We start from the raw sequence: 66,711 nt of genomic DNA on the forward strand, positions 1-66,711 counted from the left end.
TTTGAATCCCTAACACCACATAAATCTTCTGAATAATGCTTAGAGCACAGAACCTGGAATAGATGCTGAGTATGGCTGGGATATGCGTCTCTTTCTTCCTGTCTTCACTTCCCCTCCCAAAGAATGATAGTAAATATAGAGCTTTATCTTTATTTTGAGGGGAAAGCACACCTGGTGGTGCTTAGGGGCAAAGCCTGACTTGATGCATATGGGCCAAGCCTGGCGGTACTCTGCAGACCATATACAGTGCCAGGATTTAAGCCACAACTATGGCAGCAACCTCATGCTAGGAAAGCTCCTTAACCTTTGTGCTGTGTCCTGGGACCTTAAAATTGAATTTTTAATAAATTAGGTTTGGATGGGAGAAATAATTCAAATGGGGCTAAGCACATACTTTGTGCAACTCAAGTTTGACCCGCACATATGGTCTCCCAAGCACCATTTGAATGACCCCTGGGGCACTGGTAGGTATAGTCTCCAAATAAAAAACCAAAGCAAACCATAAAACCAATCTTGCTGTAAAAGTAAGATAAAGATGGACTTAGGTCAGGCTAAAAAAATGTAGGTTGCTTGTCGCACACAGAAGACCCAGGTTTGATCCTCAGCATTCTATATAATCCTCCACATCTGTCAGAGTGTTCCCTGAGAACAGAGACAAGAGGCAGTCCTAAACACTGCTGAGTATGGCTACTTTGTAATGATAATCCCCTAGAGTACCAATTCTTTCAAGAACTAATGTTAGTTGAGCAGTAAGACAGGTAAATACTTCTGATTCTGAGAATATGCAGGTTAAGTTCTAATAACCCTCCTGCTATGATAAGTAAATAGTCTTGGAGAAATGAAAGAAAAATGCTTAAAATACAAAATCCCCTATATACAAAAATAAAATGCAAACTTTTTTTTTGAGCCATAACCAGTAGTGCTCAGGGGCCTTGCTACTACTGGCTCTGTACTTGGGGATCATTCGTGGACAATGCTGGGGATCAAATCTGGCACATGCCCTGTCCATAGCTCTGTTATTACTTGCTCCATTCCCCAGAATGCAAACTTTTGTTCTGTTTTTGTTTTGTTTTGTTTTGTTTTTGGGGGCCACACATGGCAGTGCTCAGGGATGCCTCCTGGCTCTGTGTTCAGAATCACTCCTTGCAGGCTCAGGTAGGGGGGCATATGGGATGCTTGTAATTGAACCCTGTAAGAAAATGCCCTCCCTGCTGTGTTATCACTCAGGCCCCAGCAATACAACTTTTTGTTTGTTTGTTTGGTTTTTGTTTTTGGGGCCACACTCAGTGACGCTCAGGGGGTTACTTCCTGCTCTGGGGGTCAGAAAATTGCTCATGGCTCGGAGACCATATGGGATACCAGGGGGATTGAACTGCGGTCTGTCCTAGGTCAGCACACGCAAGGCAAACACCCTACTGCTGTACCACCGCTCCAGCCCCCAGAATACAAACTTTAAACCAGTAAGAGCAAACTCAAAAGAAACTCATGTCCAACGGAAATAAGAAAAGAAAAGACAGAGAGTGATATAGCACATGGATCCTCAAACATTCCAGTATGTCTCCCAATCTGGTCAGAAATCATGCAAGAGTGCAGAACCAGGAGTTAGCCCTGTGCAACACTAGTGTGGCTCCAAATGAATATAGTGCAAATATGAATTATTCAACCCTCTCCTGATTCTGAGATTCAAAATAAAGAAAAATATTTAACAATAGAACATTATAAGAGAAAGTTCAAAAGTGGGGGAAAATATCAAAATAAAACATGTAAGAAGGGAAAATACTGGAGTGAAAATTATAAATGTGTGGTACATAGGGCCAGGGAGATAGCACATTGCCTTGCATGAGGCAGACCATGGCTTGATCCCTAACAGTTCATATATATAGTCTATTGACCACCACTAGAGTGACCCCCTGAGCACAGCCAGGGAATAAGCCTGAGTACTGCTGAGGTGTGGCCCCAATATGTAAAATATAAAAATATGTTGTTCCTTATTAGGCTAACATGCTCTGTGAGGCAGGAGACACAAGCCCCAAAGACTAGGACATGATCCCACTTGTTTATAGCTCATATGATGCAGTGAGCTAAGTGTTGTTAACATTCATTGAAATTGATAACCATTTTTGCATTCTTTCACATTAATTTCAGAATACAGACTTTAGGCAGGAAGTACATTAACAACAGTAATAAGAACATTTCAGGCCATCGATAGGGCACTTTGTCTTTCACTCGAGGCTTGGCCTAGATTCAATACCCAGCACCTCATATGGTCCTCTGAGCATTTCCAGGAGTGATCCCTGATTGAAAAGTCAGGAGGAAGGCCTGAAAAAGTGAAAAGTCAGGAGGAACGAGTATTGCTGGTGTGATCCCAAAACAAACAAACACAAAAACAAAACAAGTATATATACATATATACTAATATTTCCCCATTCCAGTTTACACATTTCCTAAACTTTCTAGAACTTACAAATATAATTTTAGAATTATAAAAATTAAAATTAACATTTTTCACCAAAGGAAACCTTACCCTGTTTGAGTTGGAGCTCTTTAAACTCATGTCTAAGCTGTTCATTTTCCCTTTCAGAACCAAGAGAAAATGTTGTTCTTTTCTCTTTTAAGTTCCAGACATGGTTTTCATGATTTTCAATCTGAAAAATATAACATAGTTCCTTGCTCTTAAAACCTGGTTCATATTCTATTCATAACCTATTCAAAGTTCATTAAATAGTAAGAGATTGCCATTCTATCATATCTATAGCATTAACAGTAAATAGAAAATCTGTTTTCTTTCAATGTGAGTCTATCTCCCTTAGACTTCCTTCCAGCCATCTTTTCTTACCAGTCACCATTTTCACAGATATGATAATATATCAACATAAATTTTTGGAATAATCATAATTTATAATATTTGTTTCCATTAACATGATAGGTTTCAAATGAAGTCTCCTTCCTAGGAAATATGATCCATGATACTCCCAAAAAGTCAACACAATAATTAAATGTGTACTTCTGTGCTAAAACTGATGATTAAAATGGCTTAAGTGTTAGTCATAGACTATTCAATTATCAGTTACTATTTAAAAATAATTTTTGGATAACAGTTTCTGGTCTCACAATATATTTTTATGGGGCTAATAATAAAAGACTGAAAATGAGCTATATGTTCTAGGCACTAAGTTAAGGACATCAAATATTTCCTTTATACTACAACTCTGGACATACAACACTCTCACTACATAGACGAGGTGACCTACTGAGAATAGTTCTAGGACTTGCTTCATCACAGAGGAATTAAGAGGAGGAGCCAACTTTACAGAGAGTGGGCCTTTCCTTAACCTGACTAAGAAGTAGGCTGCCAAGATAGTTTAAATTTCATTTTATGAGATTGTTTTAGATGACGATTGAATACTGCCTCAGATTATGAAAAGAAAGTTGAGTGATATGTAGAAGAAACTCAAGATTGCAGCCTAACTTTATAACTTTCTGGCAAGCATTAGTTTCCTTTCTTTAAAATGGCAACAAACAGAGGAACAGAGAGATAGCATGGCAGGTAAAGTGTTTGCTTTGCTTTGTAGTCAGTCCCAGGTTTGTTTCCAGTAACTCATACGGTCTCTGGAGTACCTCAAACAGAAGTAATTCCTGACTGCAGAGCTAGGAGCTAGTCCCTGAGTATTGCCCATGTGGCCCAAAGACCAAAAATGAATAAATAAAATAATAAAAGACAAGAACCATACTAGTTGTAGTAGTGATAATTCTAATTAACTGAATACTTGTTAGGTGCCAAATACATGTATTAACTTTTTTATACACAAACTCAGCTCTACTGGATGCAAAACAAGTGCCATACCTACTGTACTATCTCTTCAGCAACCAGTTTTGACCCTATAAAGTAAGAATGTCGGGGCCGGGAAGGTGGCGCTAAAGATAAGGTGTCTGCCTTGCAAGCGCTACCAAGGAACGGACCACGGGTTCAATCCCCCAGCGTCCCATATGGTCCCCCCAAGGCCCAGACGTCCCATATGGTCCCCCCAAGCCAGGGGGCGATTTCTGAATCACATAGCCCAGGAGTAACCCCTGAAGCGTCAAACGGGTGTGGCCCAAAAACCAAAAAAAAAAAAAAAAAGTAAGAATGTCATACAGTAGTTGAGCAGTATTAGGAAACATCAACAAGATTGATGAGAGATTGTACAGTGGGTAAGGCACTTGCGTTTGCATGTGGCATAACTCAAGTTTGATTTCTGACAGCTGAGCACTGCCAGGAAGTGGTCCACAGAGATAAGAGTAAGCTCTGAGGCACAGTCAGGTAGATCTCAACCCCCTTCTCTTTTCCCAAAAGTGATTAGAGGTCAAAAGATGCACCAAACTTACTTATCAAATAGCAAGATACATTGTTTGAATATATAACAAGGCAAGAAATAAAAGCATGCAAGTAAAGCCTTCTTATGGAAATATGCCTCTAAATACAATGCTATTAACTTTCTGAATAATTTGTTCCCCCAGCAAAACAACTGATTAAATATTTAAACTCTGAGCTTCCAAAAAGAGAGCCTAAACGGAGAGAAAGCATTAGCCATAGGACATATGTGTATGGTTCTTTTAATTTCAATAAACTTTAATCTATATTTCTACAAATGATCTGTGAGTTTGAGTAATACAAGGCCTCCTTTGAGAAGCTGATCCCCTAATAGTACTATGGCAAATCAAGTCTCCAAACCTACGATTTAGAGAAACAACAGGAGAACCTGTTAGACAAATAAGGATGGATTTACTAGGGCACACCTACTTGTATATTCAATTGGAACTCTCTGGACTATACACTATACTCTATTAAAACCAACACAGACTATTTACACAGTTTATGAAAAAAAAAAAAAAGAATGCTTTGCAAACTATACAATAAAATAGAGTTGTTCTTCTGGAGTAAAATGAGTTCAATACCTTCTTCTTCAAGATGGTGAATTCTTCTAATTCAACATTTTCCTTGACAGAAGAGATAAACATATGTATATGTCTACATACATAGATACACATTTTCATGACTAAGTATGCAGAAAACCTGATATACACATATGCCATAGACAATCTACAAAGTCTAATAGTTATCTATTAATTAATAGTTGTTATTCAGTTTTAAATATAATAGCTGATGAGCAAGCTATGAACATTTCATATCTTCTTATAAAGATATGAAGCAAGCTATGAAATTTCATATCTACTAAAATATAAAATAAAACTGATATTAGATTGAAGAGATAATACCATAGATAGTTTGCTTTGCACAAGGACAACAGATTCCTTTTTGTGTGTGCATTATTCTCTCTTGCTCTTTTTTTTTTTTTTCCTTTTTCTTTTTTGGTTTTTGGGCCACACCCATTTGACGCTCAGGGGTTACTCCTGGCTATGCGCTCAGAAGTCGCTCCTGGCTTGGGGGACCATATGGGACGCCGGGGGATCGAACCGCGGTCCGTCGTAGGCTAGCGCAGGCAAGGCAGGCACCTTACCTTTAGCGCCACCGCCTGGCCCCTGCTCTTTTTTTTTTTAAATAAACATGTCTCTGATCTTGGGACAAAAGATGTGACTCAGTTAAGAGTAAATCACATATCTTAAGTATTTGATATCTTCATTTTGATCCCTGGCACTTAAAAATATGTTTTCTAATCTTAAAAATAAAGATACAGGAGCTGGTGAAATAATACAGTGGTTAGGGAGTTAGCCTTGCACATGCCCGGCATAGGTTCAATTTCCAACATTCCATAAGGTCCCCCAATCACTGCCAAGAGTAATTCCTGAAGCAGAGCCAGGAGTAACTTCTGAGCTTTTCTGGGTGTGTCCAGAAAACAAAACAAAACAAACAAACAAATAAAAGATATAAAGCATCTCTTCTTCTCTCCTTTGACCTTACCACATCTCCTTTAAAGAATTGTCTTAGTTTGTTCTCCACAAAACTGTTTGGCTTTTCAGATCACTAACAGGCACATAAAAAAGTGATCAGCATCACTTATCATTAGGCAGCTCCAACTAAAGACAACGATGAGATGTGAGAATGGTACTTATTAAAAAAAATAGTAGAAACAATCTGTGCTGGTGGGGATGTGGTAAAAAAGGAACTCTCATCCACTGTTGTGGGAATGTCATCTGGTTCAACCCTAGTGAAAAACAGATTGCAAAGTCTTCAGTAAATTTAGAATTGAGCTGCCATCTGACCCAGCTATTCTGCTTTTGGGTATCTATACACAAGACTGAAAGACAGTTATTCAAAAGGACATATGCTCATCATTATTCATTGTTGCACTTAGTATAATAGCTGAGATATGGAATAAGTATCCAAGCAAGGTGAATGGGCTATGAAGATGTGGTGTGTATATAAACAGTGGAGTAGTACTATGTAGCTGCAAGGAATGATGAAACAATGCAATTTGCTGCAATCTAGTTGGAACTGGAAGATATGATGTTGACAAACACAAGATGATCTCACTTATTTGTAGTATATAGAATAATGGGATGAGAAACATAATGTAGTAACAGAGGAAGTCTGGATTACCCTTGATCCCAAGAATTTAGGAGAAGGGAAGAAATCAAGTCAGAAAGATCTGAAAAGGAAATAATGGGGGAACAGGGTTTTGGGCTTCAGTTATACTGGTGATATGAGAGAGTGGTATAACTATAAATAAAAGACAGATTCAACAACACTGAAATCTAAGTTGCAACCCTAAATTTTGTAATGTGCCTGTCAAGGTGGCAGGCGGTGGATGAGCAGTGCAGGATGACGAAATATGAGAACACTGGTGATGAGAGCTGACACTGGTGGTAGAACTGGTATAAAACTCAATTATCACAGACTTTGTAAATCATGGTTCTTTAAACTAAATTTAAAAAAATTTTAAGAGTTTGGCATTTGTACTTCATACTCTACTCAAACTATCACTCCAACAGCGACTTCAAATAGTCAATACCCATCTGAACATATTTTGTTTTTTTCTCCATATCTCTTTATGATCCATTCCTTTCTTTTTTATATATAAAACTCTTTATTTTTGGGGGGCAGGGAGTCACACCGGCAGTGCTCAGGGAGTTTACTCCTAGCTCTACGCTCAGAAATTGCTCCTGGCAGCTCGGGGGGACCATATGGGACACCGGGATTTCGAACTACTGACCTTTTTGCATGCGAGGTAAACTCTTTAACCTCCATGCTATCTCTCCGGCCCCTAAACTCTTTATTTAAGCACCATGATTACAAACATGATTGTAGTTTGTTTTTAGTCATAAACAGAACACACCCCCTTCACCAGTACAATATTCCCACCACTAATGCCCCCCATTCTTTCTTGAAAGCATCTCCTCTCTACATTCTATGACATCACTTTTGTTTTCAATCTTACATCTTGCCTTTCCATCTTCATATTTGCCCATATTTATTCTTGCACATATGTTTCAAAGACACCCCCCACCCACTCTTAAAGCAGTACCAGTAGTTTGGGCATAGGAGCCTGACATATCTTGTTTCAAGCCTTAGTTTCAGCACTTTCTAACTATGACTTCCCAAAAAAGCACCCTAACTTCCTTAAACTTTAATTTCTCCAAAATATGGGCATAGTAGTAATACATATATATACCCCAGTGAATAATTAAAAGACTTAAATAATAATCCATCTCTAAAAAACTCCATATTTCCCTAGAAAAGATGACAATAGAAACACTAATGTCAGGAAAAAATACAAGTATGGGGCCAGAACAAGAGTACAGCAGATAAGATACTTACCTTGTATACAGTTGACCCAAGTTCAATCCCTGGCACCCCATATGGTTCTGAGCCCACAAGGAATAATTTCCGAGCATAGAAACAGGAATAACTGTCAAGGTACTAGGTGTAGCCCCAAAAGTAACAGCCAACAAATACAATTATATGCAATAAAACTGCCAGTTGCCCTCCAATAATTATCTTTCCCTTTTCTTCAGAAGTTAGTTTTCTATTTCTTTAATCATACAGCTATTTTATTGCCAGATATAGTCATGTGACTTAAGTTATGACCAAGAAGATGCAAATGGTATTATGTGCCATCTTTTTTTTTGGGGGGGGGGTCACACCTGGTGACACTCGGGCTACTCCTGGCTCGGCGCTCAGAGATTGCTCCTGGCTTGGGGGACCATATGGGATGCTGGGGGATCTAACTGTGGTCTGTCCTAGGTTAGTCACATGCAAGGCAAACGCCCTACTACTGTGCCACCACTCCAGCCCTTGTGCCACCTCTTTCTAAAACCCTATTCTATGTCTGGAATGCAGACATGAAGTAGAAGCTTAAGCAGCCATCCTGGACACTGAGTTAGAATCCACAGATAAAATCACATGGTATCATTTCAGAAGAAATCTAAGTTTTTGATTATTTTAGAATGCTTTCTTATCAGTTCTGGACTTTTATTTGAAAGAAATGAATTTCCAGAATTTTTCAAACCCTTATTATTTTTGAAAATCTGCCTCTCACGGCCAATCAATTCTAACCTCTTTTTTTTTTTTTTTGGGGCCACACCCGGTAACGCTCAGGGGTTACTCCTGGCTATGTGCTCAGAAGTTGCTCCTGGCTTGGGGGACCATATGGGACACCGGGGATCAAACCTCGGTCCGTCCAAGGCTAGCGCAGGCAAGGCAGGCACCTTACCTTTAGCGCCACCGCCCGGCCCCCTCAATTCTAACCTCTGTAGAGAAGATACTTGAAGAGTAAGATAAGTGTATATATATATGAAATATATAATTATATGGAACTCAACAGCCATTACTAGATATCTTGACATGTGAGGTCTTTCATCTCCAAATCTGTCCTCATTTCTTCCTTATCTATATGGATGCTTATCAGTAAAGCTAAAAAATAGGCATTTGAATCCAAGCCTATGTAATTTTTTAAATTAGGTTGTGTCTATTTTTTATCTTAGTTCAAATTTATAAAAAATAGACAATTAATTGCCTCTTATCCAATGAATTATGCCCTCCCCCTGCAAGTTTGCTGTATATTCCTCAGTCAGCTGAGGATGGAATGGGTTGGGGTAAGGGTACAAATGTCTACTTGACATACAAGGATGCAAGTTGCAAGGAGAGAATGTAAGGTAGAAAAGCAATATAAAATGAGTCTACCATTTGAGACCAATGTACACTCTCAGTGGTATTGTGTATACAATGTATACTCAGTTGGACCAATTTGTTCTTACATCTATCTGTTCTTATATTTCAGTTAATAAAATCACCATCGATATATGGCTTCCCAAGCTGAAAACTGGCAAGTTACCCTTTACTTCTTTTCATTTACCCTACTCTCTCTCTCTCTCTCTCTCTCTCTCTCTCTCTCTCTTTTTTTTTTTTTTTTTTTGGTTTTTGGGCCACACCCGGCTATGCTCAGGGGTTACTTCTGGCTATCTGCTCAGAAATAGCTCATGGCAGGCACGGGGGACCATATGGGACGCCAGGATTCGAACCAACCACCTTTGGTCCTGGATCGGCTGCTTGCAAGGCAAACGCCGCTGTGCTATCTCTCCGGGCCCTAGGCTTTAAAATTTTAAGCAAAGTTAAAATGGGAACACTTTTCTTTAAAAAAATTAGCACTCTGGTTAAAATATAATTATTTTTAAAAGTAAATCGAAGCACAAGATAAACAAAATTAAGCATATAATTATAAAAATATTACAATCTTTACCATGAAAGTGGTAAGAAGTTCAAACATGTTATTTTAATATCAAGGTCTATTAATGAATTAGTAATAGATGTCAATACAAAATAGATGTCAGTAGTCAATGATATCTTACTGGTATCTTTTGCAATATTTTGGCATTAGTCCTTTCTGCCAGCATATTTATTGATTTCATCAAGCTACCATTATTTCCTTGACTTTGAACATTTGTATCACTCTGTCTGGATTGTTCTAACTTTTCTGCTATGATAGAACAAACACCTTGGGAGCAGATAGAACAGTGGGGAAGATGCCTGCCTTGCACATGATCCACCTGGGTTCAATTCCAAGTACCACATAGGTTGATAAGTATTATCCAGAAGTGATCCTTAAGCACAGAGCCAGGAGTTAGGTTTGAACACAATCAGTGTGACCTAATCAAAATAACAAACAAGGGGCCGGAGAGATAGCACAGCAGTAAGGCGTTTTGCCTTGCATGCGGCCAACCCAGGACAGACCTAGGTTCGATTCCCGGCATCCCATATGGTTCTCCAAGCCTGCCAGGAGCAATTTCTGAGTGCTGAGCCAGGAGTAACCCCTAAGCACTGCCAAGTGTGGCCTCTCCCCCCAAAAAAGAATAACAAACAAAAAAATCAGAATATTTTTGGTGAATATGAGACCCAGTTATTGAATAATATAAATTCATTCTTTGAATTAGAAATGCTTATACACCTAAACGTACAAAACTGTCCACTAACAGAGCATACAAGCATACTATTCTCCCAAGGAAATATCAGATAAATACCAATGTTTATTGTTTTATAAATCCACTCACTGGAGAGTGTTTTGTGGCTTCCAAAAACTTCTAGAGTGGTATCAAACCAAAAAAATTAAATGGGAAAGGACAAGAAGGGAGGCTAGTCATTTCCCCCTGTTTTATTTCCCCTTGCAGGCCCTTTAACTTGTATACATCTGGTTCTGAGCTATGGATGAGTTTGGATACCAAAGTCTGCTTAACATGAGGGACAAAGTATAGAGCATAGCCATAAAAACAACTATATAGCCAGTTTGTTCATCCTAACCCTACTTTCTTCCTTCTATACAAATATAAATTAAAATTTACAGACATCTTAAATATAGCCCACAAGTCTTTTCAATTCTCAAAATAAGAAAATCCTATTTAAAAAGCTGAAAACAATGTAGCAATGCTTAAATGCTCAAAATATAAAATTAAATGGAAGAAAGATAAAACAAGAAACAATCTTTTTTTCTTTTAAAAGTCTTAAATGGGGCCCCCGATTGCATTTTCCTTTCATTTTCAAAACACACTAGACTTGGGGAAAGTCCTAAATCAAGTTTACTGACGTGATGCTTCTCCAGACTAGCCTCTAGTTTTTCCAAGACAGAAATCATGTTCTAGGGCAGATGCAGAGAAAAACAAAATCTTCCAAATGAGAAGTTCTCGAATGGGAGAATGTGAAATACTTAGCTATCCAAAAGCACTGTACAAGAAAGATGTAGATGACAGAGGTGATGGAGATGAACGGAGATCCAGAAATGTGCAGAATCAACGAGAGGGTGAAGATGGCTATGAATTTGTGCAGGCTGGGAAAAAAAAAAAAAAAAAAAACTGGTGCTCAGGGTGATGAGAAGTGGAGGAGTTTGGAAGGCAAATCTGTGACTTGATGACGTCTGAGGTTCCTCCAGAGCTTCATTTGGGGTTTAAGGTTCTGCATGACGAACACAGGACAAGAAAAACCAAAGCAACGACAAAAGCAACCAAACAGAAAAAGGCAGTTCGAGGGCCTGCAGGCAAACGGGGAATCCCTGACCTGGGTATTGGCTTGGATCCTCGGCTGCAGTCATGTGTGGAGGGATGGCTCTTGGCCTGCAAAGTAGAGAACACCGACCCAACACGCTGCAGATGTGCTAAAAACCCTTTAAATGACAGCGGCTGCCTGAGCCCAAATGCCAGGCGAGGATGCTCCGAGCACTGCGAGTCCTTCTTCAGGCCCAGTCACTCGAGTCCGAGGCTGGGAAGGCCGAGCCAGGAGAAGCTCTCCCTCTGGAGTTTCGGTCACTCGGCCCCATGCTGAAGAGAAAGAAACGGCGGGGATGGGCCCTGAGAAAGAGTCGCCAGAAGAATCACTTTTCTCCAGGCGGTTAAGGCGGGAAAGAAAGGTAAGATTTGAAGAGACCCTGGTCGTTCCACCGCCGCCAAGCCGCCCGCAGCAGGTGCCTAAAGAGCCCGGGCTGTCATGGCAACCGCGCGGGTCGCAGAGACGCTGAGAAGTTTGTCCGGCGGGAACCATAGAAACAACGCTCGCCAGGAGCTGCGGGCCAGAGCGGCTGTTCTTCCGGTGAGCCGCGCGTTGCAACGAAGCACACTATTGGTCGCTGCGTCGCGGGGCGGGGCTTCTCAGCTGGTACGGTCCATGCCATTGGGTGTGTGGTAACCATGGTAACGACTTGACGCGTATTGCGTAATTTACGAAGGTTCACACTTATGGCTTTTATGGATCTTAACTAGTTTTCCACCAGGCCTCACCTAGAATCCTGGCGTTCGGATTTATTTTTCTAGAGGTAATTAATTCCACGTTTAAAAAGAAGAAGCCGCTAGGTCAGCTTTTTTTGTTTATCTTGGTTTGGGGTCACACTTGGCCGTCTCGGATTACTCCTGGTTCTGCACTCAGGAATTAATTATTCCTGGAGTGGTCTGGAGACTTTAAGGAGTGCCAGAAATAGAACCCAGTTTGATCACATGCAAAAACAAACGCCCTATTCATTGTGATCTCCCTTTGGTTCCTAGGTGAGAAGTTTTGAGTTTTAGACCTAGATCTGACCCTATCTATCCTATCGGGGGTACATTTGACTGCAGGGGAGAAGGTGAGGAACCATATACCGCGGGTATCAAATATAGAGTATAATCCATCAGCCATCAGCCTGGTTCTTCACCACACTTTTGGACCTGACTTATCACTGTAAAAATGAGGAAACTGAACTTCATTAGAATGAAGGGCTGTAGGGCCGGGAAGGTGGCGCTAGAGGTAAGGTGTCTGCCTTGCAAGCGCTAGCGTAGGACGGACCGCAGTTCGATTCCCCTGCGTCCCCCACAAGCCAGGGGCGATTTCTGAGTGCATAGCCAGGAGTAAGTCCTGAGCGTCAAACAGGTGTGGCCCAAAAACCAAAAAAAAAAAAAAAAAAAAGAATGAAGGGCTTGTAGCCCTTTAGAACTCCTCGGTATTGGAGATTCTGTTTAGATGAACTTGATGTATCATTCATCAATTAACAGCAAAATAAACATTTCTAAATGACACAAATGTTAATATTGGCCCAATTTCTATTATCTACATTTAATGCTTATATTGCAAGATTCTAGTCAGTACATCTAGTTAATCTTACTCGTTTTATAAGGACCCATACTCTTCCTGGTATTACAAACACCATACTTAGATTTATTAGTTTTGTTCTAGCATTCCATACGATCCTTTCCAAATCTTTTCTAGTGCTACATGCATTATCTAGATGTCGCTTAATTTCTAAAGTGCTTAGGCCTCTCTTGTACCAGAGTCCTTCCAACTGTGTTTTGCCGTTGTTGGTTGGCTGGTTGGCTGATTGATTTTCTGATTTAAAATGCTTACTACCATCACTTTATTCCTACATGTCAGTTCAAGGGTCACTTCCTCAGGGAAGCATTCTATAATTCCACCAAAATAGATCAAGTTAATTTGTTCTTACTAGCTCACGTTTCTCTTGGTTACTTTTACACATTCCCATTTGTTGTTAAACAGAAAATCTTTTGTAAATGTGGGAGCTAGAGTGATAGTTTGCTTAGCATGTGGCCAACCTGGATTCAATCTCCCACACTCCATATGGTCCTTTAACACCACTAGGAGTAATCTCTGAGCACATCATGTGTGCCCCTCCACCAAGAAAAACCTTAATTCTTTGTAAATTTTACATACAGATTTTTGGGCCACAACCGTGGCGCTCTGAAATCACTCCTGGCTCTTTACTCAGAAATCATTCCTGGCAGGCTCTGGGGACCATATGAGATGCAAGGGATCGAACCCGGTTGGCTGTGTGCTAGGCAATGCCCAACCTACTGTGCTATCCTGGCCCCATATTCAAGTACTATTTGAGAAAACTAAACTGAAGTGGAAATATTTAAATTTGATAGGGTAGCGGTGGTTGTTTGTAAATATTAATAAAACAGGCTTAGAAATGGTTCCCAAAGGGATAATATGGCAAAAAAAAAACAAAAACAAAAACCACCAAAGAAAAACAAAAACTAAAACAAAAAAACCTCACTTCTAGTTTTAAAAATATATGCCTTCATTGTATAAAGATGAAAGCACTATGATCCACTATATGAAGCTAGAGATGTGAGGAAGAATATCAGTCTTTTACTCCCTATTTCAGTACAGCAGCCACTGCCAATATTAGCCTGCTGACTGTGAGGTCTTGCCAACTAGAACTTAAGTTAATTTAAAAATATCATCTAGTGGTATTACCCTTTCCATAATAATCCTGATTGCTACAGCTTTTCTGTGCTCAAGGTCATCTTCTGACTCAATAAAATATTTCAGTATATCATTAGCATTCTGTTCAAATCTTTCAACTATAATGTATTGTGGCCCAAAGGGCAAGAGTTCATGCTTTGTACTTAGGAGTCCTTGGTCTGGTTGCTGATGCCAAAGTCCCCTTGTGCAAATTTGAAAGCAACTTCCAAGCACCTATATGAAAGTAGTGTGAGTCTGAGCACACATTAACCCATGCAACCACTTAATGAATGTGATTTATGTGTCAGGCTCAACATTAAAGCATTACAATCAAATTTACTTGATCCCCACAGTAACTAGGGTGATTGTGCAGATTATCCCATATAAGGAAATTGAGTTTGTTACCTGCCTAAATTCACAAAACAGGTGGTACAGCTGAAAATGAAATGGCAGAAATGACTCCACAAAGTCCAGATTCTTTTCAAAAAAAATTTTGGGGAGGGGGGGTTGAGTCACACCTGGCGGTGCTCAGGGGTTACTCCTGGCTGTCTGCTCAGAAATAGCTCGTGGCAGGCACAGGAGACCATATGGGACACCAGGATTCGAACTAACCCAACCACCTTTGGTCCTGGATTGGCGGCTTGCAAGGCAAACGCCGCTGTGCTATCTCTCCGGGCCCCAATTTATTTTTTTTTAACTGAATCACCATGAGATACATAGATTCTTTATTACTCTTAAATGCTGCTTTCAGGTAAACAGGTCACCATTTGGCCCTGCCTGGACCTGGGTTAAGTTTCAAGAGTAGTCTGAATGATAAATTAACATAAATATGTAGTAAATCTAGGGCAAGATGTAAAAAGTAGCTATTAGTAGGAAATTCATCACTTGAACTGTATTTCCCAAAATGGGGTGGAGATGGAGGGAAGTGGAATGTTGGAACTAGTTAGTGGTGTAGTAGCCTCTGGTACAATTAGAGGGTACTTGTTTTTTTTGTGGAAAGAGTAAAGATGTCTAGGGGTTTAATGAGTCGTAGGCCAAGTTTGTGAAACTCTATTGGGTAGGCAACTATTTTCAGGCAAGTGTTCTTACTCTCTCCTTCTAGAAATTAAAAACAAAAGCAAAGCATTCTTTCTACTGCATCAATTTTTGGCCACATTTTTTATTGCACTTAGTTTTTTTTTAATAGGTCTATGTTCCAAACTACACATGTATCCATCTTTTGAATCCTCATAATTCTTACAGCCTAGTATATAGTAGGCATCAACAAACGATCTTCAAAAGCAAAATCATTCATGCATCCTTAATTCCTCTATAATACAAATATTGATTTTCAGACCCACATGTATACTCTGAAAGATATAATTTCCAATAAACTCTTATGAAAAAAGTGAGAACCTCCATGTGTTCATTTTCAAAATCAAGATCACATTCAGGCATTTTTTAGCTGGTTCAGTCATCACAGTTTTGCTCATTTTCATTTATAGTAAGTATAAAATAGCCTTGAGAAGACAAATAACAAAGTAAAACAACTGCCTGTACATCAATCACTTTTTTCCCTTCATCCTGTATATCTTATTCTGGTTCTCACCATTTGTCAGGGCCCTGGTCCACTGAACAATGTTTGATTCTCTAATGGCTTTTTCAGTTTTTGTCGCACATAAAAGCTGTGTGTCGAGACTTAAGATCATTCACTATCTTCTCTTCTATCTCTATACCTTTTTCTTCTTCCTCCTCCGAGAGCAATAACTTTGTTTCTGAGTCTTTGGTTACAATAATGACAAAGGATCTTCGTGACTCAAGGATATTAGCCACCACCACTTGATGCCGATAAGTGTCCAAAGCATTCCGTGCACGATCAATTACGATGGATGGATCAGTCTCCAACTTAAAGGAAATTATAAATGCTTTGGGAGCCCAGTCTTTAACCAAAGGAGATAGCATTTTTGGTACCATCTTCATCGTTATCTACATTGGAAAAAGAAAAAACTTAAGCAAAATAAAGGTGACCAACACCAGGTCAATCTCATGGGAAATTAAGGAAGCAGGAACTTAAATGCTTTAGGCTATTGATTTAAATGACATTTCTCGTGACTGGACTTTTCAGAGTATACTAAACACTTAGCTTAAAAACCTGGGTGATGTCCCAGAGTAACAGTATGCAGGTAGGGCATTTCCTAAGTGCAGAGCCAGAGTAAGCCCAGAGCAGCAATGGATGTGGCTCCAAAAGACAGGTATATTAGAGGGTAGGGTGCTTGCCTCTGCATTCGACTGATCTGGTTCAATTCCAAAGTGCAGAGGCAGGAGTAAGCCCTGAGCACAGATGGTTATGCTAAACTAACTAATGTTTAGCATATTTAAAACTATGTTTTAACTAAACTAATAGTTAAAACAAAACCTGGGTTCTGTAGGGTTCATAAGACCAAATTAAAAGGTTGAATATAAATTCAAAAGCAAAGCATAAAAGAGCTTTTGAATGATGCCAGTTTCTAGTCACTACTTTGAATCTTCAGAATTTCATTTTTCTTTATTTTTGGTTTTGGGGTCACACTTGACGATGTCCAGAGCTTACACTAGATTCTGTGCACAGGGATCATCCTGGTGGTTTAGAAGAATCATGTGGTGCCAAGGATGATATAAAGGTGGGCTGTAGGCAAGGCAAGAGCTTAAACCCCTATACTCTCTCCAGCTCTAGCCATTTATTTTTTTAATCACATTCCCAAACAAATGCAAATAATCTATTCATGCAAACATGAGTTTTGCCAGAAGCTCAAATAAAGCTGGCTTTTCTTCTGGTTTTGGTGGTGTGGGGATCCAACCAAGGACTTCACAAATCCAAGGTAAGAGCTCTACTGCTGAACAGTATTCTGGCCCTAAGTAGTTTAAAATCCACTCAGCACTGCTAGAATGGTTATTTGATTACATTTTAAAAAATCATTACACTTCCCCACTGGTATGGTGCATTTTACTTTCTTTTTTTTTCGTGTGTGTGTGTGTGTGTGTGTGTGTGTGTGTGTGTGTGTGTGTGTGTGTGTATGTGTTTTGGGTCACATCCGGCAGTGCTCAGGGGTTACTACTGGCTTCATGCTCAGAAATTTGCTCCTGGCAGGCACGGAGGACCATATGGGACGCCGGGATTTGAACCGATGACCTTCTGCATGAAAGGCAAATGCCTTACCTCCTTGCTATCTCTCCGGCCCCGCATTTTACTTTCAAACTAAGAAATACAGAATAAACTAAAGCTCCTAGAGTTTAAAACCATGAAATTACCTAGTTAATGATTAGTCTTTCCCTGACAAAATGTTGTGAGCAAGTGTGGCAGTGATTGCACTAACAATTCACATCTTCATTTTTTTCTCAGCATCTACTATTATCTAGCAAGGTATGTATTTGTGCTAAGGATCATTCCTGGAGGTGCTCAGAGGACCACAGTAAAGTCTCCGTTGCAGACTATACACAGAACAAGGACGTATCTCTAGGTCCTAGAATAAAGCCTAACATAATAAAAAGTACTCAATATATATCTGTTGTAGCAATGAACTAATGAACTATCCTACAAAGTTAGCAAGTGTCCCAACAGTTTCTTTTATTTAAAATCTACTTTGTCACTCTATCACTAGCAAGAAGCCCCACAGATTATACAGAAGGCATCAACATCTCAACCATGCCTTTGCAATCTTTCCCTAAAAAGCCTTCTTATACTACAGAAAATAACTTCCAACTAATCTACCCCCTTCACTCTAATTCACCTTTGATATTCATACTAGAATGTTCCCCCCCCCAAATAAAAACTTATTTCTGGTGGGAATGATAGTACACCGAGTAGAACATTTGCCTTGCATATGGCTAACCCAGGTTTGATCCTTGGTACCCTATATGGTCCCCTGTGCCTGCCATGAGTGAGCCATGTTCAGTCTTAGGAGTAAACCCAGGCCCCACCCCCCCAAAGTAAACAACACCCCCTCCCCCAAAAAATACGAAGAAAAAAAATCCCAACCCACACTCCCTTATCCCACTTATATGATTGATCTTTGGAACTTCAGAGATAACATTCCTTAAGGAATAAAAAAAAATCCCCCAAGAAGTCAGCAGTCTCCAGACTGCTCCCTACCCACATGACTCTGCTTCAGGGTCTCTTCAGCCTCACCCCAAACTTCCCAGCACACACCTAGTATTCTAAATCCCAACTGCGTTGTCAAGCTGAACCGACACCTGCACTACTAGTTAGTGCAAGTATCCCCTCTCTTTTAAAATTCATTCCAAGACAACGTTCTTTCAGAAAACCTTCCTCAAATCTCAAGAGTCACTCACCCCAGGCTCTGACTGCGTTGTGTACGTACCTCTCCTAAAGCATGGATCACTCTGTACACTGTAATTATGTCTGTGTCCAGCTCCCTCACTAGAGAGTGAGGTCCTTGAGGGAGGGCGATGTCTGATTCATCTCTGTATCCCTAGTGCCTAGCACAGAAGGAATGCAGAAAAGGCCATATCTCCAGATCAAGAGGGACTGAACCCAAGATTGCTTAGAGGGGACCAGATCTCTGGGAGAGAACCGCCCATCACCTGCAGTGGGCCCCCAGATGACTGGATCTTGTGTTCGGGCATTTCGGAGGCAGGAACATAGAAATCGGACACGGCCGCGGCCAGGTAAAACATCGCAGAAGGGCCTGCAAAGAGAAAAGAGAAGCACGCGGGTGTCATAAGTCGGATCGTGCTGTGGGATGAGCAACTTTGCAACACTCGAGATCCCTGGCTGTGGACTCCGAGGGTGAGTGTGATGATAGGGTGGAAGGGATCTGGGAAGAAAGGCACAGCCTGCAGGCAGGCAATCCATAGACTCGCACCTAGCGGACTGAGAGCCTGCGCCGCAGCTTGGAGCAGGTGCAGGTAATCGGCCAAGGTGGTGAACTCGATGGCCAGGAAGGTGCCTGCAGCCGCGGCCTCTTGGTAGCGCCTCAAAGCCGAAGCGAAGCCCGGGAGCGCCTTCTCATCGGCCTCCAAGCTCAGCGCGCCCGAAGGAGAGGCGCCCGAGGGCCGCAGGGTGGACAGCCAGGCCTGGGGCGGAAAGCGGTGGGCGAAGGGGAAGGCGGAGCGCGCGCGGTGCAGGAACAGGACCCCGTAGCCGGCGGCCAGGAAGGCCTCGGCCGAGGTGGCCCCGCGCCGCCCGCTGCTGAAGTTGTCCAGGAAGCGCACTGGCCGCGCTTCCAGGGGGACCTTGGTGCCGCCCGACGTGATCAACACCACCCGGCGGCCCTGCGCGTTCAGCCCCGCGGCGAAGCGAGCCATCACCTCCGCCCAGCGAGTGGCACCCGCAGGCCGGGGAAATTCGGCCACCAGGTCAACTTCCGCCATTAGTCCGGAGGCGCCCCCGCGCCTGCGCAGACTCCAGGCACCCCCGGCGCCACGCCCACCCACCCCTCGCCGTGCTCCAGTCGCCTGCGCAGCCGCAGTAGGGAGGGGGCGTGGCTCTTCTGCGCTGCGTGGATGCTGAGATTTCCAGCGAGTCTGGCGCGTTTTGCCTACGCAGCCGCAGTAGGGAGGGGGCGTGGCTCTTCTCAGCGGCTAGGATGTTGAGATTGACAGCGAGCCTGGAGGGGTTTTGCCTGCGCAGCCGCAGTAGGGAGGGGGCGTGGCTCTTCTGAGCAGCTTGGATGCTGAGATTTCAGTCTGGCGGGTTGCCTGCTGCGCAGCCGCAGTAGGAAGGGGGCGTGGCTCTTCCGAGCTGCCTGGATGCTGAGATTTCCTGCGACTCTGGCGGCTTCCGTCCCCGGCGACCTAGCGGAGATGTTCGGCCGGAAGGGTCACCAACCCTTACGTTAGTTTCCTAGCTGCTGAGACGACGGACTAAGTCTGTCCCTTCCTGGCCACCATCCAGGCCTCCCTGGACTAGAACTCCACCGGGAGTTAGCAGGGGCCGGCCTTTTCTTTTGGAGACAGTTGGTCTTCGGTGTGGATTTTTTTTTAAGTGAACCCCATCAAACACAATCCCCAAGTGTCACTCGAGCCACGCCTCTCCCTTGGCCTCTCACGTCTTGTCTGGCGACGCCAGCGTGCGTCCAGCTTCGCCTGGCAACCGTGCCAGAGCCCAGCGCCACCGGCTGCGACATGAACACCATCTACCCGCTGGCAGTGCCCAAGGGGCGCCGGCTCTGCTGCGAGGTGTGCGAAGCCCCGGCCGAGCTGGTGTGCAAGGCCTGCATGGTCACTTACTACTGGTAGGCCCTGAAACGGAGGCATTGGGACTCTCTGAATACATTATAGGTGTGCCCGTCTGTGCCAAGGAGCCCTTCAGGTGGAGTCAGGACAGGTCCTTGAGACATCTGAGGCTGCATGTACTCCCTCTCTTGTCTTGCCTAGTTCTCTGCACAATGATGCACTGTTTTCCCTACTGACTTTACAGCCTCTGGTAGAGGTAGAGCCCCAGAGCCACGAATAGGTAAGTTTCTGGTGTGATAAAGAAGCGAGCCAGGAAACAAGATGATTTCAGAGCGTTCTTCTGCCATGAAGACAAAGGAAATGTGATACGGGCTTGGGCAGAGTCTTTTTGTGTGATCAATAGTGTATGTACCTATTGATCTGGAGACAGAAGTTAGAACAGGGCCCCAAGAGATAGTGAGCAGTGGATGGGGTGCTTGCCTTATACGTAGCCCACCTGATTTGATTCCCTGCGCCACATCATGGTCCCCTGAGGAAAGAGCACAGACAAGCGGTGAGCCCTGAAGCACAGGCCTGGGTGCCCCCCACTCCAAAAAAACAAAACAAACACTTCATTGCAGTACACTCCACAGGGCAAAACTTTCACTTAGAAATGGGGGAGCCCCTGAGACTGCTGGGACTGCTGGTATCTAGACTGCTGGACTAAGGCAGTATCTGGAATGTTTTCTCCAAAAAGTACTATTTGAACTGGGTCTTGAAAGATCAGTAGGAACTTGCTAGGTGAACACATAATGAAGAAGGAAGGGTAGGCTATACCTGGATGAAAGAACAGCTTTTGCTTAGAGCTGAGAAATTAGTGGAGGGAATGGTTGCTGATTTTTCAGCTGCAGTCCAGGACCCACTAGCAGGTCAGGAATCAGTCACAAGTGCCATTTGATGAAAAATAGTATACATAATAGAAACATAAATGGAGGGACTTTATTTCACTGTTTGATATGGACAACTGTACTGAAACATAATTTTTTTGTTTATTTTTGGGTCACACCCAGCAGCACTCAGGGGTTACTCCTGGCTCTACACTCAGAAATCGCTCCTGGCAGGCTCAGGGGACCATGCAAGGCAAACGTACTTCTTTCATGCTATCACTATGAATTGAGTCTAAAAACTGAAATTCACTCTAATAGGTAATAGTAGAGATTTAAACAATGAAGATAAGGGTTAGGGCCAAGCAGTGACCTGAGACAAAGGAGTTTGGTATTTATCCTCTGGAAGCCATCAGTAATGCTCAGGGTTAACTCCTGGTTCTGCATTTAGGAATTACTCCTGGTGGTGCTTAGGGAAACATATATGATGCTTGGGATCAAACCTTGGTTTGATTTGTATAAAGCAAGCACCCTACCCACTCTACTATCTCTCCAGTCCCTTGTTTCTTATTTTTTTAATCCCTCTCCTCTCTCAGTTTCTTTCCCTAAGCCTTCTTGGGTCTGCTGGAGTCCAGACTTCTCTTGCAACCAGGAATCTTAGTTGGTTCCTTTTCTTCTGATGTTCTCAGCTTAAATGTTATTTCTTTAAAAAAAAAAAAAAAAGTCTGTAAAACCCTTCCCAAGAGGTTCACTCAAATTGCAAAGTGAGTTTAGAGGAGAAAGCATTATTTTTGGCTGGAAGAGTAAAAGGCGGGGAAGTGTGCTTGTGCCAAAAATTCTTTTAAAATAATCAACTAATGTAGTAATAGAAAAGATAGTCAACTTGAATTTGTGGAAGTTTTTCTTATTTGTTTGTTTGGGTTATACCCAGTGAGGTTCAGGGCTGCTCATTGCTCAGTGCTTAGGGTGGGGAGTCATTCCTGGCAATACCCAGGAGGTTGTGTTGTGCTGGAGATCAAACTTGGGCCTTATGTATGTGCTGCAGTTATTAATTTATCTCTCCAGCTCCTAAATCTTTTTGAAAAAGAATTTTTCCTGATTTTAAGCATAATCCATTCTCACTGTGGAAGATTTGAAAACACAAAAAGTACAAAAGAGAAAAAAATCTATAATCCCCTAAGACAGAGATGACTAAGTTGCCATCAGTATGCATATCATTCTGTATTGGATTTTGAAACTTATTAGGAAACAGATTTTAAAGTAAAGACTATTGTTAAAACATGTGGGCTCCCTTGCCCCTGCAGGGAAACCACAAACATGGGTTAATTTCTCGGAGAGAATATGGGCTTAGAACATACAAAGAACACAACAGACAAAGAAGATGGGAAAACTAGTGAGAATCCACTAGCTTCCGTTTATTGAAAAGAGGACAGATCATTATATATTATTCATGGTGGGGGGGGGCAAAGAGCAGTAGAAAAAGTGTAGAGCGAAATACTTTGTTTGAACTACTTCTCAAGACTTGTGGTTACACAGATAACAGCATAAGTTTTTTCCCTAAGATTCCTCAAGTTGTCTAGCTACATAATAAGCAATGATCCTCTAACATAACTCCCCCTACATAACTACATAACTCCCCTGGCTACATAGATAACAAATATTGCTTCTCCCAACCTACTGGATGTGTCTAGAATATGTTCTGTCTAAAATATGTTTTCCACCCAAGGCTACTAGGTCAGTGTTCCCTCTGACGTGGATGTGTCTAGAATATGCCCTGTCTAAAATATGTTTTTCACTCAAGGTTACTGGCCTCAGCATTCCCCTTGGCTTGTCACAATGCCTCACATAGCCTTCTAGATTGACCTTAGTCAAGGCAGGCTGCATCCTTGTTCAGGCCTCGTGAGAGACTGCTAGAGACAGTTAGGCTTCAGGCATCTGCTAGAGACTTACTAGGCCTCAGCTCCCCAAAAAAACACACAGAGAAATATTGCAGATAGGTGAAGGAGGTTTAGAACAATAGGTTATTGTAACATGTAAGTAAAGTATAACATGTAATTAAGAGTCATTTATGATTATTTTTCCTTTTATATAACATATTGAGCCCAAATTAAAATGTCTGTATTGGCTAGAAAGAGTAAATGGCGTTGTGGTGTTGTGGTATTCAATAACAGGAAGCATTAGTGAACTGGAGAATAAATGCCTTACCTAAACATATTCACATTTAGTTTTAAAAACATGAGAGTGGCCAAATAAAACATGTCTGGCTTGCAGGCTGCTTGATTGTGAGCTCAGACTGCAGATATTTTCCAACTCCTTTTTTTTTTTTTTTTTTTGTATGACCCTGTGTGGAGTATTAGGGGTGAGACAGAGGAATAAGGAGGGATTTCACAAATATAAAAACAAAACTCTTTTTATACATAAAGGCAAGATATGCAAATGCTTTCAGTAGAATAAAAGTTCCAGCAGTTAAGCAAGTTAATATTTCCAATGCTTCACAAATTACTCAACAAGCTACTATTTAATAAATATGCAGGGGATGACTCTGTTTCTCTATTCTGACTGTTAAGTGCTTTTACTTGTGTTGTTTGCTATAATTGTCTATTTGAAAACCCTTTTTATGATTAATGCCATTTCCACAGTGGTCTTCATTTGTAAAGAAAATATGATACAGCATTTCTTTGATCCCAGCAGGAAAAGAGGAGAAGTGGGTGCTTAAAGACAGCCTGTACTGTCCAGGGTTGCTCCTGTGCTACCTAGGAGAGTGAAGTAGTTGGAACTTTCAAGAGAGGAAATTTGTTCCACCTTCCACCCCTTTCTTCTCAGGCTAGGAGAGCAATTAAATGAGCCTCAGAAAGATTAGTAGGCAAAAAGTACAATTAGTAATTACAATTAGTAAGTAATTAGTAAGTACAATTAGTTAAGTACAATAAGTAATCTTATACATTAGAAGACTGCCTAGAAGTGGACTCAACTCAAGTTCAGGAATGGGAAAGGAGCCCTTGGATTTTTTTTGTTTGTTTGTTTGTTTTTTGTTTTTTGTTTTTGGGCCACACCCGGCGGTGCTCAGGGATTACTCCTGGCTGTCTGCTCAGAAATAGCTCCTGGCAGGCACAGGGGACCTTATGGGACACCGGGATTCGAACCAACCACCTTTGGTCCTGGATCAGCTGCTTGCAAGGCAAACGCTGCTGTGCTATCTCTCCGGGCCCAGGGGCCCTTGGATTTTAAGGTAAAAAAGATTTAGGCAGAGGTTGACTTATAATGCAGACAGGATTCTCAGTAATGAGATGGTTGCCCTAACAGGAAAATAGGTTTCTCTAATAAGAGGGTATTTCTTAAAAAGCAGTACTCATTCTGTATAGGTATGAACCCAATTTTCATTCTTTTGGGTAGTTAAGGGAGTAGTAAAAGTTGTTTGTGAGCCCTCTAGGCCTCATTTAACCCCAACTTTAAATAATTCAAAGGGACCCATCACTGGAAGGCCTGTCCTGAACATCTTGAGATGTGGGGTTGTTCTGTCCTTCACACAAGAGACCTACCTTACAGCTCTCAAAGTCTAATGTTGTTAACACTCAGTGCCAAGTGACACTACAGTAGACAGGGCACATATCTTGCATTCAGCTGACCCGGTTTGATCTCTGGGAACCCATCTGGTCCCCCGAGCACAGTCAGGGGTAGCCCCGAAACAAAACAAGACAAAAAAATTGTTACTCTCTAGTTCTTTAAAGAAAACATAGTTAACTCCTTTTCTAGATAATTGTTACCTGTTTTTAAAATAAGTATAAATGAGGGCCGGAGAGATAGCATGGAGGTAAGGCGTTTACCTTTCATGCAGAAGGTCATCGGTTCGAATCCCAGCATCCCATATGGTCCCCTGTGCCTGCCAGGAGCAATTTCTGAGCACAGAGCCAGGAAAAACCCCTGAGCACTGCCGAGTGTGACCCAAAAACCACACACACACACACACACACACACACACACACACACACACACACACACAAAAGTGTAAATGAAATAAAACCGGTTAACTTTTTCACACTTAAGCATAAATAAGTGCTTGGCAATAGACAATTCATGAATGTACATATCAGAGTCTCAAAACACATGAAATAGTAACTAGCAGAACTGAGGGCAGAAATAAATGATTCCATAATCAATTCAAGAGGTCAAGAGATACAACAGTGGGTAAGATGCTTGGGCCTTGCATGCAGCTGACTCAAGTTTGATCCCTGGCACCACATGTCCTCTAAGTCTACCAGGAGTGAACCCTAAACACAGAGCCAGGAGCATAGCCTGGTGTGGCCCCTCAAAATAACAAAAGAGGTCAGTTTAATATGCTATGTTCAATAATGGTTAAAACAACTAAACAGAAGATCATCAAAATTAAACAAGACAGGGGCCGGAGAGATAGCATGGAGGTAGGGCATTTGCCTTGCATGCAGAAGGATGGTGGTTCGAATCCCGGAATCCCATATGGTCCCCTGAGCCTACCAGCAGTGATTTCTGAGCAGATAACCAGGAGTAACCCCTGAGCGCTGCCGGGTTTGACCCAAAAACAAAACAAAACAAAACAACATTTCACAAGATATCCAGAAAATTCAACCAAATAGATTTCATGAACAATACCTGTTAATAGTAGAGTCATTTAAACATTCCAGGATAGGTCACATATTTTTTTAACTTTTTGTTTTTTTTTTTTGTTTGTTTTTGGATCACACCCAGCAGTGCTCAGGGTTTACTCCTGGCTCCACGCTCAGAAATTGCTCCTGGCAGGCTCAGGGGACCATATGGGATGCCGGCGTTCGAACCAATGACCTTCTGCATGAAAGGCAAATGCCTTACCTCCATGCTATCTCTCCAGCCCCTAGGTTACATATTAAAGCAAACATAAAACTAGTCTCAGTAATCTTATAAGGATAAAAGTTGGGCCCAGAGAGATAGCACAGCAGCGTTTGCCTTGCAAGCAGCCGATCCAGGACCAAAGGTGGTTGGTTCGAATCTCGGTGTCCCACATGGTCCCCCATGCCTGCCAGGAGCTATTTCTGAGCAGACAGCCAGGAGTAACCCCTGAGCACCACCCGGTGTGGCCCCCCCCCCAAAAAAAACAAAAACAAACAAACAAACAAAAAAAAAGGATAAAAGTTGTACAAGATATAGCTCCAAAAAGATATCTAATAACAACAAGCAATTTTGGGGAATTCGTGAATGTATACAGTATTATATTATTTCTTTTTTTTTTTTTTTTTTTTTTACCATCATATAACATCACTAAATTAACACAATAAATGATGGAGAAGAAAACAAGGCCAACAACCCTAAAGAGTGAGATTTCTGATCTCAATTATAAGCCTGGACTTAAAGAAGTTTTCAAAAGGAAGAACAGTCATGAAATGCCATTGACATTTACATTTTAAGAACAATATTTTTGTTAAAGTATTTAAATTAAACATTTTTTTCTTTTTTTTCTTTTTTAACACCACCCATCACCAGTGCAACATTCCCATCACCAATGTCCCAAGTCTCCCTCCTCCCCACCCGACCCCTGCCTGTACTCTAAACAGGTTCTCAATTTCCCTCATACATTCTCATTATTAGGACAGTTCAAAATGTAGTTATTTATCCAACTAAACTCATCACTCTTTGTGATGAGCTTCCTGAGGTGAGCTGGAACTTCCAGCTCTTTTCTCTTTTGTGTCTGAAAGTTATTATTGCAAGAATGTCTTTCATTTTTCTTAAAACCCATAAATGTGTGAGACCATTCTGCGTTTTTCTCTCTCTCTCTGACTTATTTCACTCAGCATAATAGATTCCATGTACATCCATGTATAGGAAAATTTCATGACTTCATCTCTCCTGACAGCTGCATAATATTTCTTTTTTTTAAAGAAATGTTTCATATATATATATATATATGTATATATATATTTTTTTTTTGTTTGTTTGTTTGTTTTTGTTTTTGGGCCACATCCAGCGATGCTCAGGGGTTACTCCTGGCTATCTGGTCAGAAATAGCTCCTGCCAGGCACTGAAGACCATATGAGACGCTGGGATTCGAACCAACCACCTTAGGTCCTGGATCGGCTGCTTGCAAGGCAAACACCGCTGTGCTATCTCTCCAGCCCCAGTATTATATTATTTCAATAGCTCTACTTTACTCTGTATATGCAATTCACTGATTCACCATCATAATTTCAGTTCTATCCCACCAACAAAAAGACCTCTCTATCTGTTCCCCTGATCTTTATCCTCACCCTCTGATTACGACCATAGTATTCACTGTGTCTAGAGGTTGATTTGTGTGTATGAGTGTGTTTCCAGTTCATTTGATTGCTTTATATTCAACATGTGAGTGAGACCATCTAGAAATTGTCTTTCACTTCTTAAATAAGTTGGCACATCACTTCAATTTATGTCCATTTTGTCCCAAAATGCAACTTCTTGATATTTTTAGTGGAAGAGTTTCATAAGTATAATACCACAACTTCTTTATCCAGTCACCTGTCAATTTTATGTTTTGACTATTTTGAAATCATTTTCTGAACAGAGGGATGCAAATATATATTCAAATCAATATACTCATATCCTTTGAATAAATGCAAGGAGTGGCACTTCTGAGCCATATGGTATTTACATTAAAACTTTTATTAGTTTATTTTTTGGATCTTGGGCTCAGACCTCACAGTACTTACTACTTACTTCTGACTCTTTGTTCAGGTTCATTTGCTATATCTTCCTACCCCCTTATTTTTATTATATAGACCCATCTCACCAATGATATTATGGATTAGATTTGCATTTCCCTAATAAAAAGTGACACTGAGGGTTTTTGTTTTGTTGTTGTTGGGCCATACCCAGCAATATTTGGGTTACTCCTGACTCTGCACATAAGAATTACAACTGATTATTATAGTGCTTGGGAGACCATATGGGATTCCTCGGATCAAAACTGGGTTGGCCTTATGATATGCAAGACCAGTGCCTTACCTGTGTACTATCGCCCTGGCCACAACACTAATGATTTTTTTTTTCATGTACCGGTGGACCTTTCACATTTCACCTTTGTCTCTGATTTCTTTTTTTTTTTGTTTTTTTTTTTTTGTTTGTTTGTTTTGTTTTTGGGTCTCACCCGGCAGTGCTCAGGAGTTACTCCTGGCTCCATGCTCAGAAGTCACTCCTGGCAAGCACGGGGGACCATATGGGACGCTGGGATTCAAACCGATGACCTTTTGCATGAGAGGCAAACGCCTTACCTCCATGCTATCTCTCTGGCCCCCACATTTCACCTTTGAAGAAGTGTGTCTTCAAGTCTTGGGCTGATTTTTGGTATGGGTTGCTTTTTTTTTTTTTTTTTTTTATGTTGACTAGTTTGAGTTTTTTTATGTTAGATTCTAACTTGTCAGTGTATGGTGTGAAAATAATTTCATCCTCTTGCTAGGTTGTTTTTTTTGGGGGGGGGGTTGGTTTTTGGGCCACACCCGGCAGTGCTCAGGGGTTACTCCTGGCTGTCTGCTCAGAAATAGCTCCTGGCAGGCATGGGGGACCATATGGGATACCGGGATTCGAACCAACCACCTTTGGTCCTAGATAGGCTGCTTGCAAGGCAAACGCCACTGTGCTATCTCTCCGGGCCCTAGGTTGTTTTTTCAATATATTTTTAGCAATTTCTTTTGCTGTGTATTATTAATACAGCAACACTCCTACTGAATAACAGACACAGTGTAATTCAAATAAAAGTCCCAACTGTCATTTCTTGTGAAAACGGACACAATGAACCTAAAATTCACATGGGAAATGTAATAGACATATAATAGACAAATAAAATTTTTTGGGGAAAAAAGAAACAAGAGAGATCATACAGTGGGGGGGAGAAAAAGAGAGAGAGAAAGAGGAGAGAGAGAGAGAGAGAGAGAGAGAGAGAGAGAGAGAGAGAGAGAGAGAGAGAGAGAGAGAGAGAGAGAGAGAGAGAGAGAGAGAGAGAGAGAGAGAGAGAGAGAGAGAGAGAGAGAGAGAGAGAGAGAGAATTTCCAGGTTCCTTGAGTTTTACAGTTCCCTGAGCTTTGCCAGGAATGATTCCTGGGCAAGTAACCTTGAGTACTACCTACTGTAGCCCCAAACAAAATAAAACAAACCAAAAATTTGAAAAAGCTGAAGAATTCACACTTCTTAAATTCAAAATTTACTACGAACTTATAATAATGAAGACAGTAGGGTATTGCAGAGGAATAGACACAGATCCGTGGGCTAGAATTCAGAGTCCAGAAAAGCACATATTGTTGTTATAAATGATTTTTTATCTAGGGAGCTATGGCCTTTCAATTGGGAGAAATGGTTTCTTCTAAATGGTGCTGGAATATCCAATGTAAAAAGAGTAAATTTGAACCTTGTATCATTTACTGAAAGACCCAAACATAAGCACTAAAATTATAAAGTTTTAGACTACCTAGTTGTAAATCTGTAGCCTTTGAGTAGGCACTGTTTCTTTAACATCCAAAGCACAAAGAACCAAAGAAAGCATAGATCACTATCAAAACACAAAGCTTATGTGCATAAGGAAAACATTGTCAAGAAAAGACCTGGTGTTAGCTAGGTGGGGCTGGATGAGTTGGGGGATGGATACTCTGGTGGAAGGTGTGGTGTGGGAACATCTACATATGCCTGAAACCTATTGTAAATCACAATGTCTACGGGGTTTTTTTTTTGTTGTTATTTTTTGAAGAAAGTGAAAAGATAGTCCATGTGATGAAAGAAAATATTTGCAAGTCACATAAGATTCTGGTATTCAGAGTATGAAAAAGCTTTAGCCCCAACAATAAAAAAAGGAAAAAAAGACCCCTTTAAAATGAGGGAATGGAAACTTACAAAGCCCACATCCCATGTGGTTTGTGTCATGCCTTTTTATTCATGGGGCACTCTCCCCTTCTTGTGTTCTATGGATTTGTGGGGGAGGGGGAAATAGGGATCACACTCAGTGGTACTCAGGAGTTACTCCTAGCTCTATACTCAGTAATACTCCTAAAGGATTTGGGGTATCATAAGGGAGGCTAGAGATTGAATCCAGGTCAAATTATGCAAAGCAAGCTCTCTACTTGCTATAATATTGCTCTGATTCCCTATATTTTCTCTTGAATGTGCTTTCTTTATTATCCCTTTTATTTATTTTCTTTTTATTATTTTTTGGGTTAATTTAATAGTGTTTTGAGTTTTTCCCATTTCTATTTGTGATGAGTTTTTCTTTTCAAATTTCTCATACTTAAACAATTTTTTTTTCTTTATTAAAGAATAGGGAAAGGCTGGGACTGGAGAGATAGCATGGAGGTAAGGTGTTTGCCTTGCATGCAGAAGGTCGGTGGTTTGAATCCCAGCATCCCATATTGTCCCTTGAACCTACCAGGAGTGATCTCTGAGCATAGAGCCAGGAATAACCCCTGAGCACTGCTGGGTGTGACTCAAAAAAAAAAAAAAAATAGGGAAAGGCAGCTGGAATGATCTCATAGGTGGTAGGGTGTTAGCCTTGCATGCCACTTACCTGGGTTTAATTTCCAGCATCCCATAAGGTCCCCAGAGCCTGCCAGGAGTGATTTCTCATCACTGAGCACCACTGGATGTGGCCCCAAAACAAAAACAAAATATAAAAAAATTAGGGAGGGGCCCAGAGCAGTGGGCCAGCTGTAGTGCATTTGCCTTACACAAGGCTGACCTAGGACAAACTGTGATCCCCAGGTGTCCCATATGGTGCCTCAAGCCAGGAGCGATTTCTGAGCTTATAGCCAGGAGCAACCCAAGAGTGGCCCAAAAGCCAAAAACCGAAAAAAAAAAAATAAAATAAAATAAATAAAAAAATAGAAAAAGAGTTGAAAAAGTATTTATCTAAAGAAAATATATAAATAGCCAGTACACATATGAAATATATTCAACATTATTAGTCACTGGAAATGCAAAATAAAACCACAGTTAAATGTAAATTCACATTCACTAGAATGGCTAGACTAAAAGGACAGATAATAGCAAGTTAGCAAGGATATAGAAAAAATGGTATTCTAATTTGCCAATGGGAGTGCAAAATGGCACAATTTTTTTGCTGAGATATAGCAAGTAAATTTTATTTTATTTTTTATTATATCCTTATTTAAATACCTTGATTACAAATATGATTGTAATTGGGTTTCAGTCATATAAAGAACACCCCCCTTCACCAGTGCAACATTCCCCTCACCAATGTCCCAAATCTCCCTCCTCCCCAACCCACCCCCGCCTGTACTCTAGATAGGCTTTCTACTTCCTTCATTCATTCACATTGTTATGATAGTTGTCAGTGTAGTTATTTCTCTAACTGCACTCACCACTCTTTGTAGTGAGCTTCATGTAGTGAGCTGGACTTTCCAGTCCTCCTCTCTTTGTCTCTGAGAATTATTGCAAAAGTGTCTTTTATTTTTCTTAAAACCCATAGATGAGGGAAATTATTCTGCATCTATCTCTCTCCCTCTGACCTATTTTACTCAGCATAATAGATTCCATGTACATCCATGTATAGGAAAATTTCATGACTTCATCTCTCCTGACAGCTGCATAATATTCCTTTGTTTATATGTACCACAGTTTCTTTAGCCATTCGTCTGTTGAAGGGCATCTTGGTTATTTCCAGAGTCTGGCTATTGTAAATAGTGCTGTAATGAATATAGATGTGAGAAAGGGATTTTTGTATTGTATTTTTGTGTTCCTAGGATATATCCCTAGGAGTGGTATAGCTGGATCATATGGGAGCTCAATTGCCAGCTTTTGGAGGAATCTCCATATCACTTTCCATAAATTTGGGCAATGGCACAATTTTTATGGGAAACAATTTGGCCAACCTCACAAAAGTAAATATAGAGTTATGTGTATGTATATACTATATATAAATAGATATACATACATAAAATACATATGTAAAACACAAATATAGTATGCATGTATATAATATAGTATGTATACATATACTTATATATAATATAAATATCTAACCCCAAAATTCTGTTGTTTTGTTTTGTTTTGAGGCCACATCATTGTTTTCTGAGTCATTCCTGGTTTTTTATTAGGGATCAAACCAGTGTCAGCCATATATATATACTAGGCAAGTGCCTTTACCCATGTAGTTTCTTTCCAGCCTTAGCAATTTTATTCTTAGGTATATACCCAAGGGAATTTAAAACATATGTCTGCACAAAAATCTTATACACAAATATTCATAAGTGTTATATATAATTAGCAGAAAAGTGAAAAGACAACAAAGCCCAATGCCACCAACTGAGAAATAGATAAAAGTACTGTGTACATAATTTTCATGTGAAATAGTATTTATAAAAAGGAATATGATCATGATACAGGCTAAAATATAGATAAAATCTGGTAACAGTATACTAAGTGAAAGAAGCTTGACCCAAAAGGCTGCATGCTGTCTGTTTCCATTTAAATGTAATGCTAGATATTGGTTTCTGGCCATCAGTGGTAGAAAAAAAGAGTTAGAGTGACCATTAGAATGAATCAAATATCTTCTTTGATGGCAAAATTGCCTGAATTACAGAGCATTTTAAAAATACAATTGTGAAATGTAACCTTGTGAATATGCTGAAAAACCACTGAATTTAAAGTGGTATACTTTAAAGTGGCAAATTTTGGACTAGAGAGATAGTATAATGGGTAAGGCCAACTTTGCCTGGGGAAAGCCTGGGTTATGATCCCCAAGCATTGCCAAGAATGACCCCTCTTGAAATGAAGCAATAGTATAGTGGGTAGGGCATTTGCCTTGCACACTGCTGACCCTGGCTTGATTCTGTGGCATCCTGTATGGTGTCCCAGGAAATGCCAGGGATAATTCTTAAATGTAGATCCAGGAGGAAAACCTGAACTTCTCTGAGTGTGGCCCAAAAGTCAAGAGGAAAAAAAAAAAAAGGTGATCCCTGAGCACAGAGCCAAAAGTAAGCCCTGAGCACAGATGTTTGTGGCCCCATTCCCATGTCCTAAGTAAATAAAATGATGAACTTTATGGTATACTAATTGAATCCCATTCAGAAAATCTAGAATACAAACTATGATTTGGAAGAAAAGTCAGAATTGCATAGATTTGGGAAATATTCTTTAAGGCAGTTACCATATTTTTTGTACCATAGATGCACCTTTTTCCACCCAAAAGTGCATCTTATGTAGCAAATGCTATCTGGAGCTGAAGCCTGAGTGCTGGGTAAGAGAGCATTTAAAAACTTGTGTGTGTCTTATGGTCAGTGCATCTTATAAAGTGAAAAATACGGTATTTTTTAAAATACAACTGGATGCTGTAGGCATGCTCTCCAGTAGACTTTTTCTGCCACTTTTTAAGTGTCTGTAGTATCCAATCAAGTAACAAGAACAACAACAAAACACAGGGGGCAGCATGATAGCCTTGTATGTAGCCTAGCTTCCTAGATTTCAATTCCTAGCTTCCCATATGTTCCCCGTGCCCTCCAGGAGTGATTTAGGAGTATGGCCTGAGCATAACTGAGTATGGCCCCCAAACAAAAAGTACTAATTACAATTAAAATAGAAAAGCTGTGGGGCTGAAGTGATAGCACAGCGGTAAGGCGTTTGCCTTAGATGCAGAAGGACAATGGTTCGAATACCGGCATTCCATATGGTCCCCCGAGCATGCCAGGAGCAATTTCTGAGCATAGAGTCAGGAGTAACCCCTGAGTGCTGCTGGGTATTACCCCCAAACCAGAAAAGCTGTGTGCCCAGTCACCATTCTTTCTTGTGGAGCTGTTAAAAGCAAACCTATTTGGGGCTGTTTGTGCAATAGCACAGAGGCCTACCTATGCCCTACATTTGCCTTGCACGTGGCTGACCTGGGACGGACCCAGGTTGGATTCCTGATATCCCATATAATCCCTCCGAGCTTGCCAGAAACTGTTTCTGAGTACAGAGCCAGGAGTAACCTCTAAGCACTGCTGAGTGTGGCCCAACCACTCCCCACTCCAAAAAAAAAATCTGTCTGGAGTCCAGATTTCTAGTAACAGCTATAATCTTTTCCCACCTAGTCTTTAAAACACTAATAACAGATTTTGCTGGCTTTCCGGATATGAGTTATATGCTAGTCTAAATTTGGCAGCCCTGGGTTTGGGGGAATATTCAAGGTGTTTTCTATATAAACCAGCGAATTAGAGCACAGAAAACAGAGAAAGTGTCTTCTAGAGATGACAGCCTTGCTGGAGCTAACAATAATACATTGTCACCTATCACTTCATCAAATGTAAGTGCCAGGTTTCTTCCCCAAAGAACTTCAGGTTCATCAGCTTCAATGGTCAGGTATTTTGGAAATGGCTTAGGATGATACAGAGGTTAGGATGTCTGTTCTTATTAAACAGAAAAGCTGAGGTAGTCCTAGGATTACCCTGCGGCTCTGCCATATGGTCCTGTGCCTGCAGGGACAGCCTCCTTGAGACCACCCTCTCAACCACCACCTGTTAAGGTTAGGGTTAGGATTTTTATATCAGCGAACAACACTACAAAATAAAATAGATTTATGTTAGAAAACCCTGCTCTGTGTTGGGTTTACATCTCTAGTTTCTAGGGATTAAGGCTAGACCAGTAGTAGGGCCAATGGACTCTGAGATGGGGTCAAGCTAACAAGTCTCTCTTCTTTGTCAGTGGCCCGGTTCATCAGCAAGCTGACTGGAACAGTATCCACGAGAAGATATGTCAGCTCTTGATCCCACTGCGCACTTCCATGCCCTTCTACAATTCAGAGGAAGAGCGGCAGCACGGGCTGCAGCAGCAGAGGCAGCGGCAGGTAGACCCTAGAGTTGCATTAGGTTAACTCACAGGTGCAGCCAAACTGTCCACAGAAAGGGATCACGGGCCTCTCACAGATTTTGCTTTGTGTCTTTATGTTCTCAGCATTATTCCATCAATTGATCTTCATGTGTGTCCTGGACATCAGCTGTATCAGTTTCCCAGGGCTTCCCTAACAAAATGCAGAACAAATGTAGACAGGCAGATTTACCTTCTATCCTGTCAGTTCACTGCATGTTGATCTTATCACCAGGTGTTACTTTGTCCACCATTATCTCTAGATCTTAGATGGACTAATTTTTCCTTTCACAGATGCATTTGATTGAATTTTGCTACACCATCGCCCAGAAATACATCTTTGAAGGAAAATATGCAAATGCTGTGCCAGCAGCCTTGCATTCTCTTCGCTTCCGAAGAAATTTGTATGGTCTGAGTTCCGTAGAGCTTGTGCCTGCTTATTTGCTGTTGTCTGAGGCTAGTCTTGGTAAGTGGAACAGCCTTTTCCAAAACCCTTCAGCAGTGCTCATATTTATGGTAAAAGATTTCATCCCATGGCATCAGTGGCAAAAACTTTTTCAATATTTAGAAGAAATCCTGGAAGTTAAACTTGGTGATCTTGGATTTGACTGTGGCTTCTTAGATGTGACATTTAAAAACAGAAAGAATAGGAATGGGAGAGACAGGTATAAAGAACAGGTCTGGGGAGATAGTACAGTGTGGGAAGGAAGCTTGTCTTGTACATGCTTAACCTGAGTTTGATCTCTGGCACCCCATACGGTCCCTGGAGACCTACCAGGAGTGATCCTTAAGTACAAAGTCAAGAGTAAGCAAGCCCTGTACATTGTTGGGTGTAGTCCCCAAACCAAAATAAAATAAACAAATAAACCACTGAAAAACCAAACCCACAAGGAAAAAAAGAAAAAGATAAATATTTCTTCAAAATTTAAAACTTTTATACATCAATGAACATGCTTAATAGGGTAAAATGGCTGATCACAGAGCAGAAAACCATATTTACAAATTATATGCCTAAGAAGGATCTAGTATTTAGAATATCTGAAGAACTCTTAGAACTGACACGTATACAAAAGGCAATTTCATTGAAAAATGGGCAAAGATTTTTGTTCAAATATGGAAGATGAAGAAACAAGAAACTAACACAAATCCTTTGATTCTTGCAACAGAATGGTGTCTCCCAGAGGAAAGGAAGTGGGGTGAGGGTTCACATATGTAATGGAGGAAAATTGTTGATTGGTGGATGAAACTAGACTTTCAGTGATAATCACAGATAAGAGGCCCTGGGAGAGGGCAATCAAATTAGCAGAGGGGTTCAAATCAGGTTGGTGTAAATGAGATCTTTGGTAGAGGTTATAACATAGTACATTCTGATATTGAGCTAAAGCACCCTGAAACATATAAATATGCTTATGTATATAGATATATACCTATATATACAAGTATATGTCTATATACTTGTAATCTGAGGATAATTCAATAAAAGAAAAAATTTTAATTAACTGCCTTTTTTAAAAGTGGATTTTATGGAAGTTAGAAGAAAAAGATCTGTTGATTTTTTCTCTAATTGACACAATTCCACTTTCAGCTAACTCAAGCAAAGGGAAAAACTTGATCAGGTTGTCAGGAGGTTCTCAAATAATGCAGGCTTGGGTGACTGCACCTTGACTGGGGCCTGGTCTCTTGTCCTGCTTCTTCATACCTGCTACATTTCACATCTTTTCAGGCCAGATTTTTCTACTGTAAGCTTACTGCAGAAAACTGTTACTTCAAAGCATCATATGAAATTTGCATTAAATTTACATTTTATGGCCTCCAGGTTTAAAGTAGATAATAAAAATAATTAGCATCTGATTTTCTATTTTTATTTCCTATTAGAAAGACTTTTATTGACCCAACTTGACTCTAGTATCTAGACTACCTTACCTACTTTTGTAAGTAGGTATCTACCTTTGTTAGATCAGTGATCAGTCCCTATATCTCTACTCCAGTAGATGGGAGAGTCTGGAACAGACTTACCAAACATACCAATGGTGGTTGTTACAAGAAAACAATTAGCACTTTTAGGAGGATTTTTGAGTAGCTATAGTATTTTGGAAATATCCTGCCACTTTATGTATCTGTTTTTTTTCCTTTTGGGGCCAAACCTAGCAGTGTTCAGTGTTTACTCCTGGCTCTATACTCTGTAATTACTCCTGGCAGGCTCAGGTTCCACCTGTATTTGGGACCACCAAATACAAGTCAAGTGCCTACCATCTGGCTCCTCATTTTATATATTCTAATAACTAATTTTAAACAAAACAAACAACACCAAACTTTTTTAATTTTGAGGAGTTCTGGGGTCATATCCGGTGGTGCTCAAGAATTACTTCTGATTCTGGTTCTGTGCTCAGGGGTCATTCTGGTAATACTATATTGCATTGCCTATGATTGAACCTGGGTCAACCACATTTGGTGCAAAGCAAGCACCATGCTTCTGGTACCAACTCTGGTTCAACACCAAACTTACAAAAAGTGAAATTTCTGGAAGTGTAATACAAATAACTTTTTCTCCTAAAATGACTGTAATTTGCTTACCTGATGCCTCTTTAATACTTAGTGCATATGTCCTGCAAAAATGATTTCCTTTTGTAACCACAGTAAACCATTATCTATCATTATCTATCATTATCTGCCAGGGCTAGTGCTGCAGACAGGTTAGCTAAGCAGAACCTTCGTGGAGTCTGGGAACCTTTCACAGGGAGAGAAGTGGGAGCATGAGTGGACGGATATGAAATATGAAATAAATGAGACCATACAAAATGCATTGTATGGGGACTCACGTCCAAGAGATGAAAGACAAATTTATTTTTCAGCCGATGACATTTTATAAACACAGACTCTGGTATGCAAGGTGTCCTCAAAGAGCAGGAGAGTGAAACAAGCCTTAAATTTACATATTAAAAGACAGTTCTTCAGGTGAGAAAGAACTCTGCTGGAGGGCAGTGAAGCCAGAGCCGGGGATGTTCTTGGTTTAGCAAAAAGCAGGTTTTTCAAGAAACCAGGAGGAGAGAGACAGAGATATTTTTGATGTTTATGTAGTAGCCGGAAAATAGATTTTAGGGGGGACTCTATGTTTACCATCATAGAGCTAGACTCAGAAAAACAAGCTGTTGGCACCAGGTTATATGAACTAGTCAGCAGGGAACTTTTGGCGGGCTTTTAATACTGACATTTCTTTGTCTGTAGGAGAGCTGAGGCTGGATTTCTTTCTTTCTTTCTTTCTTTCTTTTTTTTTTTTGGTTTTTGGGCCCCACCTGTTTGATGCTCGGGGGTTACTCCTGGCTAAGCACTCAGAAATGCCCCCTGGCTTGGGGGGACCATATGGGACGCTGGGGGATCGAACCGCAGTCCATCCTACGCAAGCACCTTCCCGGCCCCAAGGCTGGATTTCTATAGTGGCCAAATAGAGAGAAAAATGTAATGTTACAGCCATGTTGGAATTACCGCCAATGATCCATGCAAAGGGTCAAATGATTGACCTCGCTAAGGGGGCCTTTTGGCAAATAATTCTTTTAGAGGAAGGCACTGCACCAGGGAAGGGAAAAACCACGTCTGGTGCATGCTTTCCTTAAATGGGAAGTAACAGGCTAGGAATGTGGCTCAGTAGTAGAACATGTGGTCTGCATGTGCAAGGGCTTGGCATGGATTATGGCACCACATAGTCCTCCAACCTAAGTGCTTCCTGGAGTGTACCCCTAAAAAGAAATTTTATAATTAGAGCTACCATACTATCAAACACTAAGCAGACCCTATTCAAATGTCTTCATTTTCCCAAAAATATCAAAAGGTTATAGCTCAGAATCACACTCTTCCTTTTATTGCCATGTTTCTTTAGTCTTCTAGTTCCATCTTTCCTTGATTTTTAGGATGTTGATACTTTTTGTTTTGTTTTATAATCACATGTGGCTATGCTAGGAGATTTTTCCTGGCTCTGCACTTTGGGATCACTACTGGCAGGTTGGGGTACATATAGTTTACTGGGAATCAAATCCAGTTTGCCACATGCAAGACAAGTCTCCTATCTGTTGTACAATCTCTCTGGCCCCAACACTGATACTTCTTTTTTATGGGGGTGGGTCACACCCAGCAGCATTCAGGGGTTACTCCTGGCTCTACGCTCAGAAATCGCTCCTGGCAGGCTTGGATGCTGGGATTCAAACCACCATCCTTCTGCATGCAAGACAAACGCCCTACCTCCATGCTATCTCTCTGGCCCCAACACTGACACATTTTTAAATGAAAAGTAAATTGCTTTTATAAAATGTTCCTCCATTTAGTTTCCAGCACATTTCCTAACTCCTAGATTGGTTTATTTGAAAGGACTCAAAGCTACTGTGCCCTATCCTTTGAGTCAACCACCATCATATAATAACCACGAGAATGAACATATATAAAAAATTAAGATAATAAAAAAGAAGAGGTCTAGCAGGAGGGGGTTTGGCAGGCCACCGCCATGCCAGAGGCCTTCCTAACCAGGCCTAGTGGGGGTGCGGGACTTGGGTAACCCCAGCACCCCTCTACCACCTTGCTCCAGATCTCCAGGGCTTCCCTGGGTCACATGCCTGGGCAAGCCGGTGAGTTGGGCCCCTTGGTGGAGCTCGAAGGTACCCTAGGCTTTCCCCCATTATCCATTCAGCTCCTTAGGGAGGGGCTGGGTGGGGCCCTAAACTTCTGGCCTCCTAGCTTCTTGAAGTCACTGGTAATCACTGTCCAGTCTATAATTTCAAAATCACGCGGGAGCGATAGCCCCCGCGTGCACAAGAAACATTAATAGTACTCACTATCATTGAATTATGTTTTTATATATGCAGAATGTCCATTTTGTACTCTGCCCTTTTGCATACCCCTTCATAAGATCAGATTTCTCTTTAACTTCCCCTTCATAAGATCAGATTTCTCTTTAACTTCCTTAACTCCTATCATTATTACTCCTCATTTACCCTTTCTAACTTAAGTACTGTAGAGTCCTAAGTCACAGATCAAAGTGGTGTCCTGGAGTTAACACCCACCCAACTATTTTAAAAGGCATAAAAAGGACACTTATGTCTCTTCAACATTTTATGGGTGTTTTCTTTGACGGCTATAACTTTTGCTGAATATTTTCTTATACAGTGATGATTCCCTCCCCATGTTTTTTATCTTCTCTTTGTGAACTGCTCAATATGAAATTTGGTGTGAAAGAATCCCTCAGTTTAATGCTTATGTTTGAACCAAGTCATGGGTATTGTTGGAAATGTTCTTACGCCCCCATATATCTGATAGCACCACGTGGCTTTATTTCTTGTTTGCTTAGGCACACTAAAATGGGAAAATACTATACATACCAATAAGTTCTTATCTAATAGAGATGGGAACACACAAATCTTGTAGTGCAATATGACCTTACATCCTGAACATTGACATAAAGACCTGGTACAGGCCTCAGAAGAATTGGCATTCTCCATTCACCCCTGATCTAGAGAAGACATCTACAAAACATCCAAGGTTGTATATAACATCACCTGGAGGCATTCCTCTACCAGGGAAGACCCTACAGCTGCTCTGACATCGATCTACTCAAAAAAGACTTCTCTTAACACTAAGAAGACTTAACAAAAACAATGACCTGCTTACTGGACAGGGCTTGCTGTATTGCCCCTTAATTGTGAGGTTTGTCTATAACATCACCTGGAAGTAATCCTCTACCACTGCTCAGACATCGTTCTGCTGAAAAGAGACTTCTCTTAACAATGAGAAGACTTAACGACCTGCTTACAGGACAGGGCTTACTGCATCTCCCTTTCATGGTGAGGTGAAACGAGAAGACAGTCCACATCATGACTTCAATTTAGGATATGCAGATTCCAGAATCTTTAATACAGAAACATGATACCAACAACAGAGACTGTGTGAAAAGTGTGTTGGCACTACAGACAATGTCTTGGATCGGACGATAACTTGCCTGAAGCCTAGAGTTGGTCTTATGCCAGGAAACTTCGGGGGTAGGATCTCTTTGTATTTAGGCCAAGGTTATTCCTTTCCATGCCTCTCATATTTTGGTGGGCCTATGCAAACAACAATTGCCAGTCTAACACCGTTTTTACTGTGCTCCTTTGACTCTAATCCTTAAAATGCACCCACTGAAAATTTGAGGTTAAATGCACCCACTTAAAATTTGAGGTTAACTTAAGCTAATATACATGTACATGGAAATGTAAAAAATACTATGCCTCTAATGTTTAAGGAGTTACATAAGTTTGATGGCTTTAGATTGCCTTGTGTGCTGTTAAGAAATATTATAATGTGCTACAATCTGGGGACTTGAGGGACAAAGTAATTGTACATGGATTCTGTTTTATTTATCTTAATGTTCTTTGGCTGAAAGTTCAAAGTTAAGATATCAGCAAGGGGACTTCTTCTGAGAATTATGTTATGGATGATTGTCCTTCCACTGTAACTTTACCTTGTCCTCTTTCTTTGCATCTTTTGTTCTCATAATTCAAAATAAAAAAATAAAAATAAATAAAATAAATAAAAAAGAAGAAAAAAGAAAGAAAAAATAGAAAAGAGAAGAAAAATAAAAGATAAATAATAAGAAAAGAAAAAACAAAGGAAGGTTTAGTGCTTCTTTTATTTTCTTTGGCATAGGCACAGTAAGTATTGGGGAAATTAGAAAGGGAATTTCCTTGGCCTAAGAGATACAGGGTTTCTCCACTCTTGAATCATACTGGAAACAACTACAGGCTCCATACATGCTCATTTTCACTCCCCAAGATCTTTTTATGGTGCTAGGAAACTTTCCGCTCAGTTGTGGATGATAACATCATGACTGTAGCTAGAGATCTTGTTATTTGCGTAGGTATCATACCAGTATAGAGTCTTGGTTTTATATATGGTTCAGTGGGTTTAAGTCTTTACTATCACCAATTTAATGCTCAGACTGTTCCTGGTTTGGCTCTTGGCAGCCTCTTCTTTATTTCTGACACATTCCACTCTCCTGTCTCATTCCTGCTCTCTGAAATCTACCTCCCAGGAGTCCTGATTTCTTTAAGTGAAAAGAATGATTTTTTTTTTTTTTTTGGTTTTTGGGCCACACCCGTTTGACGCTCAGGGGTTGCTCCTGGCTATGTGCTCAGGAATCGCCCCTGGCTTGGGGGGACCATATGGGTATCAAATCACAGTCTGTCCTACGCTAGCGCTTGCAAGGCAGACACCTTACCTTTAGCGCCACCTTCCTGGCCCGGGAAAGAATAATTTAAAAGCCAAGAGTTATGCATTTGACATAAGATTGGGATCGAGGAACCTGCTCCTAGAGATTGGAAAGTGTATAAATAAATGGATATGTGAACATGCATTTCTTTTCTCTCTTTCTGCCACTATCTCTCCCTGTCTCTTCTATCATCTCTATATATGCCAGAAAGAAAGCAGACTCCACCAGGTACATATAAAAGACACCTGTCCTCATATGAGGCCTATATGACACCATCTAAATCCAGCACCTCACCACTGTCAGTCTAAATCTACTCCCCAAACCCTTGCTTCCATCTCCCCATTCTTTCTGGGTTTTTTTTTTTTTTGAGGGTCTCTTTATAAATGCTGGGGTTATTGGGACTACACTCCATGCTGCTAAAGAGACCATGTGGTGTCAGACCTGTACATATTATACATGACTGCATCTCTCTGAGCTCCCTCCCCAGCATCTGTCTCCCGATCCTGAACTGTTCATCCTTCCAAGCTTGCAGAAAGAATATTGGATGGGGAGCTTCAGTTCAGGTTCTGTTGATTCTGATGCACGTTACAAGAGTTTGGAAAAAACACCATGGCCTGAATTTCATCACCTCTGCTCTGCTCTGTTGCCTGACAGCTTCTGCCTGAGCCTTTGTGTCCTCTCAATGAAAATGCAACAAGGTCACTCTGATAATGAAAGGCCAGATTCCCAGAGCAATCTTTGAACTTCAGCATTCATAAATCCTCTCACCTCATTCCACCTTTTGATCTCTCTCAGTTACACTGGCCTCACAAGATTTTCTTAGAGACAGCAGGAGCTTCCTTGTTCTAGATGCACCCTTTTTCCCACTTCTCTCATTAACTCCTACTTCTCCTTCACCCATCTGTTCCCTTGTCTAGGAGTCTTCCAGCTCTATAGATGAAGACAGGTCTCTTTTATATGTACCCATGTGGCAACTGTTTCCTTTTTTCTGGGCACTTTGCCCAATAATAGTTATGCATTCTTTGATGTAATTATTTTATCAAAGTCTTTCTCTCATGCTAGACTGTAAGCTCAGGGAGCACTGGGACTATCATCAGTGTCTTCACACCCAGAATGGATATTCATACAGAGAAGTTACTTAGCCTACTACCTGATACCTTAGAGAAGCAGTGTTGGTATTTTTTCAGAACTGTAGAAAACATCTTTAAAAACTTTTTAAAAAATTGGGGCCGGAAAGATAGCATGGAGGTAGGGCATTTGCCTTTTATGCAGAAGGTCAGTGATTCAAATCCTGGCATCCCATATGGTCCCCTAAGCCTGACAGGAGCAATTTCTGAGCATAGAGGAGTAACCCCTGAGCGCTGCCGGGTGTGACCCAAAAACAAACAAAAAAAATTATTAAAAAATTTAGAAAAAAGAGAAGAGAAACTACCTTTTTCACCTCTGCCATTGTTGCCAGCACTCTAGAACCAGAAGAAAGTAAATTCTGTTTTTACTGGTTGGGTGTCCTCAGCATCAGGTTTGCCTTTGCACAGATTGACATTCCTGCTACCTGGAATCCTTTTCTTTTACCCCTCAGGCATTTATTTCAGTGTCTCCTTGGAGGGTCATTCATTCCCCAACCATCACATCAGAGCAGGTTCTCTCAAATTCTCCTACTCCCTATATTCCCTTCATTTTCTTCATAGCTCTACATTTTTGTTTGGTTGTTCTTGACTGTAAGATCCTTGAGGTCAGGGATCATTTCTGCTTTTGTGATTTTTTTTCTTTTCACCAGTAGGCACTGAGCCCCCAGGCAGAGTGGTGGAGACTCAGACTTTAGATGATTCAGTGGTCAAATGAAGGAAGTTTTCCTGCTCTGCAAATTTGATAATAATTGCTTCTTTGATATAATTGCCTATGATCCCTGTAAGACCTAGACCATGGATATAAGTGATCTACCAAAGTGGGGACAGGCAGCTCTTTAGGGACTTCACAGCTCTATCTTTGACTCACCCTTTTATTTTCATCACCAAATCCTGCAAAATATCCTTTCAAAATAATTCAGATCTCCTACTAAGCCAGGGAAGCCAACTGTTCCACTCTCAGACAAGGGCCTCTGTTCCTTAATTGCTGTCCTTTTTATGTGTCCTAAAATCATTCTTTTGGACACTTTTACTTTCTTTTGCAAAGCTATCTCCACTCCCTCCACTCCAGGCAGACACCACATACAAGAGTGCAGTCCTAGAACTGCGCTTCCCTGGGCACAGTCTTGGTCTTGCCCAACATAGATCAGTGCATCCCTCACATCCCCTATCCCACTCTCTGAGTTTGTGGCCTCACAGATTTCCACTGTACCCTTCCCCTGTGTAACTATCTTTGAAACTATCGCATTCAGGCATCAATCGGCTCCTCCTGTGACTTTGTCTTCTTGAGTGAGAACCCAACAATGGAAATTTTAAATATCCAACATAAGTTAGTGTTCTCTTTAAATACCCATTCATCCCCTGCTTTGTCCCAAACAACCTGGCCTGAGACATGTATCTTTAAATTTAAGAGATCTTTCCTCTAAAATTCTTAGCTTGTGGATAGAATACAGATGTAAGCTCTAATTTCCCCTGTTTGCCTGGCCCAGGATCATGGGACTTGGTTTCTTTTTCTAATTTAATAGCTTCCTGTTTTAATTTTGGACTGAAGCCCAGCACTGTTAGTTGCTTCCTCTTACAAATTGTTTCTCCTTCACCCTTTTCCTTTAATTCAGCGATTTATGATTGTAACTAGAAGAAACTCATGCTGATATTAACCAGGCCTGGAAGGAAGGTCACAGAAGAAAATGCTGACTTTTTGAACCTAATGAGGGTTTGTGTGCTCATCTTACAGGTGCCAATTCTGCTATAGCATCACAGGAAAGACTATATTTCTCTCTTCTCTTTCCTCAAGATCTAATCACTTTTCAAAGACCTCTGAGTGAGAGGGAGAGAGGAAAGTCAGAGGGAGATAGATAGAAACAGAATAGTATCACTCATCTATGGGTTTTAAGAAAAATAAAAAGCATTTTTGTAATAATTCTCAGAGACAATAGAGATGAGGGCTGGAAGGTCCAGCTCACGATAGGAAGCTCACCACAAAGCGTGGTGAGTGCAGTTAGAGAAATAACTATACTGGCAACTATCATAACAATGTGAATGAATGAGGAAAAGTAGAAAATCTGTCTCCAATACAGGCAGGAATGGGTGGGGAGGAGGGAGATTTAGGGTATTGATGATGAGAATGTTGCACTGGTGAAGGTGGGTGTTCTTCATATGACTGAAACACAACTACAACCATGTTTGTAGTCAAGGTGTTTAAATAAATCACGGTGTTAAATAAAGATATATAAAAAATAACAAAAACAAAACCAACAAACCAAACAAACAAACAAAAAAACCCAAAGACCTCACCTCAGATACCTTCACATGGACATTAGGGTTTCAATTAAGAACCTGTGTGGAGGTACACACATTCAGCCTTCCACCCTTTCCATAGAACTAAACACTTCTTCACATCTCTGCAGCTTCCAACTCTATGTTTCTTTTTAATTTTTCTTTTTCCTTTTTTTGGGGGGTGGTGGTGGTATGGGTAGTCACTTGCACCATGCCTTGCAATGCTGAGTTGACTCCTGGCTTTGTGCTCAGGGATCATTCCTGGTGGTGCTTGGGAACCATATGTGGTGGTGGGGATCAAACCCTGGTCAGCCATGTACAAGGCAAAGGCTTTACACACTGTACTCTCTCTGACCTCAACCTAGTAGAGTTTCTATCATCATATTTACAGTTATAAATATATTTGTTTTTATGTCACACATGTATTCCCTCAACCAAACAAAATTATTCACAGATTTGGGTTTGATTCATCTTTGAATTCCCATAACTCAGCACAAGGCCTAGATCATAAAAAGTAATGAATATACATATGTATATATATATTTAACAGAGACATCATTTATATATGATAGAATTGACTTTTTAAAGTACAATGCAGTGATTTAGTACAGTCATACATTATGCATCCCTCCCTCACTATACCTGACTCCAGGATGTTTTCATCATTCAAAACTGAAAAGTGATGTCCCTATCTCCTTAGATCCTGGCCAGAATTACTCTACCCTGCTTTCTTTGTCTATGTGTTTGTCAACTCTGAATATTTCACCTAACAGAATCATACAATAGGTAACCTTTTGTGTCTACTTTCTTTCACTTAGTGTAATTTTGTTTTTGAGACACACCTGGCAGTCCTCAAGGGTTACTCATAGCCCTGCACTCAGAAATTGCTCCTGGCAGGCTTGGGGAACCAAAGGGGATGCCAGGGGTCGAACCTAGGTCAGCTATATGAAAGACAAATGACTTGGGGCCGGCGAGGTGGGGCTAGAGGTAAGGTGTCTGCCTTGCAAGTGCTAGCCAAGGAAGGACCACGGTTCGATCCCCAGGCGTCCCATATGGTTCCTCCAAGCCAGGGGCAATTTCTGAGTGCTTAGCCAGGAGTAACCCCTGAGTATCAAAAGGGTATGGCCCAAAAAAGAAAAAAACAAACAAAAACAAAAAACAAACAAAAAAAGAAAGACAAATGACTTACCCTCTGTAGCATCACTCCAATCCCTCAATATCATGTTGTTAAAGTCCATCTAGCATGTATCACAACTTTATTTTTTTGTCTGAGTGACTAAGTCTTTAGTAATGTTCTTATGAATATGGACAGACTACATTTTGTATATCTCCATGCCAGTTGTTGGGCATTCAAGTGTTCTATATATTTTGTCTATTATAAATAGGCTGCTATATGGGGGCCAAAGTGATAGCACAGCAGATAGGCCATTTGCCTTGTACACAGCTAATTCAGGTTCAATCTTTGTCATCCCTTTTAGTCCCCCAAGCCTGCCAAGAGTCATTTGTGAGCACAAAGCCAGGAATATCCCCTGAGTACATCCAGGTGTGGCCCCACAACAAAAAACAAAGGCTGCTAGGATAGCTGTGTACAAGTTTTTGTATTGATAAATATTTAAGTCATTGAGTAAGTGACTTAACCAATAGGTAAAGACTCATATTATCATGTTTTTTCCTGGCTAGGATATTAATTTTAACCATCTTCCTTTGGGCAGGTATGGGCCATACTGTACAAGCTGAAGAATATCTATCCCAAGCTCAGTGGACAGTTCTTAAATCAACTGACTGCTCTTGTGCCACCCACTCTTTGCTGCATCGGAACCTGGGCCTTCTCTATATAGCTAAAGAAAACTATGATGAAGCACGTTATCATCTGGCCAATGATGTAAACACACTAAATTATATTCTATGTTTCTGATACTCTGTTCAGTTGTTTGTTTTTTAAATTTTTTATGTTTATTTTTTTTGGGGGGAGGGCACATCCATTTGATGCTCAGGGTTACTCCTGGCTATGCACTCAGAAATTGCCCCTGGTTTTGGGGGACCATATGGGATGCCAGGGGATCGAACCATGGTCCATCCTAGTCTAGCACTTGCAAGGCAGATGCCTTACCTCTAGCACTACCTCTCTGGCCCCTGTTTTTATTTTTTAAACTAAACATTTATCTAAAACTTTCTGTTTACAACTGACTGGTGGTGTTTTTGTTTTGCATAGGCACAACAAAATATGGGGGAAATAGAAAAACCCTTTGGCATAAAAACAGAGAGACTTTATCCATAAAGCATCCTGCCATAACACCAACTACAGGCTCCAGCATACTAAGTTGTCTAATCACAAAGTCTTTCTCTGTGATCCTAGTAAAAGTTCTTCACAATCACAGTTGTCATAGTCAGGTTTCTGTAGTTAAAGATACTGTTTTTTTTTTTTTTTTTTGGTTTTTGGGCCACACCCTGTGACGCTCAGGGGTTACTCCTGGCTATGCGCTCAGAAGTTGCTCCTGGCTTCTTAGGGGACCATATGGGACATCGGGGGATCGAACCGCGGTCTGTCCTAGGTTAGCGCAGGCAAGGCAGGCACCTTACCTCCAGCGCCACCGCCCGGCCCCAAGATACTGTTTTTTTGTACAGATCCTATATCAAAGTCAGGGTGACATGGAGCATCTTCTTGTTTTCATTTTATTATTATTAAAATAATGTGGTTTATAGTAGTATTGATTTTATGTTTTTGGTATAAAAATTACTGTACCTTCACTAGCCCACTAAAATAGTGCCAAAAACTCATGAATACTGTTTTTTTTGTCACTTCTAATATTCTCCTTTCCTTCCTCCACCTGTTCACCCTCTCAGTAATTTCAATTCTGTTGTCAGGACTCAGGGTTTGTTTTCATTTGGCCATTATTTTAAAATAACATCAATGTCTCTACTTCAGAGTGTAGTTATTAATTTTAAATGAGCTGGAGCTATAAAAGTGCTTTGTAAAATTGTACCTCTGTACAAATAAATGCTAGGGAGGATGAGGGTGATGCTGGAACATTCTTCTAGAGTATATGAGGTTTCTATTAGCTATTCAGTATTGAATATTAATAGGGAGAAGAGTTCCTGAGCTCTTGCCATGGTTAGGGTTGAACTGCCAGCTCCACATATATTGGTTCATTCTCAGACTCTGCTAAGAAGTCTGGTTTGCTTCTTGCTGCACAGTGCCCATAATGTTTTACTGGAAACATTCTTGGGTGGGTTATTTCCTCAATTTCCTTACTCAAAATACATTCTTTCCCCCTGAGAAGCTGAGCTCTATGGACTGTACAACTGATTCCATCATTCTCTAGCTTTTGTGAGATTTGAGTTTGAGGTAAAGAGCATAGCATGGAGTGAAGGTTGAAAGAAGAGTGGAAGTTGGGGTATTTACTCTGCTACCTTTCTGGCCTCCTTGTATAGGCAGATATGCTCCTCCATAGCATCAATTCTTCCTGGACTCTCAGAATCTTACTTTCCCCTCTATCTATCTATCTATCTATCTATCTATCTATCTATCTATCTATCTATCTATCTATCTATCTATCTATCTATCTATCTATCTATCTATCTATCTATCTATCTATCTATCTATCTATCTATCTATCTATCTATCTATCTATCTATCTATCTATCTTATCTATCTATCTATCTATCTATCTATCTATCTATCTATCTATCTATCTATCTATCTATCTCTTTTGATGTAATAATTTCTTGCTGTTGATAGAACATATAACTCACTAACTCTAGTTGGTTCCTTACCTCTTCCAATTATCTATAAAAAGCTTTTCATATAACTCTTACTGGGCAACCCTTTTGAGAGTTGCCACCAATGAGCCTGACTAAACACTTTTGCACTAGTGTTTCTTCTCTATTTCTTCTTCTATTTAATTTGTATTAAATACACACACATGCTAAAAGAAAGAAGATAGACATTAAAGGCCACATATGGCTCTGCTTCTATGAAATGGCTAGTAAAGAAAATTCTGTGGAGATATAGTTGCTCTGTCTGAACTAGCTACTGCGAAGAATTATGCCAGCATGATTCCTCAGTCTAGCTTGTCAAATGAAACAAAGAAATGCAGCTTTCTTTTTTTTTTTTTTTTTGTGGTTTTTGGGTTACACCCGGCAGTGCTCAGGGGTTACTCCTGGCTCCATGCTCAGAAATTGCTCCTGGCAGGCACGGGGGACCATATGGGACGCTGGGAGTCGAACCGATGACCTCTTGCATGAAAGGCAAACGCTTTACCTCCATGCTATCTCTCCAGCCCCGAAACGCAGCTTTCTTAGTACCATAAACTTCACCCAATTTAGATGTATAGTTCCAGATATTTAGTCAAATTACTAAGTAATTTAGTTCCACAATATTTAGTCAGCTTACAAACCATTCTCACACCTAGTCTTAGAAAGCATTTCTCAAAGAGAACCCTAATATCTATGCACAGTTATTTCTCATTTCCTCCCCTTAGGCAACTACTTTATATCTTTATTATCTGTCTTTTGTGGAAAATTCCTGTATCTGTAGTCTTTAGCATCTGACTTCTTATAATGAGTATAATTATTTTGGAACCTATTCATGTGTCTGGGTATAGAAATCCTTTATGTTCTTATTGCTGATTAGTATTTCATTGTGTGGAAGAGCCACAGTTAGTTCATCCATTCACAAGATGCTACACATTTTAGTTGCATCCACATTGAGGATATTGGGAGTAATTCTTCTGTGAACTTTGTGTTTAGGTCTCTGTATGGACACATTTATCTCGGATATCTACCTAAAATGGAATGGCTAGATTCTAAAATAACTCTTCACAATTTTTCTAGAACTACATGAATATTTTCTACTGACGAGCTGTATCATTTTTGTTGTTGTTGTTGTTGATTGTTTTGTTTTCGGGTCACATCCAGCAGCGCTCAGGAGTTATTCCTGGCTCTACACTCAGAAATTGCTCTTGGCAGACTTGGGGGACCATATGGGATGCCAGGATTCGAACCACCGTCTTTCTACATGCAAAGCAAATGCCTTACCTCCCTGCTATCTCTCTGGCCCCCAGAGCTGTACCATTTTAGTATTCCTAAGTGAGATATGAAGTCTTCATTCCTCCACATCTTTACCTGTGCTTGTTATTTTCATCTATATTCCTGAGTATAACTATTTTAGTATGTGAAGTGGTAATTCATTATGGTTTTGACATCCCTTAATAACTACTAATGTTGAGTATCATTTCATGTTATTACTAGCCATTGTTATATGTTTTTCTAGAGATATCTCTTCAGATACTTTGCCCATATTTTCAATCGAACTATTATAAAAGATCTTGATATTTTCTGGATATAAGCCCTATGTGAGGCATGTTTCACAAGAGAATTCAAGTCTTCTGCTTTTTCTTCTTCCTTTTGTTTTTGTTCTGGGTTATACCTGATGTGCTTAGGGCTTACTCCTAGCTTTGCATTCAGAAATCACTTCTGGTGTTACTCACAGAACAATATGGATGCGGGGGATCAAACCTAAGTTAGCCACATGAAAGAAGCACCTTAACAGCTGTGCTACATCACTCAGACCTCTTTGCTTCCTCTGTCTTTTGTAGATTTATTATGCCAGTTGTGCATTTGGAACAGAGGATATCAGGACTTCAGGGGGCTACTTCCACCTGGCTAGAATCTTCTATTTCCTTGAAAAGTGGAAACTGGCAGATACATTATATACCAAGGTGAGTTGGGGGATGTGGAAGCTAAACCTTGATATCAGACCCATCATGAGAAATTTGAGGTACAGAAAAGTAAAGCAACTTGTCCACTATTCTTTTTGTTTTTCTGCCACCAAAACAGACTAGATCTTAGCACTGTAGTGCAATTAACTAATGAATAGTAGGTGTCTAAATACTAAAGCCTCCCAATATAAATGACTACCTGTCCTGTAGTACCCATGTAATGGAATTAATGTGGCCCATGGAGGTATTTGATAGAGAAAGCATGGCTTTTATAGAAAGCTGAAAGTTGTTATGAATAAATCAACAAACAGAATTCATAAAATTTTCCCATTTTATGTAAAAAGTTTTAGTGCATTACCAATAATTAAACGTTGGCTACATTCATATATTAACATCTCATTGAGCAAACAACCATTCCTTGGTGTTAGTCTCACATGCTATGACTATTTTCATTTTTTATTTGTTTAGACTATGCTGACAGTGTTCAGGGATTACTTCTGGTTCAGCAGTCAAGGGACCAGAAATATCATGGATTAAACTTTGGTCTTCTATATGTAGAAATCTCCTCTTGGCCACTTTTTGTATTTTGGGCCCACTTTAAAAAAAAAAAAAGAAAAGAAACAGGCTTTATTTTGAGGTACTAAGGAAGGGAAAAGAGATGATACGAAAGGGAGAGAGTAATACTCTCGAGAAAAATGTGGGCTTCTCCAAAGGTGGAAAGAGCCCAACACACAACCCAGCAAAAAAGTAAGAAAGTCCACATCTCAAGAGTGGAGATTTGGGTGACATGTACATGTGGGCACCATGTTCATGGGTCCAGGAAGCACATGTGCCTTGGGCCCTCTTCTGAGGAAGAGGCATTGTAGTATTAAATGTACCTAGAGTCAGATCTGAATTTATATCTTGTCTCTTAACAGCTTTTACCAAAGTGGGTGTGTGTGTGACTGTGTGTGTGTGTGTGTGTGTGTGTGTGTATGTATGTGTGTTCATAACTTCACTGAGTCTCCATTTATGTGTGAAATGGGAAAAATAAAAAAATGCCTTTATTGAGATATCTGAGGGAATGTAAAGGTTTTGGTTGTAAAAGCTCAATAAATGGTAGCGCTTGTTATTAGACCTAGCCATGGATATTCCCCTTTCTCCACCTGCCCTTTGTCACCACCATTCTTCATAATCAGTAGGGTCAGGGGAGTTTGGACTCTTTGTCTCCAGTCACAATGATATAGGGATACTGTAGGTTGTCAAAGATGCTTCCCTCCTAGCCTGGCTGGTTCCATAGCTAAGACCTGGCTAGCTTTTCTGATGTCTGATTTCCCTCTCCTTTTTCAACAGGTCACCGAGATCTGGAACAAATATTTATATGATCACTACCAAGTTCTTGCACAAGCTCGTAACCAACAGATAGATTTGCTGGGAAAACTGCTTGAGACTGACACTGGCTTGGGTGAATGGCCATTCTCTATGGGGTCTCTTTACTCTTATGTTACTTGCACACCTTGGTATATCATTTTTTTGGGTGTAGGCACACTCAGCAGTGTTCAGAGCTTATTACTGGGTCTGTGCCTGGGGGGGGGTCACTGCTGGTAGGGCTCAAGGGACTAATGTGGTGGGGGTTGAACCCACGTTGGTCTCTTTTTTTTGTTTGTTTGTTTTTTTTTGTTTTTTTTTGGCCACACTCGTTTGATGCCCAGGGCTTACTCCTGGCTAAGCGCTCAGAAATTGCCCCTGGCTTGAGGGGGACCATATGGGACACCAGGGGATCGAACCGCGGTCCTTCCTTGGCTAGCGCTTGCAAGGCAGACACCTTACCTCTAGCGCCACCTCGCCGGCCCCCCACATTGGTCTCATATGAGGCAAGTGCCCTACTTCCTGTTTTGTCTCTTTGATCTGTCCACCTTGTCCTTAAGAGGGCTTCATTTGTCATTCCATCTTTTTCTGTCTCCTCTTGGGGATGCTTTACTAGGGACCAAAGAGATTTTAGCAATGCTGGGAAATATCAGATTTCTGCTTTTCAGGAGGCCAATAAGGGGGAGATTTCAAGAGAAAAGGAATCTGTAGGGCCCCTGTAAATTGAGCAAAGCATAATTCATAGGGGTTATGCCTTGAACATATCCAGAGTAGGAGGCTCTGTTCTTATTCTGGATCCTCTTTCATCAATGGGTTGTAAGCATCTCCAGGGCAGCGCAGTTATTTACTCTGAGCTAATCCAGCAAGACTGAAAGACTTATTTTTGCTTTAAAAGACAACCAATATCATTAGTGAGATGGAACCTCTGTGAAGTAGCAAAAAAACATTTCTACAGGTACAGATTATATTTCAGGGTGAGGCCTCAAGTTAAGAGTTGAGGACAGGGCCCGGAGAGATAGCACAGCGGTGTTTGCCTTGCAAGCAGCTGATCCAGGACCTAAGGTAGTTGGTTCGAATCCCGGTGTCCCGTATGGTCCCTCGTGCCAGAAGCTATATCTGAGCAGACAGCCAGGAGTAACCCCTGAGCACCACCGAGTGTGTCCCAAATACCAAAAAAAAAAAAAAAAAAAGAGGTGAGGACAGTTGGGTGATGGAGTAGAGAGGGATGATCTCTTGGAGCCGAGCACACAGAGAAAAAGTCATAATTTCATTGAGTTTTCTCTCATTATTAAAGAGGTTCCTATAAAAGCAGAAAACTTGGAAATCATGGCTGTCCAAGGAGAGTTAACTTGAATATGATGCTGTATGTTTTTATCTGTTTCTTCTGAGTGTAATAGTAAAAATGCATTCCCAGGGGTGGAGATATAACACAGTGGGTAGGGCATTTGCTTTGCATGTGGCCAACTTGGGACTGACCTAGGTTTGATCCCCGGCATACCATATGTTCCCCCAAGCCTGCCAGGAGTGATTTCTGGGTGCAAAGCCAGGAGTAACCCTGAGTGCAGTAACTCCTGGATCGGCTGCATGCAAGGCAAACGCCTTGCTGCTGTGCTATTTCTCCGGCCCCAATCTGGAATTTATTATTTTTTTATTTTTATTTTTATTTCTATCTTTTGGTTTTTGGGCCACACCCGGCGGTGCTCAGGGGTTACTCCTGGATATCTGCTCAGAAATAGCTCCTGGCAGGCACGGGGGACCATATGGGACGCTGGGATTCAAACCAACCACCTTGGGTCCTGGATCAGCTGCTTGCAAGGCAAACACCGCTGTTCTATCTCTCCGGCCCCAATCTGGAATTTCTTGATTGAAAAAGATTGCTCGGATGTGAGGCTTAGATAGGTGGAGGCACACATTCTGGATTGGGTGTGTAAAGGTCAGGTTAGGGCACTGGGGAGCAGCATTTTGCAGGTCACTCTGGGACTGAACTATGGCTGCCTCCATGAATGTCCGAGGGAGGGGGCTTTCTGCCAACTCCTCCTCCCCAATAGCTCAGGACTTGTGGAAAGGCAGCAAGGCACAGTCTCAGCTACCCTCTTCCTCAACATCTTTCCTCCCTTCCTATTTCAGATGAAGCCCAGGAAGCTGAAGCTGTTAGGATCCTGACTACAATCTTGGGCATCCGAGAACTTGAAACAGACAGAGAACCCAAAAAAACAGTTTTTGTTCTGAAAACCTTGATCATGCTTTTCTTCCTGATGAATTCTTCAAATGTAAGTTTCCCTAGAAAGTAGCTGGTTTTAGGCAAAGGTCGAATTGCTCCTGCGAGTGCAAATGTTTTACTCAATTTCACTAGTTCTTTGCCTTCAAAGTACTAGAAAGTTCCTTTAAAAAAATAGTTTTGTGGGGCTGGAGAGACAGCATGGAGGAAAGGCATTTGCCTTTCATGCAGAAGATGATTGGCATCCCATATGGTCCCCCGAGCCTGCCAGGAGCGATTTCTGAGCCTGGAGCCAGTAGTGACCCCTGAGCGCTGCCGGTTGTGACGCAAAAACCGAAAAAAAAAAATTGTTTTGTTTCGTTTTGTTTTGGAACCACAACAGGTTCTGTAATCCTGATAGTACTCAGGAGGCCATGTGGGGTGTTAGAGATCAAACCTGTGTAAACCATATGCGAGGCAATCGCCCTACCTACTGCACTTTCTCTGTGGCCTCAGAAAGAAGTTTCTTTTTTTTTTTTTTTGGTTTTTGGGCCACACCCGGTAATGCTCAGGGGTTACTCCTGGCTATGCGCTCAGAAGTTGCTCCTGGCTTGGGGGACCATATGGGACACCGGGGGATCGAACCGCGGTCCGTCCAAGGCTAGCGCAGGCAAGGCAGGCACCTTACCTTTAGCGCCACTGCCCGGCCCCAGAAAGAAGTTTCTTTAGAAAATAAATGCCAGAGCATCCTATCCCAAAGAAGCTCAGGTATTCACGTATTTCTCTTAATGAATGCATCCTGCATAGAGGGCTCCCAGGGGTCCCTTTCCAGCATTGCGTAGATAAACTGAGTCTGGGCAGTGCCACAGATGTCCTTGGAAAAATGAAACAGCAGCTCTTACCACATTCATTGAGTCCTGACTGCAGGTAGGACCTATGCAGAAGTGGATTATGATAAAATAATTTAAAAGGTACTTGCTTGTAAATGCTTAGTAGCTATGCTTAGCCTAAGCTATGATACATGATATCTCACATTGGCCTTAGAAAGGTCTTTATTAGGGGCCAGAGAGATAACACAGTGGTAGGGCATTTGCAGCCGATCCAGAATGGATGGTCGTTCAAATCCCAGCATCCCATATGGTCCCCTGAACCTGCCAGGAGTGACTTCTGAGCATAGAACCAGGAGTAACCCCTGAGAGCTGCCGGGTATGACCTAGGTCTTTATTTTTCCCACTTTGCAATAGAGAAACTGAGGCAGAGTCATGTGTCCAATTTTTATAGACAGTAAATGGAAGTTCTCAGATTTATTGATTTACAGGTAGAGCCTCTCAATCTAATACAACATATCATCATCTAATGTCATTTTGCTCAACTTTGTTTCATAATAACATCAATGAGAAAATAAATACTCCCAGATACTGGAAAGATATCTTAAGGACTGAGCATGTTCTCTACATGATGACCTGGGTTTGATCCTAAATGGTTTTCCCTGGGTTCACCAAATGTGACACCTCTACAAACCAATCCAGGAGTAACCTAAGCATCACTGGGTGTACCCCAAAAACAAAACAAAACAAAAACCAAGAATCTTAGCCAAATATCCTTGGTGATAGTTCAAAATGAGTTCAGTCTCTGGCATCCCATATAGTCCCCCAAGACTTCCAGAAGTGATTCCTGACTGCAGAGCCAGAAGTAACCCTAAGTGGTTCCCCAAATAACAACAACAACAACAACAACAACAAAAACAAAAGATTCTTGGTGACTTTTTTTTTTTAATAACAATTCCAAGAAACTGCTCTGTGAACAATTTCTGTATCTAATGAACATATGCCATCCACACAACTCTCTTAGGGAAATATCTAGGGATGAACTTTTCGGAGGAAGGAAAGAGGCAATATAAAAGTCAAGATAAGGGGCCGGAGAGGTGGCGCTAGAGGTAAGATGTCTGCCTTGCAAGCGCTAGCCAAGGAAGGACCACAGTTCGATCCCCAGGCGTCCCATATGGTCCCCCCAAGCCAGGGGCGTTTTCTGAGCGCTTAGCCAGGAGTAACCCCTGAGAATCAAATGGGTGTGGCCCGAAAAACCAAAAAAAAAAAAGTCAAGATAAAAATGGGGCCGGAGTGGTGGTGCAAGCAGTAGAACATTTGCCTTGCATGCGCTAACCTAGGACGGGCCATGGTTCGATCCCCCAGCGTCCCACATGGTCCTCCAAGCTGGGGGCGACTCCTGAGCACATAGCCAGGAGTAAGCCCTGAGGGTCACGGGTGTGGCCCAAAAAAATGAACAAAAAAAAATGGAGGATAAAATTTCAGAGAGTGAAAAGTGACCCAGAGAAGAGGAAAACAAGTCTAGGGATGAGGGAGGGCTGGTCATAAGAGACTTTGTTGTGTGAGGTTCCCTCCCCCTTGGTCCCCTCCACCTTTCCATCTTATCCTCAGAAAAGAGATTCCTGGATGCTTCCCTAGCCCCCTTTCCTGCTGTATTTATCTTTTTCCTTTCACCCTGTATCATATTTTCCCATTTTACTTATTTCTCTTATTGTCTCTCTCCCCTATCATAATAGGGGAGGGATACCCAGTGATGCGAAAGTGCTTACTCCTAGTTCTGTGCTCAGGGATCACTCCTGGTGGGGAGATCAAAACCATATGGAATGTGAAGGATTGAAATCAGGTCAGCCCTGTGCAAGGCAAGCACCCTATCCACTGTGCTATCTTTATCCTAGCATATTTTAAGTTCCCCCGGGGCAAAGATTTTTGCCTGTAAACCACTTTCTGGAACACAATAGCTATTCAATAAACATTAATTGAAAGAAAGGGAGGAAATACAGGTGGGAAAAAAAGATGGGAAACAAGAAAGGAAGGAGAAAAGAGGCAGAGAGGGAAGGAAAGAATAAGAGGAAGGAAGGGAGGAGAAAGGAGTCTATATTAAGATGTCCTATGAAGGGCTGGAGTGATAGCACAGTGGGTAGGTCATTTGCCTTGCACACAGCTGACCTGGGTTCTATCCTTGGCATCCCATAAGGTCCCCTGAACCTACCATGAGTGATTTCTGAGTAACCCCTGAGCACTGCTGGGTGTGACCACCAAACAAAAACAAAATAAAAAAGAAGAGATGACCTATGAAATTTCTATTCCTGTTAACTCTGAGTTCTGGCATCTCAGGATGGCATCTCTCAACTCTGACTCCTTTTTTTTTTCTTTTTTCTGTTTTGTTTTGTTTTGGGGTCACACCCAGCCACACTCAGGGGTTTCTCCTGGTTCTGCATTCAGAAATTGCTCCTGGCAAGCTCAGGGGACCATATGGGATGCTGGGATTTAAACCACCGTCCTTTCATCCTGGGTCAGCTGCATGCAAGGCAAACACCTTACCGCTGTGCTGTCTCTCCGGCCATCTCTGTGACTCCTAATGCTGAACTAAAGGGCCCTGAGGAAGACCTTGTGAGATGCTTCCTTTGCTCAGGTGTCTCTAATTTATACTTATATCCTCAAGACACTTGGTTATTAATAGGGCTGAATGGCTGTAGGGTCAGAGAAAGGCTTCTGAGCTCAATTACAGATGGGATGTTTCAATGTCAAACTTTCCTGTAATGGCTTTACCAGAAAATCTTCTCTTTACTTTTCACTCAGTTTACCTTGAGGGGTGCAGCATCAGATGGATTCTGTGTCTCAGCAAGAAGACTGCTTCAGAACTTGGCTCAAATCCTGACTCTGTTAATATGGGCATGTGTTCTCTTTCCCAGATTATTTTAATGTTAAGTTTATCACCAGGAGTGCACATAGGCACATCTCTTTTTTTTTTTTTTTTTTTTTTTGGTTTTTGGGCCACACCCTGTGACGCTCAGGGGTTACTCCTGGCTATGCGCTCAGAAGTTGCTCCTGGCTTCTTGGGGGACCATATGGGACGCCGGGGGATCGAACCGCAGTCCTTACCTTACCTCCAGCGCCACCGCCCGGCCCACATAGGCACATCTCTTGTCCAGAGAGAACTCAGTTTCCTTCATCTGTCAGAAGAGCTGTGTGCTCCCTCTGGTGCTGGAAACCCCACTTATAGTCAGCCCCAAAAAAGGGAGGGGGAGGTCCTGACCTTTTAGCCATTGTTGCCACTTAGAAGTGCAGGCTTGGATATTTTACCCCTCCTATAACAACTTCCTTTTTGTCACTGGCATTCTGTTTCAGGCACGAGATTATGCCAACAGAGCCTTATTTATAGCCAAAGAGCGAAACTTCAACGTACAAGAACAGAGGGACCTTCAAGACTTACTAGATCTCGTCTCAATGGAATAAATACAACCCATCAATCACTCGGTGTTCCCCATTGCCATGCTGGGGGCCATGCAGTGTGCACAACTGTGCTCCAGGATGGCTGCAGCAGTCCCCCTCTTCCTGGAAACTCCACCCAGAGTGTTTTCCTTCTCACACATATGCAAGGAAATTTGGAGCTTTAGTCACAGAAATTAATAAAACTGTACTCTTTCAACACCATTGTACTTGCTCTACGGTGACTTTATACAACTTTGAGTGATGATTGTCAGCTCACCATCATGGTAGTTGTAATTAGACTGCAAATAGTCTGTCATAGTTCTCCTAAATCTCCCCATATACGTTCCATAGATCTTTGTCAAGAATTGAGGGATAAAAGTTGTGAGGGAGAGTACAAACATAAGGAACTTGCCTTGTGTGAGACTAACTCTGGTTCCATCCCTGGCATCACATATAGTCCCTCAAGAATCATTAAGAGTGGTCCCTGAGTACATAGGCATAAGTCCTGAGCACCACTGGCTGCAGCAAAAGATCCACCTCCCTCACACATGTCAAGAAAAGGGGAGAAAGGTAGGGAATAAATAGAACTATATTGAAAGTTTCTCTATTTTTACTATAATTAAATTAGCATCAATTTGAAATAGTTGCAAACATATCCATGATAGTTCCTGGAGCAATCACTTGTAACAAACACTCCTTCCTCCTCTTGTCACTCAGGAAGGACTCCAGCCAAACAGGGCTTTTTTTTTTTTTTTTCTATAAAGGGTTTAATTGGACAAAACAGGTAGGAAGGGGGGCCAGGGTCTTACTGGCCAAAGAGTCCAGCCAGCCCTCAAAATATGCCAATATCACTCCATTCAATAACTCCACCAATAACTCACCACCACTACAATATTCCAGCAAGGACAACTGCTTCTCAATTTGACCCAGAGATTTCTAATTGAGAGGGCCCATTGCTCTTAAAGTGACAGACCCCTTTCTTGGAATGATCTCCAAAAATCACTAACTGCTTTGTTTTTTGTTTTTGTTTTTCTTTTCTTTTCTTTATTCTCGAGTTACTGCTGGCTCTGCAGTCAGAAATTACTCCTGGCAGGCTCAGGACCATATGGGATGCTGGGGATGGAACCTGGGTCAGCGGCCTGCAAGGTAAACTCCCTACCTGCTGTGCTATTCCCAAGGCTCCTCACTAACTGCATTAAAGGTAGTTAAGTCAGTGTTGTGTATGTTTGAGGTTGGGATCACAGAGACATGATAATAGAAGTTGAGCTGCTTTCCTTGCATGCAAACAACCCTGGTCTGTTCATGGCTTGCTCCTGGCTCTATTTTCAGGGATTACTTCTGGCAGTGCTCAGGGGATCATATGTGCTGTTGGGATTGAACCTGGGTTGGCTAAATGGAAGGCAAGTGGCTTTCTCATTTATTATGCTATTTCTCCTGTCCCTTATTAATCTTTGCTTATTCTGTTTTCTTTCTTTTATTTTTATTGTTGTTGTTTTTATTTTGGGCCAGACCCAGTGGTGCTCAGGGGTTACTCCTGGTTCTACATTTCAGGAATAATTCTATTTTTTTTTTTTTTTTTGGTTTTGGGCCACACCCGGTGATGCTCAGAGGTTACTCCTGGCTGTCTGCTCAGAAATAGCTCCTGGCAGGCACGGGAGACCATATGGGACACCAGGATTTGAACCAACCACCTTTGGTCCTGGATCGGCTGCTTGCAAGGCAAACGCCGCTGTGCTATCTCTCCGGGCCCAGGAATAATTCTTGATGGGTTCAGGGAACCATATAGGATGCCAATTATTGAACCCAGGTTGGCTGTGTGCAAGGCAAGCATCCTACCAGGTTTACTTTGCTCTAGCCTCTGCTTTTATTTTTTTTTAATTCCACAATAAAATTACATTTAATTTTTATGCATAATACAGTGCCAAGGGACATAGATTAGTTCCAAAATTGTCTGCAAAGTAGGGTCTCCTTGATCTCAAAAGAACATTCATGCTTAAGAGGACCAACAGTTGTGATGCTCTGATTTTCTCATATTTTCTAAACCTGATTAGCAGAATTAGTAAGTATGGGACTAAGGGATCATCCCTAGAAGAGATGCTTAAAGTTTTCATATTAGAAAACATATCCAGGGGCTGGAGAGATAGCATGGAGGTAAGGCATTTGCCTTTCATGCAGAAGGTCATTGGTTCGAATCCTGGCATCCCATATGATCCCCTGAGCGCTGCCGGGTGTGACCCAAAAACCAAAAAAGAAGAAAGAAAGCATAGCCAGTTGGAGGCCAGAGAGATAGCATAGCGGTAGGACATTTGACTTGCATGGGAAACCTGGAAGAGACACGGTTCAATTCCTGTCATGCCATATGGTCCCCCAGTCTGCTAGGGGCAATTTATGAGTGCAGAGCCAGGAGAGACCCCTGAATGCTGCTGGACGTGGCTCAACACCCAATCAATAAAATTTTTTTTTAAAAAAAGAAAGCATAGCCAGAGCAATAGCTCCAAGACGTGGAGTACACTTGTGGTATGTGGGAGGTCCAGGTTTGATGTCCTGCAATGCATGGATGAAATGCCATTGAGATCAACATTTTCTTATATATATATATGTATATATATATATATATATATATATACACAGACACACACTCACACACATAGTTTCAGTAACTAAACAAACAGTAACTGATTTTAAAAGCATATGAACAAGGTTACTCTTGATACCAGAAGAGAAAACAAGATTTATAAGTTCTGCCTTTTCCTTGCAAATCTTTGTGAGGATGGATTGCAGAGCTCCCATGTTCATGAACAAAGCTCCCAACCCAATCAAAACAAAACAAACAAAATATACAAACAACAAAAAGACCTTCAACAAACTTTAATAAAATAGGACTATTCATATTTTGAAAGTAAAGTTTACTACAGAAATAAAATTGTTTCTAGGGGCGAGGAAAAGAACAGCTGAATATGACTGCTGAATTATTTTGTTGTTATGCTTTGGGTGAGACGTGGTGGTGAGCACTGATATGAGGAGTCCTTGAAGGGGAATGAGTTTGTGGGAGAGAAAGCAATGTGAATTTAGATTGGACCTGGGGTGTCTGAGATGTGCTGGAATATTAGAGGAGAGATCAAAAGGCAGTGATGGATTGCAGATGTTAGAAGACTTGCTTCCAGAGATTTGTAAATCTGAGAGTATCAAGGAGATGGTGAGTTGGACCATGAAAATGGAGGACAGGGAGATACGGAAGAGAAGAGAACAGAAGAAAATGCTCTGAATCTGAACATCTCATGTAGCAGAGGAGGCTGACATAATACCAGATTTTTTCAAACTATTTCTACAAAGAATTCCCATATACCTTTCACTCAGATTCCTCAAATGTGAGCATATTGTACAATTGTTTTATTTTTGTTCTCTGTGGACATTATCTTTTAACCAATTAAAAGTTCCAGATTTGATGCCCACTTATTCCTCTATGTGGAGGTTTCTTTGTTTTCTCTTTGTTTTTGTTTTTGGCTTTTTAGCTACAACTATCAATGCTTAGGGGTCATTCCTATCTCTGCACTTAGAAATTGCTCCTGGCAGTGCTCAAGAGACCATATGGGATCCTGGGGTTGGCCATATGGGAACCTGGGTCAGCTGCATGGAAGGTAAATCCCCTATCTGTACTGTTTTTCTGGCCCCTCCATGTGTAGTTTTTAAAAATAAGGGCATGATCTTACATATGTCCATCAGTTCATTAAAAGTGGAAAGAAGCACTGTTATAGTACCACTAACAGCACTGACAGACATGACTTAGAACTCACTGATGGTCATCAAGTTCTTTAGAGCAAAAAGAAAGTTCCTGAGCAAGCCATATACCCATTCCATTGCAGGTCTCTGTAGTCACAGAGGCACCTTGAGGTGAGGCTGGTGCTGCCTCTCACATGTTGTCTTACATCCATCATGAGAAATGCAGTCCCAGTGTTTCAACTCCCAAGAGGTCAGAATTCACAGGTTAGCAAATGAACTGGACCAATGGTCATGCATGTGAGGCCACTGGAAGGTGTTCCCTGAAAGAAGCCTCTTCCCCATAAGGAAATCTTTGCAGCAGAAGTCAGAACTACAGGGAAAGCTGGGATGTACGGAGCAATAGGAGGGGATGTCAGTGGCCAGTAGCTAGGAAGGTGACATTGGAAATGGAAGCCTACAATAAGCTTCTTTAGGGGGTAAAAAATTCTGAACCACCACTACATGGTACAGTAATGATCAGTTGTGACCCTAAACACATGACGCAGGGGTAGGGAGAGGTTAGGTTTTAGCATATGCCCAATAGAGCCATGGTCAGGTAGGGACACAGCCAGCCACTCTTCCTCCCAAAGTATCTCCAGAGCATGCAGTTGTCTTGATCTCCAATGCCATGAAATGTAGGATTTGAACATGACCTAGTTCAGACCTAGTTCAAGGAATCAATGACTTTTGTTACATGCATGATGTTTCCTGAGATGCATGCTGAAAGAGGCATGGGAGCAAAGGCTGGGTCTGTGAGATTTATGTTTAAATGTAGAAGGAAAATAGATGGACAAGTGTGGCCCCACCCTCCTTCCTGTGCAACTTAATCTTACCTGCAAGACCCCACCCGTTTATGGGAGGGGTCTTGGAAAGGTAGATAAGGCCTTTGACCAAGGGGATTAGGCCCTTTTTGCCAGCATGGAGAGGTATGAGGAAAAGACATGGCCGGACAAGTTAAGATGCAGGGCAAGCTAAGGATAGCATGCATAAATGGTTGAGATTGACCACATGTGTGGTGGATAGGGTATGAATAAAACTGATACTTCCTGATGCCTGTTTCTGGATGAGTCTGATTCCGCCGTTCACCTAAACCTGGGACCTGCCAGCTGAATGGAGGTTGCAGAGCCACGTGGCCTGGGATGGCAGAGAAAGGTCCCTCCATTCATCCCATCCCCATCCACCTCCATCCACCTACCATCCAGCTCCATCCTTAATTATTTAATTCAACAGACAAGCACAGTAAAAATAGAAGATTTTGATCTTTTACAATCTGGAGGATTTACTAAAAATATTCAATCTATTGCTTGTAATTTGCAGATTTTCATACCCAGTTAAAAAGAAATCTAGGTCATATTTTCCAGGGTCTACTGAACAACAAAATGTGTGGTACAACTAGAATATCACTCTCCAAAGCAGTATCTGTCGGCTGCAACAATCACCCTGAGTCACAACATAGGGACTCTCTCACCCAAAATCTGTCAGCCACTCCCTGGCTCTCAGAAATCACAATCTAGGGTCATTGCCCTGGTATCAATCAGTTGCTGAAGAGCCTATCATGCCTTCTCCAGAAAGCCATTTAAATGTAGAAAGGATGCTGATTCTGATGGCTGGGTACACAGGTCAGAGCCATTCCCTGGGACATCACACAGGCATCTGGAGTGCCTTCAGCTTCCACTTCTGACTCTTCAAATATCAGTCCTGAGGAGCAGGCCGAGCAGACCTACAATGAGCACATGCCATCTGTAATGGTATTTTCTTCCATTATCCAGACAGTTGAGAGTTGGCTGTATTACAATTCAGACAGCAATCTACTTTTGAAAGGAAAATTATGGTTTTTCACAATGCAGCTGGTATGCAAGTGAATAGGGTGAGGCTTCTATGAAGGTTTCTCCTTGTTTCATGATAGGAAAATAATCCAATGTAGATTCATCATGTGATTCTTACTTCAAAAGAACCATCAAAAGACACATGGTTTGGGGGAATAAAGACAAACAAAGCATTCCATTCCATAGTAATTTTAATGAAAAGCAAAACCAGTAAAAACAATAATTTATAAATGTTTTCTTCTCTATTGGAAAAGTTAACATTGTTATTGTGGTATTAATCACTTGGAAATGAATTCTTTGGGGGCCTAGTTAAGATAAATTCCTCAGAATGCATTTTTCAGTTTGCCAATTAGGCAGGAAAATCTACTCTTTACTTTCCTGGAGGGAACTTAGCTGAAGTACAGCCTACAGGTAAGACAGAAACTCATAAATCACTCCATAAGTTAAGGAGAAAACTAAATAGATTTCTCAAGAATAAAAAATGAAGAGGCAAGATAAAACAAGCAGAGAAATGGTGTTTTCAAGTGATTTTTTTTTAAAACTTCAAGTCAATTCTGTACATTTTACTAAAGCACTTGACTTCAGAGAAAGCCACGTACCTTTTTTATCTTTATATTTTGTTTTTGTTTTTTGTTTTTGTTTTTGTTTTTGGAGGGGGGAATCTTGGCTTCAGAGAAAGCCAAGTACCTAGTTTATTTTTATTTTTTTGCTTTTTTGGGGGGTCACACCAGGTAGCACTCGGCTTACTCCTGGCTCTGAAGTCAGAAATTACTCCTGGCAGGCTCAGGGAACCATATGAAATCCTGGGACTCTAACTTAGGTCAGCCATATGCAAGGCAAAAGCCTCAAACTTTGTGCTATCACTCCAGCCCAGCCAGAACCTATTTTTGGGGAGGGGGGGTCATACCCAGCAGCGCTCAGGGGTTACTCCTGACTCTATGCTCGAAAATTGCTCCTGGCAGGCTTGGGGGACCATATGGGATTCCAGGATTCGAACCACCATCCTTCTGCTCGCAAGGCAAACGCTCTAACTTCATGCTATTTCTCCGGCCCAAGAACCTATTTTTTTTTTAAATAATTACTTTATTTAAGCACTGTGGTTACAAAATAGTTCATGATCGAGTTTCAGTCATATAATGTACACCACCCTTCACTAGTGCACATTTACTGACACTAGTTTCCCTCCCACTCTCTCCCACCCTCCCCCTGCCTGCCTCTGGGGCAGGCATTTTACTTTTTTTGGGGGGGGGGCCACACCCGGCATTGCTCAGGGGTTACTCCTGGCTGTCTGCTCAGAAATAGCTCCTGGCAGGCAAGGGGGACCATATGGGACACCGGGATTCCAACCAACCACCTTAGGTCCTGGATCGGCTGCTTGCAAGGCAAACACCGCTGTGCTATCTCTCCAGGCCCCGTTTTACATTTTTTTCCTCTGTCTCCTCTCTCCTTTATTTTCTTTTTTTACACTGTGGTCACACTATTGCTAATGAAGTGGTATCTTGCATATCACTTTATCCTCTTTCAGCACCCAGTTCTTGTCCAGAGTGATCAGTTTCAGCTATCATTTGTCACAGATGGATCATTCACTACCCTACTGCATTCCCATTCTTTGTGGCAAGCTTTCTACCATGGACTGGCCCTCTTGGTCCTCATCCCTATTGTCTCTGGGTATTATTACCACACTATCTTTTATTTTTCTTATATCCCACAAATAAGTGATATTATTCTATCCCTCTTCCTCTGGCTCATTTCACTCAGCATAATACTCTCCAGATTCATCCAAATTTAGCCACTCATCTGTTGTCAGGCACCTGGGTTGTTTCCAGATTTTGACTATTGCAAATAGTGCTGCAATGAACATAGGAGTGCAGAGGGCATTTTTGCATTGTGTTTTTGTGTTCCTAGGATATATCCCTAGGAGTTGTATTATTGGATCATATGGAAGCTCAATTTCTAGGTTTTTTTTTATGAGGAATATCCATATTGTT

At 41.3% G+C, this 66,711-nt stretch overlaps 2 protein-coding genes across 3 annotated transcripts; one reads left to right on the forward strand and one right to left on the reverse strand.

Annotated features, from left to right (window-relative positions):
• Positions 1–14,832: 14,832 nt before the first annotated feature.
• On the reverse strand, positions 14,833–19,511 carry PPCS (phosphopantothenoylcysteine synthetase). Of its 2 annotated transcripts, XM_049774957.1 has the most exons (3): positions 18,994–19,511; positions 18,713–18,816; positions 14,833–16,117 (listed from the first exon to the last, which is right to left on the reverse strand). In XM_049774957.1, exons 1-3 carry the CDS (start codon positions 19,499–19,501, stop codon positions 15,794–15,796), a joined length of 936 nt encoding a protein of 311 aa, XP_049630914.1. In that variant the 5' UTR covers positions 19,502–19,511; the 3' UTR covers positions 14,833–15,793. The 2 variants fall into 2 exon arrangements, with proteins under 2 accessions (XP_049630914.1, XP_049630915.1); XM_049774958.1 differs by lacking the exons at positions 18,713–18,816; positions 18,994–19,511 and adding an exon at positions 18,490–18,590.
• A 743-nt stretch (positions 19,512–20,254) lies between these two features.
• ZMYND12 (zinc finger MYND-type containing 12) lies at positions 20,255–59,162 on the forward strand. Its single transcript, XM_049775517.1, has 8 exons — positions 20,255–20,364; positions 34,825–34,966; positions 35,281–35,452; positions 47,328–47,497; positions 51,213–51,335; positions 52,668–52,779; positions 54,810–54,952; positions 59,055–59,162. Exons 1-8 carry the CDS (start codon positions 20,255–20,257, stop codon positions 59,160–59,162), a joined length of 1,080 nt encoding a protein of 359 aa, XP_049631474.1.
• Positions 59,163–66,711: the final 7,549 nt, after the last annotated feature.

Source organism: Suncus etruscus, chromosome 6, assembly GCF_024139225.1.
Source record: "Suncus etruscus isolate mSunEtr1 chromosome 6, mSunEtr1.pri.cur, whole genome shotgun sequence".
Lineage (NCBI taxonomy): Eukaryota > Metazoa > Chordata > Mammalia > Eulipotyphla > Soricidae > Suncus > Suncus etruscus.

What these genes read in the sequence shown, in the direction of transcription:
- PPCS (XM_049774957.1), bottom strand. Translation starts at nt 19,501, where the DNA reads ATGGCGGAAGTTGACCTGGTGGCCGAATTTCCCCGGCCTGCGGGTGCC. An exon ending in GCAGGCTCTCAGTCCGCTAG is followed by an intron (nt 18,817 to 18,993) that starts GTGCGAGTCTAT and finishes TTCTCTTTGCAG; the next exon opens with GCCCTTCTGCGATGTTTTAC. An exon ending in CATCTGGGGGCCCACTGCAG is followed by an intron (nt 16,118 to 18,712) that starts GTGATGGGCGGT and finishes TTTCCAATGTAG; the next exon opens with ATAACGATGAAGATGGTACC.
- ZMYND12 (XM_049775517.1), top strand. Translation starts at nt 20,255, where the DNA reads ATGAACACCATCTACCCGCTGGCAGTGCCCAAGGGGCGCCGGCTCTGC. An exon ending in CAGATACATTATATACCAAG is followed by an intron (nt 51,336 to 52,667) that starts GTGAGTTGGGGG and finishes CTTTTTCAACAG; the next exon opens with GTCACCGAGATCTGGAACAA. An exon ending in TGAGACTGACACTGGCTTGG is followed by an intron (nt 52,780 to 54,809) that starts GTGAATGGCCAT and finishes TTCCTATTTCAG; the next exon opens with ATGAAGCCCAGGAAGCTGAA.